Consider the following 70,806-nt stretch of genomic DNA (forward strand, 5'->3'; position numbering starts at 1 on the left):
CTCAGTGTTCCTCTCCATTTCTGACTCAGATCGCAAGGTCCCTGCATGTTGGTACAGGAGAGTCAGGCCTCGTCTTTTCTGGAGGATGGGACTCCTCTTGCCTCTCGAGTTGTTCTCGAGGTGACAGGCCACTTGTCGAGCTGTGTATGTAACCTGCCCTTTTTTCCGGATGATGCACAGGTGTGTTAGTGCCCCTTCGTGTTGTACCTTCATACTCAAGGCTGCCTTCCAAGAGGTGTCCGAGCATCGGATTCTTATCAAGAGCGGACCGGGAAATTGGAGTCTTTCAGCAAGTGGCACCACCCACAAAGCTACGTATCGAATTTCCCCATGAGACCGGCCTCATCCTGAGTTGTGCAGGGAAGGTCGGGCCCCCTTGCAGACAAAGCAGGGGAATCGACCCACCGGTCACGATCAGGAGGGGAGAAGGGGCTTAAATGAAGTGGTGCCGGGAACCTCGGTGTTCCCCTTGAGTGAGACCGGCGTGTTGGGGGACTTTTGGGGTCGCATCAAGGGTGCCAAGTACCGTTTCGCATTTCAAGACGGAACCTGGGACATCTTTTGAAACGCTGTAGTGGGCAAGGGCCTCATCTTGCGATGACGGGAGAACCACGTGGTTTTGCTCGAGTTGCGGCGGGATTCTCGAGTTATGACCGGGAATTTAAGCTTCCTCTTGTTGGCCTTGAAATCCAATCTTCCATTCGGGTTGCGAGGGGGAGCTGGGGATTGCACTAGAGTCACTGCAGGGCAAAAGAGACCTAATCTAGGCTTGTGTCCAGGATCTAATGTTGCTCTCCAGGGGCGACAGGGATCTCGGGTTTGCATTCCAGACTCATCCGGGGAGTCAGTTCTCACCTCGAGGGTAAGCAAAGAATTCCGCTCTCATCTCAAGTCGCGATGGGTATCTCTTGGAGCCCAATGTGTGTACTAAAGGGAGTCAAGCCTCCTGTGGAGTTTGGAGAGAGGACTCGGGATTGGACTCCAGGCCATGCAGGAAAAGGAGGCCCTCATTTCGAGATGACGGTGGCGTCTCGTGGGTTTTCTCGAGCTGCGGCGCCAGTGTGGGGTGTCTCATGAAGTACCACGGGGATCTCAGGGAGCCTCTTGTGTGGCGCCAGGAAAATCCAGTATTTCTTTCGAGTTGCGAGTTAGAACTGGGGATTGCTCTCCAGTCACTGCAGGGCAAAATAGACATCATCTACGCTTGTGTCCAGGACCTAGTGTTCCACTACTGGGCCGACAGGGATCTCAGGGTTGCATTCTCGACTCACCCGGAGAGTCAGGCCTCATCTTGAGGGGAAAAAAAGGACTCCACTCTCCTGTCGATTCGCGACTGGTATCTCTTGGAGCCCACTGCGTGGCGTAAAGGGAGTGAAGCCTCCTATGGAGTTTGGAGAGATGACTCGGGATTGTTTTCCTGGCCATGCAGGAAAAAAGGCCCTCATCTCGCGATGACGGGGGCGTCTCGTGGGTTTTCTCCAGCTGCGGCGCCAGTATCAGATTTCTCACGAGGTACGACGGGGAACTCAGAGAGCCTCTCGTGTGGTGCTAGGGACGTCAGGTCTCCGTGCATGTGGTGAAGGGGAGTGCGTGATTGCTCTCGAGTCATAGTAGGCGAATTGGGCCTCAAGACGCATTGAAGAAGGACTCTCGAGGTCTTTCTCGGGTTGCGGCAGGGAACCCTGGGTTCCCTCGACTTGTGTCGGTGACCTCAGGCAACTTCTCAGGGTGCCTCTGAGAAGTCAGGGACACTGTGGATTTGGGAGGGGCCTTTCGTTACTCAACTGGGTTTGGTGCAATCGAAGAGGGCCTCATCTCGAATGGAGGCAAGAACCTCAGGGGTCCTCTCCATTTCTGACTCGGGTCGCAGAGTATCTGCCAAGTATGGACAAGAGAGTCACGCCTCGTCTTCTGTGGAGGAATGGATCTCCGCTTGCCTTTCGAGTTGTTCACGGAGTGACAGGCCACTTGTTGAGCTGTGTGTGGAACCTGCGGGTTTTTCCAGACGATGCACAGGGGTGTCAGTGCCCCTTCGTGTTGTGCCTTCATCCAAAGGGTTGCCTTCTAAGAGGTGTCCGGGCATCGGGTTCTTTTCAAGAGCGTACCGGAAAATTGGGGTCTTTCAGCATGTGGTACCACCCACGAGGCTACGTCTCGAATTTCCTCGGGAGACCGGCCTCATCCTGAGGTTCTCCGGGAAGGTAGGGAACCCCTTGCAGACAAAGCAGGGGAATCGATCCACCGGTCACGATCAGAAGGGGAGAAGGGGCTCAGATGAAGTGGTGCCGGGAACCTCGGTGGTCCCCTCGAGTGAGACCGGTATGTCACGGCACTTTTGAGGTCGCATCAAGGGTGCCAAGTACAGTTTCGCACTTCAAGACGGAACGTGGGAATTCTCTGGAGATGCTCTAGCGGGCAAGGGCCTCATATTGCGATGACGAGGGAAACACGTGGTTTTTCTCGAGATGCGGCGGGATTCTCGAGTTACGACGGGGAATTCAGGCTTCCTCTTGTGTTGGCCCAGGAAGTCCAATCTTCCATTCAACTTGTCACAGAGACCTGTGGGTTGCTCTCGAGTCACTTCAGGGCAAAGAGTCCTCATCTAGGCTTGGGTCCAGGACGTAGTGTTCCTCTCCAGGGGCAACAGGGATATCGGGGTCGCATTCCAGTCTCACCTGGTGGGTCACGCCTCGTCTCGAGTGGAAGCAAAGGACTCCACTATCCTCTCGAGTCACGACGTGTAACTCTTGGAGCCCAATGAGTGGCCTAAAGGGAGTCAAGCGTCCTGTGTAGCTTGGACAGAAGGTTCACGCTTGATCTGCATACCATTCAGTTAAAGATGGCCCTCCTCTCGTGATGACGGGAGCATCTCATGGGTTTTCTCGAGCTGCGGCGTCAGTGTGGGGTTTCTCACGAGATATGATGGGGAGCTCAGGGAGCCTCTCGTGTGGCGCCAGAGAAGTCAGTCCTCCATGCGTGCGGCCAGGCAGATCGCGTCATTGCTCTGGAGTCATGGGAGGGACTAGGGCCTCAAGACGCATTTAAGAAGGACTCTCGAGGTCTTTCTTGGGTAGGGGCGGGAAACACTTATTTCGCTCGACCTCTACCGGGGACCTTAGGGAACTTCCCAGGTGCCTCTGAGAGGTGAGGGATACTGAGGAGTTAGAGGGGCCTCTCGGGACTCGACTAGGTTTGACGAAATGAAAGAGGGCCTCATCTCGATTGGAGGCAGGAACCTCAGGCTTCCTCTCCATTTCTGACTCCGACCGCAGGGTCCCTGCAGGGTTGGGACAGGAGAGTCAGGCCTCGTCTTGTCTGAGTAATGGAACTCTGCTTGCCTCTTGAGTCGTTCAGTGGGTTTCAGGCCCCTTGTTGAGCTGTGTGTGGAACCTGCGGGTGTTTCCAGAAGATGCACAGGGGTGTCATTGCCCCTTCATTTTGTGCCTTCCCCCACAGGGTTGCCTTCAAAGAGGTGTCCGGGCATCGGGTTCATTTCAAGAGCGGACCAGGAAATCGGGGTCGTTCGGCATGTGGCAGCACCCACGTGGCTCATCTCGAATTTCCTCGTGAGACCAGCATCATCCTGAGGTGCGCCGGGAAGGCCGGGAACACCTTCCACACAAAGAAGGGGAATCGACTCTCCTGTCGTGATCAGGTAGGGAGATGGGGCTCAGATGAAGTGGGGCCGGGACTCTAGGTGTTCCACTCGAGGGAACCCGGCATTTCAGGGAACTTTAGGGGTCGCAACAAGGGAGCCAAGTACCGTTTCCCACTTCAGGACGGAACATGTGACTTCCCTGGGGACGCTGTAGCGGGCAAGTGCCTCATTCTGTGAAGACGTTGGAACCACGTCGTTTTTCTCGAGTTGAGTCTGGATTCTCGATAACGACGGGGATTTCAGGCTTCCTCTTGGGTTGGCCCTGGGAAGCCCAATCTTCCCCTGGAGTTGCGAGGGAAAGCTGGGGGTTCTGCTCGAGTCACTACAGGGCCAAAGAGACCTCATCGAGGCGTGTGTCCAGGACCTAATATTCCTCTCAAGGGAAGACAGGGATCTCGGGTTTCCATTCCAGACTCCCCCAGGGAGTCAGGCCTCGCCTCGAGGGGAAGCAGAGGACTCCGCTTTCCTCTCAAGTCGCGACACGGATCTCTTGGAGCCCAATGAGTGGACTCAAGGGTGTCGAGCCTCCTCTTCAGTTTGGAGAGAGGACTCGGGATTGCTCTCCAGGCCAGGCAGGAAAAGAAGGCCCTCATCTAGCGATGACGGGGGCGTCTCATGGGTTTCCTCAGGCTGCGGCGCCCATGGGGGTTTTCTCACGAGGCACGGCGAGGACCTCAGGGAGCCTCTCGTGCGGTGCCAGGGAACTCATGTCTCCATGCGCATGGCGAGGGGGAGCTGGTCATCACTCTCGAGTCATGGGAAGTGACTAGGGCCTCAAGACGCGTTGAAGAAGGACTCTCGAGGTCTTTCTCGGGTGGCGGCGGGAAACCCTCGTTTCCCTCGACTTCTGCAGGGGACTATAGGGAACTTCCCATGGTGACTCTGAGAGGTGAGGGATGCTGTGGAGTTGGCAGGGCCTCTCGGGACTCTGCTGGGTTCGGCGCAATGGAAGAGGGCCTCATCTCGAGGGGAGGCAGGAACCTCAGGCTTCCTCTCCGATTCTGACTCCGACTGCACGGTCCCTGCAGTGTTGGGACAGGAGAGTCATGCCTCGTCTTGTCTGAGGAATGGAATTCTGGTTGCCTCTCGAGTTGTTCCGGGAGTCTCAGGCCCCTTGTCGAGCTGTGTGTAGACCCTGCGGGTTTTTCCGGATGATGCACGGGGGTGTCAGTGCCCCTTCGTGTTGTGCCTTCACTCACAGGGTTGCCTTCGAAGAGGTGTCCAGGCATCGGGTTCTTATCAAGAGCGGACCGGAAAATCGGGGTCGTTCGGCACGTGGCACCTCACACATGGCTAGTCTCGAATTTCCTCCTGAGACCGGCCTCATCCTGAGGTGCACCAGGAAGGCCGGGAACCCCTTCCAGACCAGGCAGGGGAATCGACTCTCCTGTCGCGATCAGGAGGGGAGAAGGGGCTCAGATGAAGTGGTGCCGGGACCCTCGGTGTTCCCCTCGAGGCACCCAGCGTGTCGGCGAACTTTTGCGGTCTCATCAAGGGTGTCAAGTACCGTTTCACACTTAAGGACGGAACATGGGACTTCCCTGGAGATGCCGGGAATTTCGATCTTCCCCTGGAGTGAGACTGGTATGTTGGGGAACTTTGGGGTCGCATCAAGGGTGCCAAGTAGCATTTCGAACTTTAAGATGGAACGTGGGACTTCTCTTGAGACTCTAGCTGGCAAGGGCCTCATATTGCAATGAAGGGGGAACCACATGGTTTTTAAGACTTGAGGCTGAATTCTCGAATTACGATGGGAAATTCAGACTTCCTCTTGTGTTGACCGTGGGAAGACCAATCTTCCATTCAAATTGTGAGGGAGAGATGGAGGTTGCTCTCGAGTCACTGTAGGGCAAAATAGACCTCATCTAGGCTTGTGTCTAGGACATAATGTTCCACTCCAGGGGCGACAGGGATCTCGGGGTTGCATTCCAAACTCACCCGGGGAGTCAGGCCTCGTCTCGAGGGAAGCAAAGGACTCCGCTCTCCTCTCGAGTCGCACCGGGTATTTCTTGGACCCAACTGAGTGGCCTAAAGGGAGTCAATCCTCCTGTGAAGTTTGGAGAGAGGACCAGGGATTGCTCTCCAGGTCAGGCAGGAAAAGAAGGCCCCCATCTCTCCTTGATGGGGGCATCTTGTGGTTTTTCTCAAACTGCGGCGCCACTGTGTGTTTTCTCACGAGGTACGATGGGGTACTCAGGGAGCCTCTTGTGTGGTACTAGGGAAGTCAGTTTTCCTGCTTGTGGCAAGGGGAGCGCGTCCTTGCTCTGGAGTCATGGTAGGGGAATCGGGCATCAAGAGACGTTGAAAAAGCACTCTCCAAGTCTTTCTCGGGTTACTTCAGGAAACTCTGGGTTCCCTCGACTTGTGCCAGTGACCTCAGGTAGCTTCTCAGGGAGCCTCTGAGAATTCAGGGATACTGTGGTGCTGGGAGGGGCCTCTCGGGACACCACTGAGTTTGGTTCAATGGAAGAGGGCCTCTTCTCTAGTTGAGGCAGGAACCTCAGGGTTCCTCTCCATTTCTGACTCCAATCGCAGGGTCCCTGAAGAGTTGGGCCAGGAGGGTAAGGCCTCGTCTTGTGTGAAGGAATGCAACTTCACTTGCCTCTCGAGTTGTTCACGGGGTGACAGTCCACATTTGGAGCTGTGAGTGGAATCTGCGGGTTTTTCCAGACGATGCATGGGGATGTCAGTGTCCCTTCGTGTTGTGCCTTCATCCACAGGGTTGCCTTCGAAGAGATGTCCGGGCGTCAGGTTCTTATCTAGAGTGGACCGGGAATTCGGGATCTTTCAGCATGTGGCACCAACCATGAGGCTACTTTTCGAATTTCCTCATGAGACCGGCCTCATCCAGAGGTTCGCGGGGAACGTCGGGACCCCTTGCAGACAAAGCATGGGAGTCGACCCTCCTGTCGCGATCAGGAGGGGTGAAGGGGCTCACAGGAAGTGGTGCCGTGAACTTTGGTGTTTCCCTCGAGTGAGACCGGTATGTCAGGGAACTTTGGGGGTCGCATCCAGGGTGCCAAGTACCGTTTTGTACTTCAGGATGGAACGTGGGACTTCTCTTGATACGCTGTAGCGGCCAAGGGCCTCATCTTGCGATGACGGGGGAGCCACGTGGTTTTTCTCGAGTTGCGGCGGGATTCTCGAGTTACGACGGGGATTTCAGGCTTCCTCTTGTGTTGGGCCAGGGAAGTCCAATCATCCATTCGAGTTGGGAGGGAGAGCTGTGGGTTGCGCTCGAGTCACTGCAGGGCAAAGGAGACCTCATCTAGGCTTGTGTCCAGGACCTAATGTTCCTCTCCAAGGGCCACAGGGATCTCAGGTTTGCATTCCAGACTCACCCAGGGAGTCAGGCCTCGTGTCGAAGGGAAGCAAAGGACTCCGCTCTCCTTTCGAGTCGCGACGGGCACCTCTTGGAGCCCACTTTGTGGCCTAAAGGGAGTCAAGCCTCCTGTGAAGTTTGGAGAGAGGACTTGGGACTGCTCTCCAGGCCATGCAGGAAAAGATGGCCCTCATCTCGCGATGACGGAGGGGTCTTGTGGGTTTTATCGACCTGCGGCGCCAGTGTGGGGTTTCACACGAGGTACGTCAGGGAGCTCAGGGAGCCTCTCATGTGGCGCCAGGGAAGTCAGGTCTCCATGTGCGTGGCGAGGGGGAGCGCGTTATTGCTCTCGAGCCATGGTAGGGGAATCTGACCTCAAGACGCATTGAAGAAGGACTCTCGAGGTCTTTCTTCGATTGTGGCAGGAAACCCTTATTTCCCTCGACGTTTGCCGGTGGCCTCAAGGAGCTTCTCAGAATGCCTATGAGAAGTCAGGGATACTGTGGAGATGGGAGTGGCCTCTCGGGACTCCACTGGGTTTGTTTTAATGGAAGAGGGCCTCATCTCGGGTTGAGGCAGGAACCTCAGGTTTCCTCTCCATTTCTGACTCAGATCGAAGCGTGCCTGCAGAGTTGGGATTGGATACTCAGGCCTCGTCTTGTCTGAGGAAGGGAACTCCGCTTTCCTCTCTCATTGTTTAAGGGGTGACAGGCCAGTTGTGGAGCTGTATGTGGATCCTGTGGGATTTTCCGGACGATGAACAGGGTTGCCAGTGCCCCCTCGTGTAGTGCCTTCATCCACAGGGTTGCCTTAGAATAGGTGTCCGGGCATCGGGTTCTTATCAAGAGCAAGACCGAGAAATCGGGGTCTTTCGGCACGTGGCACCAACACGAGGCTACGTCTCGAATTTCTTCGTGAGACTGGCCTCATCCTGAGGTGCGCCATGAAGGTCGGGAACCCCTTCTAGACAAAGCAGGGGGATCGACCTTCCTGCCGTGATCAGGAGCGGAGAAGGGGCTCAAATGAAGTGGTGCCAGGAACTTCGGTGTTCCCTTGGAGTGAGACCGGTATATTGGGGAACTTTTGGGGTCGCATCAAGGGTGCCAAGTAGCATTTCGAACTTTATGACGAAACATGGGACTTCTCTTGAGACTCTGTAGCGGGCAAAGGCCTCATATTGCGATGAATGGGGAACCACGTGGTTTTTAAGAGTTGCGGCGGGATTCTCGAGTTACAACGGGAAATTCAGACTTCCTCTTGTGTTGGCCCAGTGAAGACCAATCTTCCATTCGAATTGCGAGGGAGAGATGGGTGTTGCTCTCGAGTCACTGTAGGGCAAAATAGACCTCATCTAGGCTTTTGTCCAGGACATAATGTTCCTCTCCAGGGGCAACAGGGATCTCGGGGTTGCATTCCAGACTCACCCGAGGTAAGGCCTCATCTCGAGGGGAAACAAAGTACTCTGCTCTCCTCTCAAGTCGCGACAGGTATCTCTTGGAACCCATTGAGTGGCCTAAAGGGAGTAAAGCCTCCTGTGAAGTTTGGAGAAAGGACCAGGGATTGCTCTCCAGGTCAGGCAGGAAAAGAAGTCCCCAATCTCGCGATGACGGTGGCGTCTCGTGGGTTTTCCCGAGCTGCGGCGCCAGTGTGGGGTTTCTCACGAGGTATGACGGGGAGCTCAGGGAGCCTCTCATGTGGCGCCAGTGAAGTCAGGTGTCCATGCGCATGGCGAGGGGGAGCGTGTCATTGCTCTCGAGTCATGGTAGGGGAATCCGGCCTCAAGACGCGTTGAAGACGGACTCTTGAGGTCTTTCTCGGGTTGCGGCAGGAGACCCTGTGTTCCCTCGACTTGTGCCGGTGACCTCAGGGAGTTGCTCAGGGTGCCTCTGAGAAGACACTGATACTGTGGTGTTGGGAGGGGCCTCTCGGGACTCCACTGCGTTTGGTGCAATGGAAGATTGCCGGGAGCCAGCGAGAGACATTCCACTCTTGACAAATGTCATGAGGAAAGAGTCTCGGCATACGCAAAGGCGGGATCGAGCCTCCGGGAGTTCCCACGTATATTCTTGAGCATCTACCCCCAAAAACCAAAGTCTGCCTTTTTTATGGCTTTGTTCTCTCACCTCTGACATTACTGGGGATGTCCCCTACCACCATCTCACTCTCTCTGTCAAAGAGCTAACTTACAGCTCCAACTAATAATGTTCCTGGACAATTAGTAGTGTTTAAATCCAAACCCCTCAGATGGTTTTCTAACTCGCCTGACAAGTTTACCCGGTCTCCTACAGCTATGCATACGACTGTTTACAGTCTCCCAGCCTCGAGACGCACGGGAAGTTTAAGATATTCAAATAGCTTAGAGCCTCTCAGAGAGTTAGAAACTGTCAGAATAAAACTAGTAAAAGATTTCATTGATGAACCAATCCTTTTTGCCAAGTTTCCACATCCCCTGAATTGTATCCTTGAATGTGTGTTAATTAATATAGTTGGTATGTAGAAAAAATAAGTACTGGCCTTGATGTTAGTAACTTTAGACCCTTAAGGTAATAAATTCTTTTCTTTGTTGTAAACCCATTACACATCCTCCCTATAGGAATGCAATTTTATCTTCGAAAGATGGCGCCAAACCTTAAACAATTACTCTTAGAGAAAATAACTCTTATGGTTGATAAGTCTTTGTCAAGAGTCATAAAATGTTAATAGGTCTTCTGGCCAGAAGATGATGTAAATCATCTAAACCATGTTTATACGATAAATCTGCAGAAAAGAAACCCTGGTTTTTGATAAGGATTAAAGACTGCTGACTTTGCATCCCCTATTATCCTCTATGTGTAACTTAGGGTATTAAAACCTGTGTTGAAAATAAAGTTACGGGCCTTGCTCGCCAACGCTTGGTCTCCCCATGTCATTATTCCCCTCAATTTTCAGATGAGTGTCCATCTGGAGCGCGGATATCCTCTGCGACCATTTATTTGCCTGGGCTTCGAAGACCTACTCGATAAGGTGTCTAAGGTGGGGCAACTTCCTCTATTCTAGAGGGCACTTGCAGCCTCCGTGGTCAGAGCTAACCTGGTGTCATGGGTTATATTGATTTTCCGCATAAACCAAGCTACTCAGCTGCTTTTCTCCACTGAATTTTCCTACTGAGCTATCCTCATTCTATTACTCTGTATATCTTTGATGAATAAATAAATATATAAATAGGTCGCCTACTCCATCTTCCCTTCAAATACCCTGGATCAGCTGGGGCTGGACCTCTGCAGGTGGCGCCCGAGACAGGCATTTCAAAGGTAAATCCCCAACCCCATTCCCCCAGTGTTCAGTTTTCGGGACAGATAGGATCCCACTTAGGGGGCTGCAGATCCCCCTGTAGAATAGACAGGGCCAGAGGAGTGGGAAGTGTTGAAGAGTTAGAGAGAAAAAACGGTTTCTAAAAAGGCTGACAAAAAGGGCCTAATCTTTAGATAGCTAAAAGCAAAATCTTTTACTATCCTTAATTTTCTGACATGGGCAACACTGAATCAAATGAAAGACAGCTCTTTATAGGAGTAATTTTACAGTTATTAAGTAAAAGAAGAATCAAGGTTAAAACATCTTCCATTCAATCATTTTTTACATTTGTACAAGACCACTGCCCTTGGTTTCTACAACAAGGCACTGTTAACCTAGATATCTTGAAAAAACTAGGAAAACAGCTAAGAGCTTATTGTGCTCAGCAAGGTTTGGAAAAAATCCCTACTTACACCTTTCCTCTGTGGAATATGACTAGAGATGTTTTAGATCCAGCTCATGAATTTGAAAAGGTACCTGTTAACGAGGAAAGTAAAGTTGGAAAAGTACCTGTTAAACAAAAAAGCAAATCTGAAAAGGTACCTGTTATAAAGAAAAGTGAAAATGAAGAGGCTATACCTAGCTATCGACAGCTAAATGAATGGCTAGCCGCTATGACTGCCAATGAGCATGTAAAAGATAGGGATGAAAAGAAAGATCAGCTCTCCCCTCAATTTGAAAAAGGTTTAGAGGAAAGAGCAGCTCGATGCCATTCTGATGAGGATTGTTTTTTTTTTTTTTTTTTTTTAGCTAAAGATGCTCCTAAAAGTTTAAGAAAACATCCCTAATCAGACCATCCGCTCTTAGGAGGTTGAGGGAAACATCCCCGATCAGACAGTTCGTAAGATTTAGTTACCAAACAGTTAAAGGATCTCCGGAACAGAAGAGGAAAACTTCGGGACGCTCCCATCCCCCTATGCCTCCTCCTCCATGTCGGGGTAAAGGGCCACTGCTAGGAGTTTCCCGGAGAAGGATTTTCTCTAGTCCCAAGGATGAACTCGATCCTCACCTTGAGGCTTCTTTTCTAGTACCCTCTGAAGTTTAGCCAGGGTAAAGTGGTTACAAAATAAATAAAAATATTCTCTAAAATTAAAAAAAAAAATTAAAAATGGATTTCTCTGCATCTAAGAAGAGACAAATATTTATTGACTCTGGAATATGATTAGAAATGTCCTGGACCTCCGTCACGAGGCTGTTAAATAGCCTATGGGGGAGGCTATAGAGGTGGATGGTGGTGAGTCTCCATTTACTGCACAGATCATATTTTCTGCCATTGAAAAAAAAAAAAAGGAGGGAGAAAGTGGTCTACCTCCCGAGGAAGGAGAGGGCTTACAGGACGCTGCGGCCGAGAGCCCTGGCGAGCTCCCTCCCCCTCTGCACAAACCTTTAAAAAACTTATCCACCACTTTGTGATTTAAGGAGACCACCACCGCCTTCGATTGTGCCTCCCAGGACCCAGGAGTTCCCCACTTTGCCCCCAAAGCCTCCCAAAGTGTTGCCTAAAACTGAGGAAGATAAAAAGTTTTTTAAACAAAGGAGCTTTTAGTACACAATATGCAGAGCGTGCTCCTTGGAGAAAACTCCCTCAGGGGGGTCTCACCCAGGCTAGGAGAAAAGCGAAAAGGCAAGGAGATTTAATAACAATATTAACCCCTGATGTGCCACTTACTCCAATTCCAACCGGAGTGGCTGGCCCCCTATCTGAGGACATTGTAAGATTTGTCCTGGGGCGTAGCTCGCTTTCTTTTAAAAAAAAATTAAATAAAAAAAAAAGAAAGAAAAGAAATTTCGCTGGTGCATGGTGTAGTAGATTCTGATGATATTGAGAAATTAAAGTCTTGATCTCACTGCCTATCAAAACTGTACAAATTAATAAAGGTCAAAGAGTAACACAGCTTTTACTTTTACCTTACTATCAGACAAGGAAAAACTTGACTTCTCAAGCTAAGAGCCACAAAACATTTGGATCTAGTGATCTAGCCTTTTGGGTGCAGGAAATTACAGTTCCAAGGCCTTTAAAAGATCTTTTAATTCAAGAGAATAAAATGCCAGGGCTATTAGACACAGGAACAGACGTCTCTTAACATTGCTGGGAAAGACTGGCCCAGCTCCTGGCCAACACAGAATACTGAAAATGAGTTGGTGGGATTAGAGAAAGTGGTATGTGGGGTGGAGATGCTGTACAGGTGGTACATTTAACAATACTTTATATATTGTTATAAATACATAATATAAATGTATTTGCCTAATTACAGTTTGCCTAATTAGGTATGGGTATAAATAAAATATAATAAAGGTATACCTAATTCTATTTATAGATCTATACTTAATTAATTTGTATATAAATTAATATGTATACTATATACACACACATATATATATACTGTATAATTAAATATATATGGCAGAATATAATGTGTGTGTGGCTGATATTAATTGGTATGGATTGATGTGCTGTGATGATAAATGTTCTATATACTGTATAATTATAAATGTGTGACATGTATTATTACAGTATATTGGTTTGTGTTGGTTGGTATTAGCTGTGTATGTGTTGTATTGCTGTAATATATATTAATTAATATATTAATTATAAAGATTAATTCAAGTATATTGATTTATATATATTATATGTCAATAACTTTATACTTGTTGCCATATATAAATACATATATAAATGCATTTTGCATTTAGGTATATCTGTATACCTGTATACCAAAATGAGATAAGGAGGTTATACATTTATTACTTAAATTTATACAGAGACCTAAACTAAACATTAGACCTAAATTAACATATCCATAGGGAAACAGCTAGACAAATAGTGAAGTTATGTTCCAATTGTAATTAATCACTTAAACGTAAACACACAGGGGCAGACTACAATGATGAGACACTAGATGCCTGAATTACAGGCTACGACTCGGCCCCTGGTCAAGTAAAAAGGCCTCCTTACGGGAGAGTGAAAAAGGCCAGATGTGTTGGTAACTTGTGGGAGAGGGTATGCTTGTATATTTCTACAGAATGCAGATTCTCCGGTTTGGAGATCAGACAAATTCGTCATGTCACATTCCCCAAAGACCAGGTTTGCGGCGCGCGCACTCGCTCGCTCCCCCTCCCCCAGCCAGCTCTCGCCTCCCTGCCACCAGCAGCGCCTCGCACCCACCTCGCTGCACCCCGTGACCTAGAGCAAAGAAGTCTGTGCAGCGAGTGAGGGCCAGAGAGGAAAGCGCACCCGCGGAGTGCTGTCCAGACCAGCGTGGCCCCACCGGCGAGAGGGGACCGCCCTGAGCCCAAGCGGTGGCGGCTAGCCCTAAACCACGAACCCTGCCCCTCCGCCCACCATAGGCGCCTTGGCCCACAGCCTGCCGCTCGCGTTCTGCCTCCTGATGCTGGGGACACTGCTCTCCCGGGCTGACGCCTACAGCTGCTCCCTGGTTCATCTTGTTTAAACCCTCAATATAATGTTTGCTCCTTTGTAATGCTACAACATCCACCTTATCTTATGATGTAACCACTTATTGAATTATGGTCTTGCTGTATTACAACAACTACAGGATTTAATGCAAACACGACGGTTTGTGGGCTTACTTATCTTGGGAACAGCAGCTTTGATAAGTGCAATCACTTCTGTTACTGTGGCAGCAATATCATTGACTCAACAAGTACATACTGCTCAATATGTTGATTCTATGTCCAAAAATGTTTCTTTAACATTGGCAACACAGGAAGCTATAGAGAGAAAATTAGAAATGAGGGTAGACGCCCTAGAGGAAGCAGTAATACATATTGGGACTGAATTGCAGGCTTTAAAGGTGAAAATGGCATTGTCTTGTCATGCTGACTATCGGTGGATATGTGGAACACCCCTGAAAGTAAATGAGACAGATTTTGAATGGGAAAAGATTAAAAACCATATTTCAGGTATCTGGAACAGCTCTGACATTGGTTGAGACGTAGGGAAACTTCACTATCAAATAGCAACCATGGAGCACTCCCGATTAGATTTTACTGCTGCTGGAACAGCAAATGATTTCTTCCATACTTTCCCTAACTACATCTCAGGAAAGAATATTCTGTCTAATGTCTTTAGCTATGCTGCGGTGGCTGCTTTAATTCTGCTTCTCATAATCATTCTTCCTTGTATTGTCAGGATTCTTCGGCAGAGTATTCAGAGGCTCGCGACTGAGCTACATCTGGCTGTTTTAAGAAATAAAAAACGGGGAGATGCTGGGAGCCGGCGAGAGACATTCCACTCGTGACAAAGGTCATGAGGAAGGAGGCTGGGCATACACAAAGGCGGGATCGAGCCTCGGGAGTCCTCCCGGATATTCTTGAGCATCTACCCCCCAAAACCAGTGTCTGCCTACTTTATTGCTTTGTGCTCTCACCTCTGACTTTACTGGGGGCTGTCCCCCACCACCATCTCATTCTTTCTGTCAAAGAGCTAACTTACAGCTCCAATTAATAAAGTTCCTGGGCAATTAGGAGTGTTTAAATCCAAACACGTCAGATGGCTCTCTAACTCGCCTGACAAGTTTACCCGGACTCCTACAGCAATGCATACAATTGTTTACAGTCTCCGAGCCTCGAGAGGCACGGGAAGTTTAAGATATTCAAATAGCTTAGAGCCTCTCAGAGAGTTAGAAACTGTCAGAATAAAACTAGTAAAAGATTTCATTGATGAACCAATGCTTGTTGCCAAGTTTCCACATCCCCTGAATTGTATAATTGAATGTGTATTAATTAATATAGTTGGTATGTAGAAGAAATAAGTAGTGGCCTTGGTGTTACTAACTTTAGACCCTTAAGGTAATAAATTCTTTCCTTTGTTGTAAACCCATTACATATCTGCCCTATAGGAATGCAATTTTATCTTCGAAAGATGGGGCCAAACCTTAAAATAATTACTCTTAGAGAAAATAAGTCTTACGGTTGATAAGTCTTTGTCAAGAGTCATAAAATGTTAATAGGTCTTCTGGCTAGAAGATGATGTAAATCACCTAAACCATTTGTATATGATACATTTGCAGGAAAGAAACCCTGGTTTTTGATAAGGATCAAAGGCTGCTGACTTTGCATCCCCATTATCCTCTATGTGTAACTTAGGGTATAAAAACCCCTGTTGAAACTAAAGCTACGGGCCTTGATTGCCAACGCTTAGTCTCCTAATGTCATTCTTCCCCTCAATTTTCAGATGAGTGTCCATCTGGAGCGCGGATATCCTCTGCGACCATTTATTTGCCTGGGCTTCGAAGACCACTTGAGAAGGTGTCTAAGGTGGGGCACTTTTCGCTATTCGAGAGGGAGACTGCGGCCTCCGTGGTAAGAGCTAACCTGGTGTCACGGGTTATACTGATTTTCCGCATAAACCAAGCTACTCAGCTTCTTTTCTCCACTAAATTTTCCTACTGAGCTATCCTCATTCTATTACTCTTTATATCTTTGATAAATAAATCAATAGGTCGCCTACTCTGTCTCCCCTTCGAAAACCCTGGACCAGCCGAGGCTGGACCTTGTCAGAAGAGGGCCTCATCTCGATTTGAAGCAGGAACCTCAGGGTTGCTCTCCATTTCTGACTCTGAACACAGAGTCCCTACAGAGTTAGGACAGGAGAGTCAGGCCTCGTCTTGTGTGGAGGAATGGAACTCCACTGGACTCTCGAGTTGTTCACCAGATAACAGGCCACTTGTCGAGCTGTGTGTGGAACCTGCGGTTTTATCCGGACGATGCATGGGGGTGTCAGTTCCCCTTTGTTTTTTGCCTTCATACACAGGGTTGCCTTCGAAGAGGTATCCAGCCTTCAGGTTCTTATCAAGAGCAGACCAGGAAATCAGGGTCTTTCGGCATGTGGCACCACCCACAAGCCTACGTCTCGAATTTCTTCTTGAGACGGACCTCAACCTGAGGTGCACCAGGAAGATCGGTAACCCTTTCAGACAAAGCAAGTGAATCGACCCTCTTGTCCCGATCAGGAGGGGAGAAGGGGCTCAGATGAAGTGGTGCCGGGAACCTCGATGTTCCCCTCGAGTAAAACTGGGATGTCGGGGAACTTTTGGAGTCACATCAAAGGTTCTAAGTACCGTTTCAAACTTCAAGACGGAACGTGAGACTTCTCTTGAGACGCTGTAGCTGGCAAGGGCCTCATCTTGTGGTGACGGGTTAACCACGTCGTTTTTCTCGAGTTGTGGCGGGATTCTCGAGTTAGGTCAGGAAATTCAGGCTTCCTCTTGTGTTGGCCCAGGGAAGTCCAGTCTTCCATTCGAGTTGCGAGGGAGAGCTAGGGATTGCGCTTGAGTTACTGCAGGGCAAAAGAGACCTTATCTAGGCTTGTGTCCAGGACATAATGTTCGTCTCCAGGGGGGACAGGGATCTCGGGGTTGCTTTCCTGATGCACCCGGGGAGTCAGTCCTTGTCTCGAGGGGAAGCGAAGGACTCGGCTCTCCTCTCGAGTTGCGACGGGTATCTCTTGGAGCCCACTGAGTGGCCTAAAGGGAGTCAAGCCTCCTGTGGAGTTTGGAGAGAGGACTCGGGATTGCTCTCCAGGCCATGCAGGAAAAGAAGGCCATCATCTCGCGATGAAGGGGGCGTCTCGTGGGTTTTCTCGAGCTGCAGCGCCAGTGTGGGGTTTCTCATGAGGTACTACGGGGAGCTCAGGGAGCCTCTCATGTGGCGCTTGGGAAGTCAGGTCTCCATGCGCATTGCGAGGGGGAGCGCGTCATTGCTCTAGAGTCATGGAAGGTGTATTGGGCCTCAAGAACCGTTAAAGAAGGACTTTCAAGGTGTTTCTTGGGTCACGGCAGTAAACCCTGGGTTCCCTCGACTAGTGCCGGTGGCCTCAGGGAGCTTCTCAGTGTGCCTCTGAGAAGGCAGGGATACCCTGGAGTTGGGAGGGCCCTCTCGGGACTCCACCGGGTTTGGTGCAATAGAAGAGGGCCTCATCTCGAGTGGAGGCAGGAACCTCAGGGTTCGTCTCCATTTCTGACTCTGATCGCAGGGTCCCTGCAGAGTTGGGACAGGAGAGTCAGGCCTCGTCTTGTAAGGAGGAATGGAACTCCGCTTGCCTCTCGAGTTATTCATGGGGTGACAGGCAACTTGTCGAACTGTGTTTGGAATCTGCGGGTTTTTCCGGACGATGCACGAGGGTGTCAGTGCCCCTTCGTGTTTTGCCTTCTTCCACAGGGTTGCCTTTGAAGAGGTGTCCGGGCATCGGGTTCTTATCAAGAGTGGACCGGGGAATCGGGGTCTTTCAGCATGTGTTACCACCCATGAAGCTACGTCTCAAATATTCTCGTTAGACCGGCCTCATCCTGAGGTGCGCCGGGAAGGTTGGGAACCCCTTCCAGACAAAGCACGGGAGTCGACCCTCCAGTCGCAATCAGGAGGGGAGAAGTGGCTCAGATGAAGTCGTACCGGGAACCTCGGTGTTCCCCTCGAGAGAGACCAGGGTGTTGGGGAACTTTTGGAATCGCATCAAGGGTGCCAAGCTTTCACACTTGAAGTGTGAAAACACTTCAAGAAGAAACCTGGGACTTCTCTTTAGACGCTGTAGCGGGCAAGGGCCTCATCTTGCGATGACGGGGTAACCATGTGGTTTTTCTCGAGTTTCGGCGGGATTCTCGAGTTATGATGGGGAATTCAGGCTTCCTCTTGTGTTGGCCCAGGGAAGTCCAATCTTCCATTAGAGTTGCGAGAGAGAGCTAGGGATTGCTCTCGAGTCACTTCAGGGCAAAAGAGACCTCATCTAAGCTTGTGTCCGGGACCTAATGTTCCTCTCCAGGGGCGACAGAGATCTCGGGGTTGCATTTTAGACACACCCGAGGAGTCAGGCCTTATCTCGAGAGGAAGGAAAGGACTCTGCTCTGCTCTCGAGTCCCGACGGGTATTTCTTGGAGACCACTGAGTGGCCTAAAGGGAGTCAAGCCTCCTGTGGATTTTTTTTTAATTTTATTTTATTTTTAAACTTTACATAATTGTATTAGTTTTTCCAAATATCAAAATGAATCCGCCTCAGGTATACATGTGCTCCCCATCCTGAACCCTCCTCCCTCCTCCCCCCCATAGCATCCCTCTGGGTCGTCCCAGAGCACTAGCCCCAAGCATCCAGTGTCATGCATCAAACCTGGACTGGCAACTCTTTTCATACATGATATTTTACATGTTTCAATGCCATTCTCCCAAATCTTCCCACCTTCTCCCTCTCCCACAGAGTCCATAAGACTCTTCTATACATCAGTGTCTCTTTTGCTGTCTCGTACTCAGGGTTATTGTTACCGTCTTTCAAAGTTCCATATATATGCGTTAGTATACTGTATTGGTGTTTTTCTTTCTGGCTTACTTCACTCTGTATAATAGGCTGCAGTTTCATCCACCTCATTAGAACTGATTCATTCTATTCTTTTTAATGGCGGAGTAATACTCCATTGTGTATATGTACCACAGCTTTCTTATCCATTCATCTGCTGATGGACATCTAGGTTGCTTCCATGTCCTGGCTATTAGAAACAGTGCTGCGATGAACATTGGGGTACACGTGTCTCTTTCCCTTCTGGTTTCCTCAGTGTGTATGCCCAGCAGTGGGATTGCTGGATCATAAGGCAGTTCTATTTCCAGTTGTTTAAGGAATCTCCACACTGTTCTCCATAGTGGCTGTACTAGTTTGCATTCCCACCAACAGTGTAAGAGGGTTCCCTTTTCTCCACACCCTCTCCAGCATTTATTATTTGTAGACTTTTGGATTGCAGCCATTCTGACTGGCGTGAAATGGTACCTCATAGTGGTTTTGATTTGCATTTCTATGATAATGAGTGATGTTGAGCATCTTTTCATGTGTTTGTTAGCCATCTGTATGTCTTCTTTGGAGAAATGTCTATTTATTTCTTTGGCCCATTTTTTGATTGGGTCATTTATTTTTCTGGAGTTGAGCTGTAGGTGTTGCTTGTATATTTTTGAGATTAGTTGTTTGTCAGTTGCTTCATTTCCTATTATTTTCTCCCATTCTGAAGGCTGTCTTTTCACCTTGCTAATAGTTTGCTTTGATGTGCAGAAGCTTTTAAGGTTAATTAGGCCCCATTTGTTTATTTTTGTTTTTATTTCCAATATTCTGGGAGGTGGGTCATAGAGGATCCTGCTGTGATGTATTTCAGAGAGTGTTTTGCCTATGTTCTCCTCTAGGAGTTTTATAGTTTCTGGTCTTACGTTTAGATCTTTAATCCATTTTGAGTTTATTTTTGTGTATTGTGTTAGAAAGTGTTCTAGTTTCATTCTTTTACAAGTGGTTGACCAGATTTCCCAGCACCACTTGTTAAAGAGATTGTCTTTAATCCATTGTATATTTTTGCCTCCTTTGTCAAAGATAAGGTGTCCATATGTGTGTGGATTTATCTCTGGGCTTTCTATTTTGTTCCACTAATCTATATTTCTGTCTTTGTGCCAGTACCATACTGTCTTGATAACTGTGGCTTTGTAGCGGAGCCTGAAATCAGGTAGGTTGATTCCTCCAGTTCCATTCTTCTTTCTCAAGATCGCTTTGGCTATTCGAGGTTTTTTGTATTTCCATACAAATTGTGAAATTATTTGTTCTAGCTCTGTGAAGAATACTGTTGGTAGCTTGATAGGGATTGCATTGAATCTATAAATTGCCTTGGGTAGTATACTCATTTTCACTATATTGATTCTTCCAATCCATGAACATGGTATATTTCTCCACCTATTAGTGTCCTCTTTGATTTCTTTCACCAGTGTTTTATAGTTTTCTATATATAGGTCTTTAGTTTCTTTAGGTAGGTATATTCCTAAGTATTTTATTCTTTCCGTTGCAATGGTGAATGAAATTGTTTCCTTAATTTCTCTTTCTGTTTTCTCATTATTAGTGTATAGGAATTCAAGGGATTTCTGTGTGTTGATTTTATATCCTGCAACTTTACTATAGTCATTGACTAGTTCTAGTAATTTTCTGGTGGAGTCTTTAGGGTTTTCTATGTAGAGGATCATGTCATCTGCAAACAGTGAGAGTTTTACTTCTTCTTTTCCAATTTGGATTCCTTTTGTTTCTTTTTCTGCTCTGATTGCTGTGGCCAAAACTTCCAAAGCTATGTTGAATAGTAATGGTGAAAGTGGGCACCCTTGTCTTGTTCCTGACTTTAGAGCAAATGCTTTCAATTTTTCACCATTGAGGATAATGTTTGCTGTGGGTTTGTCATATATAGCTTTTATTATGTTGAGGTATGTTCCTTCTATTCCTGCTTTCTGGAGAGTTTTTATCATAAATGGATGTTGAATTTTGTCAAAGGCTTTCTCTGCATCTATTGAGAAAATCATATGGTTTTTATTTTTCAATTTGTTAAGGTGGTGTATTACATTGATTGATTTGCGGATATTGAAGAATCCTTGCATCCCTGGGATAAAGCCCACTTGGTCATGGTGTATGATCTTTTTAATGTGTTGTTGGATTCTGATTGCTAGAATTTTGTTAAGGATTTTTGCATCTATGTCATCAGTGATATTGGCCTGTAGTTTTCTTTTTTTGTGGGATCTTTGTCAGGTTTTGGTATTAGGCTGATGGTGGCCTCATAGAATGAGTTTGGAAGTTTACCTTCCTCTGCAATTTTCTGGAAAAGTTTGAGCAGGATAGGTGTTAGCTCTTCTCTAAATTTTTGGTAGAATTCAGCTGTGAAGCCGTCTGGACCTGGGCTTTTGTTGGCTGGAAGATTTTTGGTTACAGTTTCAATTTCTGTGCTTGTGATGGGTCTGTTAAGATTTTCTATTTCTTCCCTGGTCCAGTTTTGGACAGTTGTACTTTTCTAAGAATTTGTCCATTTCTTCCACGTTGTCCATTTTATTGGCATATAATTGTTGATAGTAGTCTCTTATGATCCTTTGTATTTCTGTGTTTTCTGTTGTGATCTCTCCATTTTCATTTCTAATTTTATTGATTTGATTTTTCTCCCTTTGTTTCTTGATGAGTCTGGCTAATGGTTTGTCAATTTTATTTATCGTTTCAAAGAACCAGCTTTTGGTTTTGTTGATTTTTGCTATGGTCTCTTTTGTTTCTTTTGCATTTATTTCTGCTCTAATTTTTAAGATTTCTTTCCTTCTACTAACCCTGGGGTTCTTCATATCTTCCTTTTCTAGTTGCTTTAGGTGTAGAGTTAGTTTATTTATTTGACTTTTTTCTTGTTTCTTGAGGTGTGCCTGTATTGCTATGAACTTTCCCCTTAGGACTGCTTTTACCGTGCCCCACAAGCTTTGGGTTGTTGTGTTTTCATTTTCATCCGTTTCTATGCAAATTTTGATTTCTTTTTTGATTTCTTCTGTGATTTGTTGGTTATTCAGCAGCGTGTTGTTCAGCCTCCATATGTTGGAATTTTTAATAGTTTTTCTCCTGTAATTGAGATCTAATCTTACTGCATTGTGGTCAGAAAAGATGCTTGGAATGATTTCTATTTTTTCGAATTTACCAATGCTAGCTTTATGGCCCAGGATGTGATCTATCCTGGAGAAGGTTCCATGTGCACTTTAGAAAAAGTTGAAATTCATTGTTTTGGGATGAATTGTCCTATAGATATCAATTAGGTCTAACTGGTCTATTGTATCATTTAAAGTTTGTGTTTCCTTGTTAAATTTCTGTTTAGTTGATCTATCCATAGGTGTGAGTGGGGTATTAAAATCTCCAACTATTATTGTGTTAGTGTTAATTTCTCCTTTCATACTTGTTAGCATTTGTCTTACATACTGTGGTGCTCCCACGTTGGGTGCATATATATTTATAATTGTTATATCTTCTTCTTGGATTGATCCTTTGATCATTATGTAGTGACCTTCTTTGTCTCTTTTCACAGCCTTTGTTTTAAAGTCTATTTTATCTGACATGAGTATCGCTACTCCTGCTTTCTTTTGGTCCCTATTTGCATGGAAAATCTTTTTCCAGCCCTTCACTTTCAGTCTGTATGTATCCCCTGTTTTGAGGTGGGTCTCTTGTAGACAACATATGTAGGGGTCTTGTTTTTGTATCCATTCAGCCAGTCTTTGTCTTTTGGTTGGAGCATTCAACCCATTTACGTTTAAGGTAATTACTGATAAGTATGATCCCATTGCCATTTACTTTATTGTTTGGGGTTCGAATTTATACACCGTTTTTGTGTTTCCTGTTTAGTATTTGTTAGAGAGCTGGTTTGGTGGTGCAGAATTCTCTCAGCTTTTGCTTGTCTGAAAAGCTTTTGATTTCTCATTCATACTTGAATGAGATCCTTGCTGGGTACAATAATCTGGGCTGTAGGTTATTTTCTTTCATCATTTTAAGTATGTCTTGCCATTCCCTCCTTGCTTGAAGAGTTTCTATTGAAAGATCAGCTGTTATCCTTATGGCAATTCCCTTGTGTGTTATTTGTTGTTTTTCCCTTGCTGCTTTTCATATTTGTTCTTTGTGTTTGATTTTTGTTAATGTGATTAATATGTGTCTTGGGGGGTTTCGCCTTGGCTTTATCCTGTTTGGGACTGTCTGGGTTTCTTGGACTTGAGTGGGTATTTCCTTCCCCATTTTAGGGAAGTTTTCAACTATTATCTCCTCAAGTATTTTCTCACGGTCTTTCTTTTTGTCTTCTTCTTCTTGGACCCCTATGATTCGAATGTTGTAGCGTTTAATATTGTCCTGGAGGTCTCTGAGATTGTGCTCATTTCTTTTAATTCGTTTTTCATTTATCCTCTCTGATTCATTTATTTCTACCATTCTATCTTCGAATTCACTAATCCTATCTTCTGCCTCTGTTATTCTACTATTTGTTGCCTCCAGAGTGTTTTTAGTTTCATTTATTGCATTATTCATTATATATTGACTCTTTTTTTATTTCTTCTAGGTCCTTGTTAAACCTTTCTTGCATCTTCTCAATCCTTGTCTCCAGGCTATTTATCTGTGATTCCATTTTAATTTCAAGATTTTAGATCCATTTCACTATCCTTACTCGGAATTCTTTATCAGGTAGATTCCCTATCTCTTCCTCTTTTGTTTGGTTTGGTGGGCATTTATCCTGTTCCTTTATCTGCTGGGTATTCCTCTGTCTCATCTTGTTTAAATTGCTGAGTTTGGGGTGTCCTTTCTGTATTCTGGCAGTTTGTGGAGTTCTTTACTCTGGCATTTCCTCGTTGTGTGTGGGTTTGTACAGGTGTCTTGTCAAGGTTTCCTGGTTAGGGAAGCTTGTGTCCGTGTTCTGGTGGGTGGAGCTGTATTTCTTCTCTCTGGAGTGCAATGAAGTGTCCAGTAATGAGTTATGAGATGTTTGTGGTTTTGGGGTGACTTTGGGCAGCCTGTATCTTGAAGCTCAGGGCTGCGTTCCTTTGTTGCTGCAGAATTTGCTTGGTATGTCTTGCCCTGGAACTTGTTGGCCCTTGTGTGGTGCTTGATTTCAGTGTCGGTATGGAGGCATTTGATGAGCTCCTGTCAATTAATGTTCCTTGGAGTCAGGAGTTCCCTGGAGGCAGGGTTTGGACTTAAGCCTCCTGCTTCCAGTTATCTGTCTTACTTTTACAGTAGTTTCAAAACTTCTCCTTCTATACAGCACCATTGATAAAACATCTACGTTAAAGAAGAAAAGTTTCTCTACTGTGAGGGTCACTCAGAAAGGTTCACAGCGTTACATGGAGAAGAGAAGAGGGAGGAGGGAGTTAGAGGTGACCCAAATGAGATCAGGTGGAATCAATAGTGGAGAGAGTGGGCTGGCCAGTCGTCACTTCCTTATGTGCACTCCACAACTGGACCGCTCAGAGATGTTCACAGAGTTATACAGAGATGAGAAGAAGGAAGAAGGAGACAGAGGTGACCAGAAGGATAAAAGGGGGGAATGAAAAGGAGGGAGACAGATCCAGCCAGTAATCAGTTCCCTAAGTGTTCTCCACCGTCTGGAATACACAGAAATTCACAGAGTTGGGTAGAGTAGAGAGGGGTTAGGGAGGAGACACAGGCGACCTGGTGGAGAAAAAGGAGAGTCCAAAGGGAGAGAGAGCAGTCAAGCCAGTAATCTCGCTCCCTAGTGAAAAATGGGTACTGAAGATTGGGTTCTTAAAGGTACAAAATTGGTAACAAATACATAAAAGCAAAAATTAAAAATCTAGAGTAGAGTTTGGAATTTCAAAAATACGATGTTAAAGAAAAGAAGAAGGAAAAGAAAGAGAGAAAAAACGAACAAAGAAAAACAAACATGGTCGCAAAAATTATCAAGAAAATACAGGTACAAAATTGATAACTAATACCAAAAAGCAAAAATTAAAAATCTAGAGTAGAGTTTGGAATTTCAAAAATACAATGTTAAAAAAAAGGAAGAAGAAAACTAAAGAGAAAACAAACAAACAAAAACAAGCAATGTCGCAAAAATTATAAAGAAACTACAGGTACAAAATTGATATCAAATATCAAAAAGCATAAATTAAAAATCTAGAGTACAGTTTGGAATTTCAAAAATACAATGTTAAAGAAAAGAAGAAAAAAAAACAAAACAAAAAAACAAGGTCAAAAAATTATTATATATATATATAAATATATATATATGAAGTTTGCTGAAGAAGAAAAAAATAGGGTCTTTTTTTTGCAAAGTAATAGGTTATAAAAGTGAAAATTAAATGAACAATAGAGGACTTAAAATTAAAAAAATTAAAAAAAAGAAAGAATGATCATAAAAATATATCTAGGACTTTCTCTGGTTTTGTTGTGAGTATCGTGGGTTCGGTTCATTTTTGGCTAGTTCCTTGGTCCGACTTATATTTCTCAAGATCTATAGGCGCCTTCCTATGTAGTCCTAATAACCACAGGGTTTTAATCTATTGCCTGTAGCTTCCAAGGCGTTTCCCTCTGTTATAGCTTCTTTTGTTTGCTGGTCTCTTCAGTGTCTGGTTTACGCCCTGACACAAAGGGGACGGTGGAGGACACTTTTTTTTTTTAGGCTCACTTGTTCAGTTGCGCTGTGGGGAGGGAGGGAGGGAGTGATGCTGCAAACAAATAACACTGGCGTGCGTTCGCAGTGCCTCAGCCACACTGGGTCTGCCCCCGCTCACGGCGCGTGTAGCCTTCCTGCCCACACTGCTCGGGCTCTAGGTTGTTCCACCTGGAACAATCCGAGGCTGGCCCTGGGCTGCATGCACCTCCCAGGTCCAAGCCACTCAGGTTCAGGCACTCGGGTAGTCCTCAGAGGCACAGACTCAGTTCGGCCTGCGTTTTGTGCTCTTCCCAGGTCCGAGCAGCTCAGGTGATGAGGTGTTTGGCGAGCACCAATGTTGTGACTTATCGCCTCCCCGCCACTCGGTTATCTGGGTGTAAAACAGGCGCACTTTCTCAGGCAGATGTTGACCGTCCAGATCCCCAAGAAGTTTTAGTTAGCAAAGAAGCCTGCTTACAGTTTTATAGATAATGTCTCTCTGGGGCTGCAATTGCCCCCTTCCGGCTCTGGCTGCCTGTCACCGGAGGGGGAAGGTCTGCAGCCGGCTATCTCTGTTCAGTCCTTTGTTCCGTGCGCGGGCCTGGCGGTGTCTTAGGTTAGGGCTGGCTTTTTGCGTGGTAGATATCCCAGAGTCTGGTTTGCTAGCCCAAGTTATTTCGTTCAGATAGCGCTCATGGTATTCAGGCCAGATTCTTACTCTAAGCGATGCAGCCTGCGCCGCGCCTCCCTGCCCAGCCCCTGCTTGCTAATGGTGTGAGCAGGCATCTGCACTGCTTCGCGGCTGGGGGAGTTACCGTAGGGCTTGCAATCTGCGAGTTTTAATTGTTTATTTATTTTTATCCCCCTTATGTTGCCCTTTGTGCTTCCAAAGCTTGGCAAAGATTTGGCAGTGAAAAGCTTTCCTGGTGTTTGGAAACTTTTCTCTTTTTAAGACTATCTTCCCGGGACGGAAATCCCTCCCTCCCTCTTTTGTCTCTTTTTTTGTCTTTTATACATTTTCCTACCTACTTTCCAAGAGTTGGGTTGCTTTTCTGGGTGCCTGATGTCCTCTGGCAGCATTCATAAGTTGTATTGTGGAATTTACTCGACGTTTAAATGCTCTTTTGATGAAATTGTTTGGGGAGGAAAAGAGTTCTCCCCGTCCTACTCCTCAGCAATCTTGGCTCCTCTCTTGTGGAGTTTGGAGAGAGCACGCGGGATTGCTCTCCAGGCCATGCAGGAAAAGAAGGCCCTCATCTCGCGATGTCGGGGGAGTCTCGTGGTTTTTCTGGAGCTGCGGTGCCAGTGTGGGGTTTCTCACAAGGTACGACCGGGAGCTCAGGGAGCCTCTCGTGTGGTGTCAGGGAAGTCAAGTCTCCATACGAGTGGCGAGGGGGCGCACGTCATTGCTCTCGAGTCATGGTAGAGGAATCAGGGCTCAACACAATGAAAAAGGACGCTCGAGGTCTTTCTCGGGTTGCGGCAGGAAACCCTGGGTTCCCTCGACTTGTGCCTGTGACCTCAGGTAGCTTCTCAGGGTGCCTCTGAGAAGTCAGGGATACTATGGAGCTGGGAGAGGCCTCTCGGGACTCCACTGGGTTTGCTGCAATGGAAGAGGGCCTAATCTTGAGATCAGGAAGGAACCTCAGGGTTCCTCTCCATTTCCGACTCAGATCGCAGGGTCCTTGCAGAGTTGGGACAGGAGAGTCAGGCCTCGTCTTGTGTGGAGGAATGGAACTCCGCTTGCCTCTCAAGTTGTTCAAGGAGTGACAGGCCACTTGTCGAGCTGTGTGTGGAACCTGCGGTTTTTTCCAGACAATGCACGGCGGTGTCAGTGCCCCTTCATGATGTGCTTTCATCCACAGGGTTGCCTTCGAAGTGGTGTGTGGGCATCAGGTTCTTATCAAGAGTGGACCAGGAAATCGGGGTCTTTTGGAATGCGGCACCACACACGAGGCTACATTTCGAATTTCCTCGTGAGACGGGCCTCATGCTGAGGTGCCCCTGGAAGGTCGGGAAAGCCTTCCAGACAAAGCAGGTTAATCGACCCTACTGTCGCGATCAGGAGGGGAGAAGGGGCTCAGATGAAGTGGTGCCGGGAACCTCGGTGTTCCCCTTGAGTGAGACTGGTATGTCAGGGAACTTTTGGGGTCTCATGAAGCTTGCCAAATACTGTTTCAAACTTCAAGACGAAACGTGGGACTTCTCTTGAGACGCTGTGGTGGGCAAGGGCCTCATCTTGTGATGAAGGGGAAACCACGTGGTTTTTTTCGAGTTGCGATGGGATTGTTGACTTACGACGGGGAATTCAGGCTTCCTCTTCTGTTGGCCCAGGGAAGTCCATTCTTCCATTCGAGTTGCCAGAGAGAGCTGGGTGGGAATTGCTCTCGAGTCACGGCAGGTCAAAATAGACCTCATCTAGGCTTGTGTCCAGGACCTAATGTTCCTCTCCAGGGGCGATAGGGATCACGAGGACGCATTCCAGACTCACCCAGTGAGTCAGGCCTCGGCTCGAGGGGAAGCAAAGGATTCTGATATCCTCCTGGGTCACGATAGGTATCTCTTGGAGCCCACTGAGTGGCCTCCAGGGAGTCAAGCCTCCTGTGGAGTTGGAGAGAGGACTCGGGATTGCTCTCCAGGCCATACAGGAAGAGAAGGCCCTCAGCTCGCAATGACGGGGGCGTCTTGTGGGTTTTCTCGAGTTGGGGCGCAAGTATCAATTTTCTCACGAGGTACAACGGGGATCTCAGGGAGCCTCTCATGTGGCGCCAGGAAAGTCAGGTGTCTATGCGTGTGATGAGGGGGAGCCCATAAATGCTCTCGAGTCATGGTAGGGAAATCGGGACTCAAGACGCGTTGAAGAAGGAGTCTCAAGGTCTTTCTCAGGTTGTGACAGGAAACCCTGGGTTCCCTCGACTTGTACCGGTGACCTAGGGAGCTTCTCAGGGTGCCTCTGAGAAGTCAGGCATACTGTGGACTTGGGAGGGGCTCTCGGAACTCCACTGGGTTTGGTGCAATGGCAAAGGTTCTCATCTCGAGTTGAGGCAGGAACCTAAGGGTTCCTCTCCATTTAAAACTCCGACCACAGGGTCCCTGAAGAATTGGGACAGGAGAGTCAGGCCTCGTCTTGTGTGGACGAATGGAACTCCACTTGCCTCTCGAGTTGTTCACAGGATAACAGACCATTTGTTGAGCTGTGAGTGGAACCTTCGGTTTTTTCCGTAAGATGCATGAGGGGGTCAGTGCCCCTTCGTGTTGTGCCTTCATCCACAGGGTTGCCTTCAAAGAGGTGTCTGGACATCGGGTTCTTATCAATAGCGGAGCAGGAAATCAGGGTCTTTCAGAACGTGGCACCATCCATGAGGCTACGTCTCGAATTTCTTCGTTAGACTGGTGTCATCCTGAGGTGCGCCATGAAGATCGGGAACCCCTTCCAGACAAAGCAGGGGAATCGACCATCTTGTCGCGATCAGGAGGAGTGAAAGGGCTCAGTTGAAGTCGTGCCGGGAACCTCGGTGTTCCCCTCGAGTGGAACCGGTGTGTCGGGAAACTTTTGGGGTCGCTTCAAGGGTGCCAAGTACCGTTCTGCACTTCAATACGGACTTGGGGCTTCACTTGACACGCTGTAGAGGGCAAAGGCCTCATCTTGGGATGACGGGGGAATCACGTGGTTTTTCTCAAGGTGCGGCGGGATTCTCGAGTTACGACGGGGAATTCAGGCTTCCTCTTGTGTTGGCCCAGGGAAGTCCAATCTTCCATTCGAGTTTCGAGGGAGAGCTGGGGTTTGCTCTTGAGTCACTGCAGGGCAAAAGAGACCTCATCTAGGCTTGTGTCCAGGACCTAATATTCCTCTCCAGGGCCGACAGCGATCTCGGGTTTGCATTCCAGACGCATCCTGGGAGTCCGAGCTCGACTCGAGGGGAAGCAAAGGACCCCGCTCTCCTCTCGAGTCGCCACAGGTGTCTCTTGGAGCCCACTGAGTGGCCTAAAGGGAGTCAAGCCCCCTGTGGAGTTTGGAGAGAGGACTCGGGATTGCTCTCCAGGCCATGCAGGAAAAGAAGATCCTCATCTCGCGATGACAGGGGCGTCTTGTTGGTTTTCTCGAGCTGTGGTGCCAGTGTGCGGTTTCTGACGAGGTGCGACGGGAAGCTCAGAGAGCCTTTCGTGTGGCGCCAGGGAAGTCAGGTCTCCATGCGCATGGCAAGGGGGAGCGCGTCATTGCTCTCGAGATATGGTACGGGAATCGGGCCTCAAGATACGTTAAAGCAGGACTCTCAAGGTCTTTCTCAGGTTGGGGCAGGAAACCCTGGGTTCCGTCGACTTCTGCCGGTGACCTTAGGGAGCTTCTCAGGGTGCCTCTGAGAAGTCAGGCATACTGTGGATTTGGGACGGGCCTCTCGGGACTCCTCTGGTTTTGCGGCAATGGAAAAGGCCTCGTCTTGAGTGGAGGCAGGAACCTCAGGCTTCCTCTCCATTTCTGACTCGGTGCGCAAGGTCCCTAGAGTTGTGACAGGAGAGTCAGGCATCGTCTTGTGTGGAGGAATGGAACTCCGCTTGCTTCTCGAGTTGTTCACGAGGTGACAGACCACTTGTGGAGCTGTGTGAGAACCTGCGGGTTTTTCCGGAAGATGCACGGGGTGTCAGTGCCCCTACGTGTTGTGCCTTCATCCACAGGCTTGCCTTCGAAGAGGTGTCCAGGAGTCTGGTTTTGATCAAAAGTGGACCATGGAATCGGGGTCTTTCGGCATGTAGTATGGCCCTCGAGGCTACGTCTCGAATTTCCTCGTGAGACCGGCCTCATCCTGAGGTGCGCCGGGAAGGTCGGGAACTCCTTCGAGACAAAGCAGTGGAATCGACCCTCCTATCGCGATCATGAGAGGAGAAAGGCCTCAGATGAAGTGGTGCCGGGAACTTCAGTGTCCCCTCTAGTGAGATCGGTATATAGGGGAACTTTTGGGGTCGCATCAAGGGTGCCAAGTACTGTTTTGCACTTCAAGACGGAATGTGAGACTTCTCTTGAGACGCTGTAGGGGGCAAGGGCCTCATCTTGCAATACAGGGAACCACGTGATTTTTCTCGAGTTGCGGCGGGTTTCTCAAATTACAACTGGAAATTCAGGCTTCCTCTTGTGTTGGCTCAGAAAGGCCAATCTTCCATTCGAGTTGAAAGGGAAAGCTAGGGGTTGTGCTTGAGTCACTGCAGGGCCAAAGAGACCTCCTCTAGGCTTTTGTCCAGGAACTAAGGTTCCTCTCCAGGGGCGACAGGGATCCAGGGTTGCATTCCAGACTCACCCTCGTAGTCAGGCCTCATCTCGAGGGGAAGCAAAGGACACCGCTCTCCTCCTGAGTATCGACGCGTATCTCTTGGAGCCCACTGAGTGACCTAAAGGGAGTCAAGCCTCCTTTGGAGTTTGGAGAGAGGATTCGGGATTGCTCTTCAGGTCATGCAGGAAAGAAGGCCCTCATTTCACCATGACAGAGGCGTCTCGTGGGTTTTCTCGAGCTGCGGCGCCAGTATGGGGTTTCTCACGAGGTACGATGGGGAGCTCAGGGAGCCTCTCATGTGGTGCCGGGGAAGTCAGATCTTCATGCGCGTGGCGAGGGGGAGCGCGTCATTTTTCTCCAGTCATGGTAGGGGAATCGGGCCTCAAGACGCGTGAAGAAGGACTCTCGAGATTTTTCTCAGGTTACGGCAGGAAACCCTGGGTTCCCTCGACTTATGCCCGTGACCTCAGGGAGCTTCTCAGGGTGCCTCTGAGAAGTCAGGGATACTGTGCAGTTGGGAGGGGCCGCTCCGAACTCCACTGGGTTTGGTGCAGTAGAAGAGGGCCTTATCTCGAGTTGAGGCAGGAACCTCAGTGTTCCTCTCCATTTCTGAATCGGATCTCAGTGTCCATGCAGAGTTGGGACAGGAGAGTCAGGCCTCGTCTTGTGTGGAGGAATTTAACTCCTCTTGCCTCTCGAGTTGTTCACGGGGTGACAGGCCACTTGTCGATGTGTATGTGGAACTTGCGGGCTTTTCCAACGATGCAGGAGGGTGTCAGACCCCTTCGTTTTGTGCCTTCGTCCACAGGATTGCCTTCGAAGAGGTGTCCTAGCATTGGGTTCTTATCAAGAGCAGACAGGGAAATCGGGGTCTTTCGGCGTGTGGCACCAACCACAAGGCTACGTCTCGAATTTCCTCGTGAGACCGGCCTCATCCTGAGGTGCGCCGGGAAGGTCCAGAACCCCTTCCAGACAAAGCAGGGTAATCGACCCTCCCATCGCGATCAGGAGGGGATAAGGGGCTCAGAACAAGCGGTGCACCGAACCTTGGTGTTCCCCTCGAGTGAGACCAGGGTGTCGGGGAACTTTTGTGGTAACATCAAGGTTGCCAATTATCGTTTTAAACTTCAAGATGGAACGTGGGGCTTCTCCTGAGACGCTGTAGCTGGCAAGGGCCTCATCTTGCGATGACGGGGGAACCACGTGGTTTTCCTCGAGTTGCGGCGGGATTTTCGAATTACGATGGGGAATTCAGGTTTCCTCTTGTGTTGTCCCAGGGAAGTCCATTCTTCCATTCGAGGTGCGAGGGACAGCAGGGGATTGCTCTCGAGTCACTTCAGGGCAAATGAGACCTCATCTATGCTTGTGTCTAGGACCTAATGTTCCTCTCCAGGGGCGACAGGGATCTCGGGGTTGCATTCCAGACTCACCTGAGGAGTCAGGCCTGGTATATAGGGGAAGCAAAGAATTCCGCTCTCCTCTCGAGTCCCAACAGGTATCTCTTGGAGCCCACAGAGTGGCCTAAAGGGAGTCAGGCCTCCTGTGGAGTTTGAAGAGAGGCCTCGAGATTGCTCTCCAGGCCATGCAGGAAAAGAAGGCCTTCATCTCGCGATGACGGAGGCGTCTCGTGGGTTTTCTCGAGCTGGGGAGCCAGTGTGGGATTTCTCACGAGGTATGACGGGGAGCTCAGGGAGCCTCTCGTGTGGCGCCAGGGAAGTCAAGTCTCCATGCGAGTTTCGAGGGGGAACGCGTCATTGCTCTCGAGTCATGGTAGGGGAATCGGGATTCAAGACGCGTGAAGGAGGATTTTCGAGGTCTTTCTCGGGTTGCGTCAGGAAACCCTGTGTTCCCTCGACTTGTGCCGGTGACCTCAGGGAGCTTCTAAGGGTGCCTCTGAGAAGTCGCGATACTGTGGATTTGGGAGGGGCCTCTCGGGCCTCCACTGATTTTGGTGTAATGGAAGAGGGCCTCATCTCGAGTGGAGTCAGGAACCTCAGGGTTCCTCTCCATTTCGGACTCTGATCGCAGGGTCCCTTCAGAGTTGGGACCGGAGAGTCAGGCCTCGTCTTGAGTGGAGGAATGGAACTCTGCTTGCCTCTCGAGTTGTTCATGGGATGACAGGCCTCTTGTCGAGCTGTGTGTGGAACCTGCGGCTTTTACCGAATGATGCACGGGAGTGTCAGTGACCCTTCGTTTGGTGCCTTCGTCCACAGGGTTGCCTTCGAAGAGGTGTCCGGGCATCGGGTTCTTCTCAAGAGTGGGCCGGGAAATCGGGGTATTTCGGCATGTGAAACCACCCCCGATGCTATGTCTCGAATTTCCTCGTGAGACCGGCCTCATCCTGAGGTGCACCGGGAATGTGTGGAACCCCTTCCAAACAAAGCAGGGGAATAGACCCTCCTGTCTCGAACAGGAGGGGAGAAGGTGCTCAGATGAAGTGGTGCGGGAACCTAGGTGTTCCTGTCGAGTGAGACCGGCGTGTCCAGGAACATTTGGTGTCGCATCAAGGGTGCAAAGTACCGTTTCGCACTTCAAGACGGAACGTGGTTCTTTTCTTGAGAGGCCATAGCAGCAAGGGCCTCATCTTGGGATGACGTTGGAAACACGTGGTTTTTCTCGAGTTGCGGCGGGATTCTCGAGTTATGAAGGGGATTTCTGGCTTCCTCTTGTGTTGGCCCAGGGAAGCCCAATCTTCCATTCGAGTTGCGAGGGAGAGCTGGGGGTTGCGCTCGAGTCACTGCAGGGCAAAAGAAACCTCATCCAGGCTTGTGTCTAGGACCTAATGTTCCTCTCAAGGGGTGACTGGGATCTTGGGGTTGCATTCCAGACTCACCCAGGAGTCAGGCGTCGTCTCGAGGGGAAACAAAGGACTTATCTCTCTTCTCGAGTCGCGACGGGTATTTCTTGGAGCCCACTGAGTGGACTAAAGGGAGTCAAGCCTCCTCTGGAGTTTGGAGAGAGGACTCGGGATTGCACTCCAGGACATGCAGGAAAAGAAGGCCCTCATCTCACGATGACGGGGGGGGGGGGGGTCTCAGTGGTTTTACCGAGCTGCAGTGCCTGTGTTGGTTTCTCAGGAGGTACGACGGGGAGCTCAGGGAGCCTCTTGTGTGGCGCCAGGGAAGTTAGGTCTCGATGCGTGTGGCAAGGGGGAGCGCGTCATTGCTCTCGAGTCATGGTAGGGGAATCAGGCCTCTAGATGCGTTGAAGAAGGACTCTCAAGATCTCTCTCGGGTCTTGGCAAGAATACCTGAGTTCCCTCGACTTGTGCCGGTGACCTCAGGGAGATTCTCCGGGTGCCTCTGAGAAGTCAGGGATACTGTGGAGTTGGGAAAGACCTCTCGGGACTCCACTGGGTTTGGTGAAATGGAAGGGGGCCTCATCTCGAGGGGAGGCAGGAACCTCAGGGTTCCTCTTCATTTCTGATTCCAATCGCAGCCCCCTGCATAGTTGGGAGAGGTGAGTCAGGCCTTGTCTTGTGTGCAGGAATGGACCTCCGCTTGCCTCTCGAGTTGTTCACTGGGTGACAGGAACTTGTTGAGCTGTATGAGTAACCTGCGGTCTTTTCCGGACGATGCACGGGGGTGTCAGTGCCCCTTCGTGTTGTGCCTTCATCCACACTATCTTCGAATAGGTGTCTGGGCATCGCGTTCTTATCAAGAGCGGATCGGGAAATCGCGGTCTTTCGGCATGTGGCACCACCATCGAGGCTACGTCTCGAATTTCCTCGTGAGACAGCCTCATCTGAGGTGCGTGGAGAAGGTCGGGAACCCCTTGCAGACAAAGCAGGGGAATCGACCCTCCTTTCGCGATCAGGAGGGGAGAAGGGGCTCAGATGAAGTGGTGCCAGGAACCTCGGTGTTCCCCTCGAGTGCGACCCGTATGTCGGGGAACTTTTGGGGTAGCATTAAGGGTGCCAAATATCATTTCGCACTTGAAGACAGAATGTGGGACTACTCTTGAGACGCTGGAGCGGGCAAGGGCCTCATCTTGCAATGAAGGGGAAACCACGTGGTTTTTCTCAAGTTGAGGTGGAATTCTTGAATTACTACTGGGAATTCAGGCTTCCTCTTGTGTTGGCCCAGGGAGGTCCAATATTCCATTCGGGTTGCGAGGGAAAGCTGGGGAGTGCTCTCGAGTTACTGCAGGGCAAAAGCGACCTCATCTAGCCTTGTGTTCAGGACCCAATGATCCTCTCCAAGGGCGACAGGGATCTCGGGTTTGCATTACAGACTCACCCAGGGAGTTAGGCCTCGTCTCGAGGGGAAGCAAAGGACTCGGCTCTCCTCTCGAGTAGCGACGCGTATCTCTTGGAGCCCACTGAGTGGTCTAAAGGGAGTCAACCCTCCTCTTCAGTTTGGAGAGAGGACTCGGGATTGCTCTCCAGGCCATGCAGGAAAAGAAGGCCCACATCTCGAGATGACGGGGGCGTCTCGTGTGTTTTCTCGAGCTGTGGCGCCAGTGTGGGGTTTCTCACGAGGTACGACGGGGAGTTCAGGTAGCCTCTCGTGTGGCAACAGGGAAGTCAGGTCTCCATTGGCGGGGCAAGGGGGAGCGCGTCATTGCTCTCAAGTCAGGGTAGGGGAATCGGGCCTCATGACGGGTAGAAAAAGAACTCTCCATGTCTTTCTAGGGTTGCGGCAGGAAACCCTGGGTTCCCTTGACTTGTGCCGGTGACCTCAGGGAGCGTCTCAGGGTGCCTCTGAGAAGTCAGGGATACTGTGGATTTGGGAGAGGCCTCTCGGGACTCCTCTGGGTTTGGTGCAATGGAAGTGGGCCTCATCTCGAGTTGAGGCGGGAACCTCAGGGTTCTGCTCCTGACTTCCTGGAGGCCGGATCTGACTCAGATCGCAGGGTCCCTGTTGAGTTTGCTCAGGAGTGTCAGGTCTCGTGTTCTGCGGAGGAATGGAACTCCGCTTACATCTCAAGTTGTTCAAGGATGACACCACTTTTCGTGATGTGTGTGGAACCTGCGGGTTTTTCGGAGATGCACGGGGGCGTCAGTGCTCCTTCCTGTTGTGCCTTCATCCACAGGGTTGCCTTCGAAGAGGTGTCCGGGCATCAGGTTCTCCTCAAGTGCGGACCGGGAAATTGGGTTCTTTCAGCATGTTGCACCACCCACGAGGCTACGTCTCGAATTTCCTCGTGAGACCGGCCTCATCCTGAGGCGCGCAGGAAAGTCCGGGAACCCTTTCCAAACAAAGCAGGGGAATCGACCCTCCTTTCGGGATCAGGAGGAGAGAAAGGGCTCAGATGAAGTAGTGCCGGGAACCTCGGTGCTCTCCTTGAGTGAAAGTCGGGTAACTTTTTGCGTTGCATCAAGGGTGCCAAGTACCGTTTCGCACTTCAAGACGGAACCTGGGACTTCTCTTTAGACGCTGTAGTGGGCAAGGGCCTCATCTAGCGCTGACGGGGGACCCACGTGTTTTTTCTCGAGTTGCGGCAGGATTCTTGAGTTACGATGGGGAATACAGGTTTCTTCTTGTGTTGGCCCAGGGAAGTCCAATCTTCCATTCGAGTTGCAAGTGAGAGCTGGAGATTGCTCTCGAGTCACTGCAGGGCAAAATAGAGCTCATCTAGGTTTGTGTCCAGGACCGAGTTTTTCTCTCCAGGGGCGACAGGGATCTCGGGGTTGCATTCCAGACTCACCCGGGGAGTCAGGCCTCGTCTCGAAGGGAATGAATGGACTCCGCTCTCCTCTCGAGTCGCGACGGGTATCCCTTGGAGCCCAAGAGTGGCCTAAATGGAGTTAAGCCTCCTGTGGAGTTTGGACAGAGGACTCGGGATTGCTCTCTAGGCCATGCAGGAAAAGAAGGCCCTCATCTCGCGATGACAGGGGCGTCTCGTGGGTTTTCTCAAGGTGCAGTGCCTGGTTGGGGTTTCTCACGAGATAGGACGGGGAGCTCAGGGAGACTCCTGTGGTGCCACGGAAGTCAGGTCTCCATGGACGTGGCGTGGGGGAGCGCCTCATTGCTCTCGAGTCATGGTAGGGGAATCAAGCCTCAAGACGCTTCGAAGAAGAACTCTCGAGGTCTTTCTCGGGGTGTGGCAGGAAACCCTGGGTTCCCTCGACTTGTGCCCATGACCTCAGGGAGCTTAGCGGGGTTCCTCTGAGAAGTCAGGGATACTGTGGAGTTGAGAGGGGCTTCTCGGGACTTCACAGGGACTGGTGCAATTGAAGAGGACCTAATCTCGGATTGAGGCAGTAACGTCAGGGTTCCTCTCCATTTCTGACTCGGATAGCAGGGTCCCTGCAGAGTTGGGACAGGAGAGTCAGACCTCGTCTTGTGTGGAGTAATGGAACTCCGCTTGCCTCTCGAGTTGTTCATGGGATGACAGGCCACCTGTCGAGTTGTATGTGGAACCTGCGGTTTTGGGGGACGATGCAGAGGGGTGTCAGTGCCCCTTCGTGTTGTGCCTTCATCCACAGGGTTACCTTCGAAGAGGTGACCAGGCATCGGGATCTTATCAATAGCGGACCAGGAAATCGGGGTCTTTCGGCATGTGGCACAACCCACGAGGCTACGTCTCGACTTCCCTCGTGAGACTGGCCTCATCCTGAGGTTCGCCAGGAAGTCTGGGAACCCCTTCCAGACAAAGCAGGGGAATCGACCCTCCTGTCGCCATCAGGAGGGGAGAAGAGGCTCAGCTGAAGCGGTGCTGGGAACCTCCATGTTCTCCTCGAGTGAGACCGGGGTGTCAGGGAAATTTGGGGGTCGCATCAAGGGTGCCAACTACCGTTTCACACTTCAAGACGGAACATGGGACTTCCCTGGAGACGCTATAGCTGACAGGGGCCTCATATTTCGATGACGGAGGAGCCACGTTGTTTTTCTCCAGTTGCCGCGGGATTCTCGAATTACAACGGGGAATACAGGCTTCCTCTTGTGTTGGCCCAGGGAAGTCCAATCATCCATTCGAGTTGGGAGGGAGAGCTGGGGATTGCACTTGAGTCAATGCAGGACAAAAAAGACCTCATTTAGGCTTGTGTCCAGGACCGAGTTTTCCTCTACAGGGGCGACACGGATCTCGGGATCCCATTCCAGACTCACCCAAGTAGTCAGGCCTCTGCTCGAGGGGAAGCAACGGACTCCACTCTCCTCTAGAGTAGCGACGTGTATCTCTTGGAGGCTACTGAGTGGCCTAAAGGGAGTCAGGCCTCCAGTGGAGTTTGGAGAGTGGACTCGGGATTGCTCTCTAGGTCATGTAGGAAAAGAAGGCCCTCATCTTACGATGATGGGGGCGTCTTGTGAGTTTTCTCGAGCGGCGGTGCCAGTGTGGGGTTTTCATGAGGTAGGACGGGGAGCGCAGGGAGCCTCTCGTGTGGCGCCAGGGAAGTTAGGTTTCAATGGGCGTGGCGAGGGGAATGCGTCATTGCTCTCCAGTCATGGTAGGGTATCGGGCCTCAAGATGCGGTAAAGAAGGTCTCTCGAGGTCTTGCTCAGAATGCAGCAGGAAACCCTGGGTTCACTCGACTTGTGCCAGTGACCGCAGAGAACTTCTGAGGGTGCCTCTGAGAATCAGGGATACTGTGGATTTGGGAGGGGCCTCTCGGAACTCCACTGGGTATGGCACAATGGAACAGGGCCTCATTTCGAGTTGATGCAGGAACGTCAGGTTTCATCTACATTTCTGACTCCGATCGCACGGTCCCTGCAGAGTTGGGAAAGGAGAGTCAGGCCTTCTCTTGTGTGGAGGAAAGGAACTCCGCATGCCTCTCTAGTTCTTCAAGGGATGACAGGACACTTGTCAATCTGTGTTTGGAATCTGCGTGTTTTTCCATACTATGCATGGGGATGTCAGTACCCCTTCGTGTTGTGCCTTCACCCACAGGGTTGCCTTCGAAGAGGGGTCCGGGCCTCAGGGCCTTCTCAAGGGCGGACCGGGGCATCGGGGGCGTTCGGCATGTGGCACCACCCACGTGGTTCGTCTCGAATTTCCTCGTGAGACCGGCCTCATCCTGAGGTGCGCTGCGAAGGTCGGAACCCCTTGCAGACAAAGCAGGGGAATCGACCCTCCTGTCTCGATCAGGAGGGGAGAAGGGGCACAGATGAGGTGATGCCGGGAACCTCGGTGTTCCCCTCCAGTGAGACCAGTGTGTTGGGGAACTTTTGGTGTCGCATCAAAGGTGCCAAGTACCGTATCGCACTTCAAGATGGAACGTAAGACTTCTTTTGAGACGCTGTAGCGGCAATGGCCGCATCTTGCGATGAATAGGGAACGATGTGGTTTTTCTCGAGTTGTGGCGGGATTCTTGAGTTACAACGGGAAATTCAGGTTTCCTCTTCTGTTGGCCCAGGGAAGTCCAGTCTTCCATTTGAGTTGCGAGGGAGAGTTGGGGATTGCTCTCGAGTCACTGCAGGAAAAAAGAGACCTCATCTAGGCTTGTGTCCAGGACCTAATGTTTCTCTCCAGGGGCGACAGGGATCTCCGGTTCGCATATCAGACTCACCCGAGGAGTCAGGCCTCGCCTTGTGGGGAAGGAAAAGACTCCACTCTCCTCTCGACTCGCGACGGGTATGTCTTGGAGTCCACTGAGTGACCAAAAGGGAGTCAAGCCTACTGTGGAGTTTGGAGAGAGGACTCGGGATTGATCTCCAGGCCATGCTAGAAAAGAAGGCCGTCATGTCCCGAAAACGGGGGCGTCTCGTGGGTTTTCTCTATCTGCGGCGCCAGTGTGGGGTTTCTCACGAGGTATGACAGGGAGCTCAGGGAGCCTCTCGTGTGGCGCCAGGGAAGTCAGGGCTTCATGAGTGTAGCAGAGGGAGCGCGTCATTGCCCTCGAGTCATGGTAGGGGAATCAGGCCTCAAAATGCGTTGAAGAAGGACTCTTGAGTTCTTTCTATGGTGGCGGCAGTAAACCCTGGGTTCACACGAATTGTGCTGGTGACCTCAGGGAGCTTCTCAGGGTGCCTCTGAGAAGTCAGGGATACTGTGGAGCTGGGACGCGTCTCTCGGGACTCCACTGGTTTTTGTGCAATGGAAGAGGTCCTAATCTCGAGTGGAGGCAGGAACCTCAGCGTTCTTCTCGTGACTTCACTGGCGCTGGTCTGATTCGGATCGCAAAGTCCCTGCAGAGTTGGGACAGGAGAGTCAGGCCTCGTCTTGTGTAGAGGAATGAAACCCCACTTGCCTCTCGAGTTCTTCAGGGGTGACAAGCCACTTGTTGAGCTGTATGTGGAACCTGCGGGTTTTTCCGGACGATGCACGAGGGTGTCAGTGCCCCTTTGTGTTGTGCCTTCATCCACAGGGTTGCCTTCGAAGAGGTGTCCAGGCATCGGGTTCTTATGAAGAGTGTACAGGGAAATCATAGTCTTTTGGCATGTGGCACCAACCGCGAGCTACGTCTCGAATTTCCTCGTGAGACCGGCCTCATCCTGAAGTGCCCCGTGAAGGTCGGGAACCCCTTACAAACAAAGCAGGGGAAGTGACCCTCCTATCACGAGCAGGAGGGGAGAAGGGGCTCAGATAAACTGGTGCCGGGAACCTCGGTGTTCACCTCGAGTGAGACCGATATTTCGGGGAACTTTTGGGGTCACATCAAGGGTGTCAAGTATCGTTTCGCACTTCAAGACGGAACGTGGGACTTTTCTTGAGAAGCTGTAGCGGGCAAGGGCCTCATCTTGCGATGACGAGGGAACCAAGTGCTTTTTCTCGAGTTGCGGTGGGATTCTCGAGTTACGAAGGGGAATTCAGGCTTCCTCTTGTGTTGGCCCAGGGAAGTCCAATCTTCCATTCGAGTTGTCAGGGAGAGCGGGGGATTGCTCTCGAGTTACAGAAGGGCAAAAGAGACCTCATCTAGGCTTGTTTTCAGGACCTAATGTTCTTCTCCAGGGGAGACAGGGATCTCGGGGTTGCATTCCAGACCCACCTGGTGAGTCAGGCCTTGTCTCGAGGGGAAGCAAAGGACTCCATTCTCCTCTCGAGTCGCGATGGGTATCTCTTGGAGCCCACTAAGTGGCCTAAAGGGAGTCAAGCCTCCTGTGGAGTTTGAAAAGAGGATTCGGTATTCCTCTCCAGGCCATGCAGGAAAAGAAGGCCCTCAGCTCGCGATGACAGGGGTGTATGGTGGGTTTTCTCAAGCTGCGGCGTCAGTGTGGGGTTTCTCACGAGGTACAACAGGGAGCTCAGGGAGCCTCTCTTATGGCGCCAGGGAAGTCAGGTCTCCATGTGCGTGGCGAGGGGGTGCGTGTCATTTCTATAGAGCCATGGAAGCAGATTCGGGCTTCAAGACACGTTGAAGTAGGACTCTCGAGGTCTTTTTCGCATTGTGGCAGGAAACCCTGGGTTCCCTCGACATGTGCCGGTGACCTCATGGAGCTTCTCCGGGTGCCTCTGAGAAGTCAGGGGTACTGTGGAGTTGGGAGGAGCCTCTCTGGACTCCACTGGGTTTGGTGCAATGGATGAGAGCCTCATCTCGAGTGGAGGCAGGAACCTCATGTTTCCTCTCCTGGGTTTCCTTGCGCCGGTACTGACTCGGATCGCAGTTTCCCTGCAGAGTTGGTACAGAAAATCAGGTCTCGCCTTGTGTGGAGGAATGGAACTCCACTTGCCTCTCGAGTTGTTCACGGGGTGACAGACCACTTGTTGAACTGTGTTTGTAACCTGCGGGTTTTTCTGGATGATAAACGGGGGTGTCAGTGCCCCTTCGTGTTGTGCTTTCATCCACAGGTTTTCCTTCGTAAAGGTGTCAGGGCATCGCGTTCTTATCAAGAGTAGACCGGGAAATCAGGGTCTTTCGGCTTGTGGCACCACCCACGAGGCTATGTCTCGAATTTCCTCGTGAGACCTGCCTCATCCTTAGGTGCGCCGGAAAGGTCGGGAACCCCTTCCAGACATAGCAGGGGAATCGACACTCCTGTCGCGATCACGAGGGGAGAAGGAGCTCAAATGAAGTGGTTCCGGGAACCTCGGTGTTCCTTTCCAGTGAGACCGGTATGTCGGGGAATTTTGAGATTGCATCAAGGGTGCCAAGTACCGTTTCGCACTTCAAGACAGAACGTGGGACTTCTCTTGAGTCGCTGTAGCGGGCAAGGGCCTCATCTAGCGCTGATGGGGGAACCACGTGGATTTTCTCGAGTTTCAGCGGGATTCTCGAGTTACGATGTCGAATTCAGGCTTCCAATTGTATTGGCCCAGGGAAGTCCAATCTTCAATTCGATTTGCAAGGGAGAGCTGGCGATTGCTCTCTAGTAACTGCAGTGCAAAATAGACCTCATCTAGGCTTGTGTCCAGGACCGAGTTTTCCTCTCCAGGTGCGACAGGAACTCGGGGTTGCATTCCAGACTCACACGGGGAGTCAGGCCTCATCTCGAGGGGAAGCAAAGGACTCCTCTCTCCCTTCAAGTCCTGACAGGTATCTCTTGGAGCCAACTGAGAGGCCTAAAGAGAGTCAAGCCTCCTGTGGAGTCTGGAGAGAGGACTCGGTTTTGCTCTCCATGCCAGGCAGGAAAGAAGTCCCTCATCTCGTGATGACGGGGGCGTATCGTGGGTTTTCTCGAGCTGCGGTGCCTGAATGGGGTTTCCGAAGAGGTACAACGGGGAGCTCAGGGAGACTCTCTTCAGGCGTCAGGGAAGTCAGGTCTCCATGCGCATGGCGATGGGGAGCGGGTCTTTGCTCTCGAGTCATGGTAGGGGAATCGGGCCTCAAGACGCGCTGAAGGACTCTCAAGGTCTTTCTCGGGTCGCAGCAGGAAACCCTGGGTTCCCTTGACTTGTGCCGGTGACCTCAGGTAGATTCTCAAGGTGCCTCTGAGAATTCAGGGATACTGTGGAGTTGGGAGGGGCCTCTCGCGACTCATCTGGGTTTGGTGCAATGGAAGAGGGCCTCACCTCGAGTTGAGACAGGAACCTCAGGTTTCCTCTCCATTTCTAACTCGGATGGCAGGGTCCCTGAAGAGTTGGGACAGGAGAGTCAGGCCTCATCTTGTGTGGAGGAATCGAACTCCGCTTGCCTATAGAGTTGTTCACGGGGTGACATTCCACTTGTCGAGCTGTGTGTAGAACCTGTGGGTTTTTCTGGACGATACACGGGAGTTTTAGTAACCCTTCTGTGGTGCCTTCATCCACAGGGTTGCCTTCGAAGTGGTGTCCGGGCATCGGGTTCTTATCCAGATTGGACCGCACCATCGGGGTCTTTCGGCATGTGGCACCACCCACGAGGCTACGTCTCGAATTTCCTCCTGAGAAAGGCCTCATCCTTAGGTGCGCCGGGATGGGCGGGAACTCCTTCCAGACAAAGCAGGGGAATATACCCTCCTGTCGTGATCAGGAGGGGAGAAAGTGATCAGATGAAGTGGTGCCGGGAACTTCGGTGTTCCCCTCGGTGAGAACGGTGTGTCGGGGAACTTTTGGGGTTACATCAAGGGTGAAAAGTAGCATTTCGCACTTCAAGACGGAACGTGGGACTTCACTTGAGACGCTGTAGCGGGCCAGGGCCTCATCTTGGGATGACGAGTGAATCATGTGCTTTTGCTCGCATTGCGGCGGGAGTCTCGAGTTTCGACGGGGAATTCAGATTTCCTCCTGTGTTGGCCCATGGAAGTCCAATCTTCCATTTGAGTTGCGAGGGTGAGCTGGGATCCCACTCAAGTCACTGCGGGGCAAAATAGACCATATCTAGGCTTGTGTCCAGGACCGAATATTCCTCTCCAGGGGTGACAGGGATCTCGGGGTGGCATTCCAGACTCACCCAGGAAGTCCGGCCTTGTTTCTAGGGGAAGCAAAGTATTCCGCTTTCCTCTCGAGTCGCGACGGGTACCTATTGAGCGCACTGGGTAGCCTTAGTGAGTCAAGCCTCCCGTGGAGTTTGGAGAGACGACTCGGGATTGCCCTCCAGGCCATGCAGTTAATGATGGCCCTCATCTCACGATAACGGGGACGTCTCGTGGGATTTCTCGAGCTGCGGCGCCAGTGTGGGGTTTCTCCCGAGGCACGACGGGGATCTCAGGGAGCCTCTCGTGCGGCGCCAGGGAAGTCAGGACTCCATGCGCGTGGCGAGGGGGAGCGCGTCATGGCTCTCGAGTCACGGGAGGGGACTAGGGCCTCGAGATGCATTGAAGAAGGACTCTCGAGGTCTTTCTCGGGGGGCGGCGGGAAACCCTCGTTCCCCTCGCCTTCTGCCGGGGACCTTAGGGAACTTCCCAGGGTGCCTCTGAGAGGCGAGGGATCCTGAGGAATTGGCGGGGCCTCTCGGGACTGCACTGGGTCTGGCGCAACGGAAGAGGGCCTCACCTCGAGGGGAGGCAGGAACCTCAGGCTTCCTCTCCGTTTCGGACTCCGACCGCAGGGTCCCTGCAGAGTTGGCACAGGAGAGTCAGGCCTCGTCTTGTCTGAGGAAGGGAATCCCGCTGGCCTCTCGAGTTGCTCAGGGGGTCTCAGGTCTATCGTCGAGCGGTGTGTGGAACCCGCGGGTCTTTGCGGACGATGCACGGGGGTGGCAGTGCCCCTTCGTGTTGTGCCTTCACCCACAGGGTTGCCTTCGAAGAGGGGTCCGGGCCTCGGGTCCTTCTCAAGAGCGGACCAGGAATCGGGGGCATTCTGCATGTGGCACCACCCACGTGGCTCGTCTCGAATTTCCTCGTGAGGCCAGCCTCATCCTGAGGTGCGCCTGGAAGGCCGGGAACCCCTTCCAGACCACGCAGGGGAATCGCCTCTCCTGTCGTGATCCGGAGGGGAGAAGGGGCTCAGATGAAGCGGTGCCGGGACCCTCGGTGTTCCCCTCGAGGGAACCCGGCGTGTCGGTGAACTTGGGGGTCGCAGGAAGGCTGTCAGGGACCGTTTCGCCCTTCAGGGCGGAAGAGGGGACTTCCCTTGAGACGCCGTCGCGGGCAAGGGCCTCATCTTGCCAAGAGGTGGGAACCCCGTGGTTTTTCTCGAGTTGCGGCGGGAATCTCGATTTACGACGGGGATCTCAGGCTTCCTCTGGGTTGGCCCTGGGAAGGCCAATCTTCGCCTCGAGTTGCGAGGGAAAGCTGGGGGTTGCGCTCGAGTCACTGCAGGGCCGAAGAGACCTCACCTAGGCGTGTGTCCGGGACCTAATATTCCTCTCCAGGGAAGGCAGGGATCTCGGGGTTGCATTCCAGGCTCCCCCGGGGAGTCAGGCCTCGTCTCGAGGGAAAGCCAAGAATTCCGCTCTCCTCTCGAGTCGCGACGCGGGTCTCTTGGAGCCCCCTGAGCGGCCTCAATTGACCAGACTCCTCTTCCGTTTGGAGAGAGGACCCGGGATTGCTCTCCAGGCCATGCAGGAAAAGAAGGCCCTCAGCTCGCGAGTACGGGGCCGTCTCAGGGGTTTCCTCGAGCTACGGCGCCCCTGGGCGTTTTCTCCTGAGGCACGATGAGAATCTCAGGGAGCCTCTCGTGCGGCGCCAGGGAAGTCAGGTCTCCATGCGCGTGGCGAGGGCGAGCGCGTCATGGCTCTCGAGTCGCGGGAGGGGACTAGGGCCTCGAGACGCGTTGAAGAAGGACTCTCGAAGTCTTTGTCGGAGGGCGGCGGGAAACCCTCGTTTCCCTCGCCTTCTGCCGGGAACCTTAGGGAACTTCCCAGGGTGCCTCTGAGAGGCGAGGGATCCTGTGGAGTTGGCGGTGACCCTCGGGACTCCGCGGGGTCTGGCGCAACGGAAGAGGGCCTCAGCTCGAGGGGAGGCAGGAACCTCAGGCTTCCTCTCCGATTCGGACTCCGACCGCAGGGTCCCTGCAGAGTTGGGACAGGAGAGTCAGGCCTCGTCTTGTCTGAAGAAGGGAACCCTGCTTGCCTCTCGAGTTGCTCAGGGGGTCTCAGGCCCCTCGTCGAGCTGTGTGTGGAACCCGCGGGTCTTTGCGGATGGTGCACGGGGTTGGCAGTACCCTTCGTGTTGTGCCTTCACCCACAGGGTTGACTTCGAAGAGGGGTCCGGGCCTCGGGTCCTTCTCAAGAGCGGACCGGGGCATCGGGGGCATTGGGCATGTGGCACCACCCACGTGGCTCGTCTCCAATTTTCTCGTGAGGCCGGCCTCATCCTTAGGTGCGCCGGGAAGGCCGGGAACCCCTTCCAGACCACGCAGGGGAATCGACTCTCCTGTCGCGATCAGGAGGGGAGAAGGGGCTCAGAGGAAGCGGTGCCGGGACCCTCGGTGTTCCCCTCGAGGGAACCCGGCGTGTCGGGGAACTTTTGGGGGTCGCATGAAGGCTGGCAGGATCCTTTCCGCCCTTCAGGGCGGAAGAGGGGACTTCCCTTGAGACACCGTCGCGGGCAAGGGTCTCATCTTGCCAAGAGGTGGGAACCACGTGGTTTTTCTCGAGTTGCGGCGGGATTCTCGAGTTACAATGGGGATCTCAGCCTTCCTCTTGGGTTGGCCCTGGGAAGCCCAATCTTCCCCTCGAGTTGCAAGGGAAATCTGGGGGTTGCGCTCGAGTCACTGCAGGGCCGAAGAGACCTCACCTAGGCGTGTGTCCAGGACCTACTATTCCTCTCCAGGGAAAGCAGGCATCTCGGGGTTGCATTCCAGGCTCCCCCGGGGAGTCAGACCTCATCTCGAGGGGAAGCCAAGGACTCCGCTCTCCTCTTGAGTCGCGACAAGGATCTGTTGGAGCCCCCTGAGCAGCCTCAACGGAGTCCAGCCTGCTCTTCAGTTTGGAGAGAGGACTCGTGATTGGTCTCCAGGCCATGCAGGAATATAAGGCCCTCATCTCGCGATGACCAGAGTGTCTCATGTGTTTCCTCGAGCTGCCGCGGCAGTGTGGGTTTCCTCACGAGGTACGATGAGGATCTCAGGGAGCCTCTCGTGCAGTGCCAGGTTAGTCAGGTCTCCATGCGCGTGAAGAGGGGGCGCGTGTCATGGCTCTCGAGTCATGGTAGGGGAATCGCGACTCAACACATTTTGAAGCACTCTCGAGGTCTTTCTCGAGTCATGGCAGAAAACCCAGGGTTCCCTCGACTTGTGCCTGTGACCTCAGGGAGCTTCTCATTGTGCCTCTGAGAACTCAGGGATACTGTGGAGTTGGTAGGGGCCTCTCGGGACTCCACTGGGCGTGGTGCAATGGAAGAGGGCCTCATCTCGAGTGGACGCAGGAACCTCAGGCTTCCTCTCCGTTTCTGACTCGGATCCCATGGTCCCTGCAGAGTAGGGACAAGAGAGTCACACCTAGTCTTCTGTTGAGGAATGGACCTTCGTTTGCCTTTCGTGTTGTTTACAGGGTGACAGGCCACTTGTCGAAATGTCTGTGGGACCTGCGGGTTTTTCTGGACGATGCACGCGGGTGTCAGTGCCCCTTCATGTTGTGCCTTCATCCACAGGTTTTCCTTCAAAGAGGTGTGCTGGCATCGGGTTCTTTTCAAGAGTGGACCGTGAAATTGGGGTCTTTCGGCATGTGGCACCACCCACGAGGCTACGTCTCGAACTTCCTCATGAGACCGGCCTCATCCTGAGGTGCGCCCGGAAGGTCGGGAACCCCTTGCAGACAGAGAAGGGGAGTCGACCCTCCTGTCGCAATCAGGAGAGGAGAAGGGGTCAGATGAAGTGGTGCCGGGAACCTCGGTGTTCCCCTTGAGTGAGTCTGGTATGTCGCGGAACTTTTGGGGTCGCATCAAGGGTGCCAAGTACCGTTTCGCACTTCAGGATGGAACGTGGGACTTCTCTTGAGATGCTGTAGCGGACAAAGGGCCTCATCTTGCGATGACGAGGGAAGCACGTGGATTTTCTCGAGTTTCGGTGGGATTCTCGAGTTACGACGGGGAATTCAGGCTTCCTCTTGTGTTGGCCCAGGAAGTCTAATCTTCCATTCGAGTTGCCAGGGAGAGCTGTGGATTGGGCTCCATTCACTGAAGGGCAAACTAGACCTCATCTAGGCTTGTATCCAGGACTTAATGTTCCTCTCCATAGGCGACAGGGATTTGGGGTTGCATTCCATACTCACCCGGGGAGTCAGGCCTCATCTTGAGGGGAAGCAAAGGACTCCACTCTCTTCTCGAGCCGCGACAGGTATCTCTTGGAGCCCACTGAGTGGTCGTCGCTCTGTAGGAGAGCTCTAGTGTACATAAGCCTGTACATAAGTGAACACAGACATTCTGTGTGCATGTTGCTACGTACCCAAAATAGGGCCACAAGGAGCCTCATGCTCTCCATGCAGCGCGGAAGCTGTGCAGCCACGCAGCAGCTGAAGAATCCAACCAATTGCTCTTTTCTTACCTCTCACAGAGCTCGCATTGCCGTAGCCCTTGGCAGTTTGGAAACACTGGACCCTAACCCCTCTCAAAGTAGGCCTGGGTTCTAGTTCGAATAGAAAGTCAATAGCGGAGCTGAGGACAGGAACGCGGCAGTCATTTATCACACGCTCCTGCAGCCTGCTACTACAGGGACACTAACGCTAGAAGCTAGGAATGTCTTTGCAAGGTGCGCAAAGGACAAGGGAGAACCTCGACCCTGACTCTAGTATTTCAGCCCCCTGAGCAGATCTGAGGTTCTCCCGCTGTAGAAGCTAACCCATTCCTTTCAAATACAGGCTTCCTAACACAGGGCCAGTTGGCTGCTTGCTCTTCCACGAAGCAGGCTTCCTTAACTTGCAAACTGCGAATTCCGCTTAACAGCCTGGAGGAAAAATCGCTTCTTGGAAGATTTTTTTCAGAGGCTGTATCCCCGGAGCTGGGGCCAAGCTAGGGGACCCATACTGGCAAGGGAAGGCAAAAACACATCCAATGTCTTTGCTCTGGAGGACAGCTTTGGTGAGCCTAAGTCTTTCAGGAATATTTCTGGCTCCAACAGAGTCAAATTCTGTGTGTGAAGCTGCACAGCCAAAATAGGGGAACAGAGAGCCTGATTCTCTCTGTGTAGCTTTGAAGCTGTCATTCAAACAACAGCTTGAGAATCCATACAATGCTCTCCCTTACTGCTAAGAGAATTCTCATTGCTGTAGTCCTTGACAGTTTGTAGAAATCCGCACCCTAACCCTTCTCCAAGTAGGCCTGGGTCCTAGCTCGGAACAACAGGCAACGGCGGAGCTGAGGCCAGTAAGGCACAAGTGAGGTCTCACACACTCTTGCAGCCTGATCGTCCAGGAGCAGTAAGGCCTCTTTTTCCCTGCAGGAGGCTCGCTTGCCTTGCCTCCTGTGAACTGCATTTCCCAGCCTGGGCGCAAAGCTGTTCCTGGAGATTTTTTCTCAGGGGCTGTTTCCCTGGAGCTGGGTCGGACCTCGGGGGCCCAACTCACAGGGGAAGACAAAACCACATGGACAGGTCTATGCTCTGTAGGAGAGCTCTAGTGAACCTCATCTCTCAGGAACATTCTTGGCTTCTACAGAGACACCTCTGTGCATGAAGCTACACACCCAACATAGTGGCAAAGGGAGTCTGATTCTCTCCGTGGGTGCTGATGCTTTGTGGCAAAGCACCTGCTAAGAATCCATCCGCATAGGCTTCCCTCACCTTGACAGAGGTCTCATTGCTGTAGTCCTTGGCAGTTTGGAAAGAAGCTGACCCTTACCCTTCACCAAGTAGGCCCTTGTCCTTGTTTGAATGGAAAGGCAGTAGCTGAGCTGAGGCCAGTAAGGCGCCAGTCAAGTCTGACATATTCCCGATGCCTGCTCCTTCATGGAAAATAACGTTAGAATCTGGGAATGTCTTTGCAAGGCTGGCAAAGGGCAGTCAGGAACCTCGACCCTGCCTCTGGAATTTCTATCTTCTCAGCACATCTGGCGGTCTCGGTCAGGAGAAACTAACCAATTCCTTGCAAATATAGGCTTCCAAACACAGGCCGGTTGGCTGTCTCTTCTTGCCGAAGGAAGCTTGCTTATCCCACCTCCTGCGAACTCCGCTTCCCAGCCTGGGGGATAAGAGGTTCTTGGAGATCTTTTCTCAGAGGCTGTTTCCACGGAGCAGGGGCCGATCCCGGAGACCCACACGCACAGGGGAAGGGAAAACCGCATGGATAAGTCTTTGCTCTCTAGGAGTGCTCTAGTGAACCTCACTCTATGGGGAATGTTCTTGGCTCCAACGGGGACATCTCTGTGTGGGAAGCTGCATAGCCAACATAGAGACACAGAGACCTGATTCTCTCTGTGCAGCTTTGACGCTGTCGTTCAAACAACAAATTGAGAATTCACACAATGCTCTCCCTTACCACTGAGAGAGTTATCATTGCTGTAGCCCTTCGCAGTTTCTGGAAATCGGCACACAAACACTTCTCCAAGTAGGCCTGGGTTCAAGTTCAGATGAACATGCAATAGCGGAGCTGAGGCCAGTAAGGCACCAGTCAGGTGTCACACACTCTGGCAGCCTGCTCCTCCAGGGACAGTAAGGCCTCTATTTCCCTTCAGGAGGCTCGCTTGCCTTACTTCCTGTGAACAGCGTTTCCCAGCCTGGGCGGAAAGCAGTTCCTGGAGATCTTTTCTCAGGGGCTGTTTCCCCGGAGTTGGGGCGGACCTCGGGGACCCAACTCACAGGGGAAGGCAAAACCAAATGGACAGGTCTATGCTCTGTAGGAGATCTCTAGTGAACTGCCGGGGTCCAGCCCCAGCTGATCCAGGGTATTCGAAGCAGAGACGGCGTAGGCGAGGGTCAGGGAACAACTGCTTAATTAAACGTTAATTAAGGATATAAAGAGTAATAAAATGAGGATAGCTCAGTAGGAAAATTCAGTGGAGAAAAGAGGCTGAGTAGCTTGGTTTACGCGGGGGACCAATAAAACTTCAAGACAAGAAGCTTGCACCACTTACGTAGGCCGCAGGCGTCCTTCCATTCTCCCGAAGGAGAGGAGACACTGAGGCCTCCCCGGTCGGATCTTAGAAGCCCAGGCAAAATTAGTAAGCTTGGTGGGTTCCGCGCTCCAGATGGAGACTCAACCAGAGTGAAAGAGAGAGAGAGAGACATGGGGAGACCAGTATTTCGAGAAACTGATCCCAATTCTTTATTTTCCATGGTCTACTTTTATACACTGAGATGTTATGCAAAAGTCACGTGGGGTCAGCAGTCCTGACTTTTATCAAAGTCAGGTGCTTCATACAAAAGTATACAGAGGTCTTAGGGGTGTTACATCATCTTCTGGCCGGGGGGCCTGCTGACAATTTACGACCCTCTCCTTGTGACAGCGGTCAGTCAACCAGGACACTTATTTCTCCAGGGGTGATTATTCTTAAAACAGACGCCACCCAAATAAAGTTACATTCCTATAGGGTGGGGGTGTAGTGGGTTTTAGTTAAGGAAAGAATTTACTTAGCCTAAGGTCTAACGTGATTTATATCAAAGGTTAATACTTATTTCTTCTATATATTCATTAATGTGTATAAGGGCAGGGGATGTGGAGACTTAGCAGTAAACATCAGCTCAACAAATGAAAAACCCTTCACCAATATGATTTCTAATCAGCCCATTATACTTATACTAATAATTTTCTAACTTTTCTAAGGAACCCTGTTTTTAGAAGGTTTAAAGCATCTCGTGCCTCTCATGGTTGGGAGGCTGTGAGCAATCACATGTGGCCGGACAAGCCTGTCAGGCAGGCTAGAGAACCTTCAGAGGAGTTTGTAGGTTAAAACACTCTTGTCACACCCAGGGGTTTTTATCAACTGGAGCTCTAGGTTAACTCCTTCTCCGAAAGAGGTGGTGGGGGACAGCCCCCCGTAAAGTCAGAGGTGTAGGTGAGAGCACAAAGTAGTAAGGTATGCAGGCTCTGGTTATGGGGGTAGATGCTCGAGGATTTCCAGGGGGACTCCTGAGGCTCGATCCCGCCTTTGCGTATGTCGAGCCTCCTTCCTCATGACCTTTGCCATGGGCGGAGTGCCTCACTCTGGCCCCCAACAGTGAACCTCCTCTCTCAGGAACATTTTTGGCTCCTATCGAGACACCTCTGTGTGTGTAGCTACACACGCAACGGAGGGGCAAAGGGAGCCAGATTCTTTCCATGGGGTGCTGATGCTTTGTGGCAAAGCACCTTCTTGAGAATCTATCAGCTTACGCTCCCTCGCCTTGACAGAGGTCTCATTGCTGTAGCCCTTGGCAGTTTGGAAAGAAGAGGACCCTTACCTTTCATAAAGTGGGCCCTTGTCCTAGTTTGAAAGGAAAGGCAAGAGCTGAGCTGAGGCCAATAAGGCGCCAGTCAAGTCTGACATATTCCCGAAGCCTGCTCCTTCATGGAAAATAACGCTGGAATCTAGGAATGTCTCTGCAAGGCTGGCAAAGGGCAGTCAGGAGCCTGCACCCTGCCTCTGGAATTACCGATTTCTAAGCAGATCTGGAGGTCTCCTTTAGGAGAATCTAACTCATTCCTTCCATATTGAGACTTCCAAAAACAGGCCGGTCGGCTGCCTCTTCGTGCCCGAAGGAGGCTTGCTTTTCCTGCCTCCTATGAACCCAGCTTCCCAGGCTCTGGGAAAAGCGGATATTGAAGATCTTTTCTCAGGGGTTTTTTCCATGGAGCTGGGGCCGAGACCAGAGACCCAATTGCACAGGGGAAGGAAAACCACATGGACAAGTCTTTGTTCTCCAGGAGACCTCTAAGTGAAACTTACTCTGTCAGGAACGTTCTTGACTCCTATGGAGACACCCCTGTGTGTGAAGCTGCGTACCCAACAAGGGGGCACAGAGAGACTGATTCTCTCTTTGCAGCTTTGAAGCTGTCATTCAAACAACAGCTTGAGAATCCATACAATGCTCTCCCTTACCTCTGAGAGAGTTCTCATTGCTGTAGCCCTTGGCAGTTTTTAGAAATACGCACCCAAACCCTTCTCCAAGTAGGCCTGGGTCCTGGTTTGGATGGCCATGCAGTGGCGGAGCTGAGGTCAGTAAGGCACCAGTCAGGTGTCACACATTCTGGTAGCCTGCTCCTCCAGGGACAGTAAGGCCTCTTTTTCCCTGCAGGAGTCTCGCTTGCCTTGCCTCCTGTGAACTGCGTTTCCCAGCCTGGGCGAAAAGCGGTTCCTGGAGATCTTTTCTAAGGAGTTGTTTCCCCGGAGCTGGGGTGGACCTCGGGGACCAAATTCACAGGGGAAGGCAAAACTACACGGACAAGTCTATGCTCTGTAGGAGACCTTAGTGAATCTCAAGTCTTAGGAACATTCTTGGCTCGTACAGAGACACCTCTGTGTGTAAAGCTACACACTGAACATAGGGGCACAGGGAGCCTGATTCTCTCCGTGGGGTGCTGATGCTTTGTGGCAAAGCACCTGTTTGAGAATCCATCCGCTTACGCTTCCCTCGCCTTGACAGAGGTCTCATTGCTGTGTCCCTTGGCAGTTTGGAAAGAAGCAGACCCTTACCCTTTACCAAGTAGGCCCTGATCCTAGTTTGAAAGGAAAGGCAATAGCTGAGCTGAGGCCAGTAAGGCACCCGTCAACTCTGACATATTCCCGATGCCTGCTCCTTCATGGAAAATAGCGCTAGAATCTAGGAATGTCTTTGCAAGGCTGGCAAAGGGCAGTCAGGAACCTCGACCCTGCCTCTGGAATATCTATCTTCTGAGCAGATCTGGAGGTCTCCTTCTGGAGAAGCTAACCCATTCCTTGCAAATATAGGCTTCCAAACACAGGCTAGTTGGCTGCCTCTTCTTGCCCGAAGGAGGCTTGCTTTTCCTGCCTCCTGTGATCCCTGGTTCCCAGCATGGGGGAAAAGCAGATCTTGGAGATCTTTGCTCAGGGGTTGTTTCCACGGAGCTGAGGTTATGCCCGGAGACCCACATATACAGAGGAAAGCAAAACTACATGAACAAGTCTTTGCTCTCTAAGAGAGCTCTAGTGAACCTCAGTCTTTGACGAACGTTCTTGGTTCCTACAGGGACAACTTATGGGGTCAGAGAGCCTGATTCCCTCTGTGAAGGTTTAACGCTGTCGTTCAGAAAACAGCTTGAGAATCCATACAATTCTCTACCTTATCTCTGAGAGAGTTCTCATTGCTGTAGCCCTTGGCAGTTTTTTAGAAATCCGCACCCAAACCCTTCTCCTAGTAGGCCTGGGTCCTAGTTCAGAGGAACATGCAATGGCGGAGCTGAGGCCAGTAAGGCACCAGTCAGGTCTCACACACTCTTGCAGCCTGCTCCTCCAGGGGCAGTAAGGCCTCTTTTTCTCTGCAGGAGGCTCGCTTGCCTTGCCTTCTGTGAACTGCGTTTCCCAGTCTGGACGAAAAGCAGTTCCTGGAGGTGTTTTCTCAGGGGTTTCTTCCTCGGAGCTGGGGCGAACATCGGGAACCCAACTCACAGGGGAAGGCAAAACCATATGGACAGGTCTATGCTCTGTAGCAGAGCTCTAGTGAACCTCATCTCCCAGGAACATTCTGGGCTCCTATAGAAACACCTCTGTGTTTGAAGCTACACACCCAACATAGGGGCAAATGCAGCGTGATTCTCTCCGTGGGGTACAGATGCTTTGTGGCAAAGCACCTGTTTGAGAATCCATCCGCTTCCACTTCCCTCTCTTTGACAGAGGTCTCTTTGCTGTAGCCTTTGGCAGTTTGGAAAGAAGCAGACCCTTACCCTTCACCAAGTAGGCCCTTGTCCTAGTTTGAACGGAAAGGCGATAGCTGAGCTGAGGCCAGTAAGGCGCCAGTCAAGTCTGACATATTCCTGAAGCCTGCTCCTTCATGGAAAATAACGCTAGAATCTAGAAATGTCTTTGCAAGGCTGGTAAAGGACAGTCAGGAACCTCGACCCTGCCTCTGGAATTTCCATCTTCTGAGCAGATCTGGAGGTCTTCTTTTGGAGAAGCTAACCATTCCTTCCAAATAGAGGCTTCCAAACACAGGCTAGTTGGCTGCATCTACTTGCCCGAAGGAGGCTTGCTTGTTCCGCTTCCTGTGAACTCCGCTTCCCGCCTGGGGGAAAAGTGGTTCTTGGAGATCTTTTTTCAGGGGCTATTTCAACGGAGTTGGAGCCGAGCCCGGAGACCCACACGCACAGAGGAAGGCAAAACCACATGGACAAGTCTTTGCTCTGTAGGAGAACTCTAGTTAACCTCAGTATGTGAGGAAAGTCTTGGATTCCACGGGGATACCTCTGTGTGTGGAGCTGCGTACCCAACAAGGGGGCACACAGGGCCTGATTCTCTCTTTGCAGCTTTGAAGCTGTCATTCAAACAACAGCTTAAGAATCCATACAATGCTCTCCCTTACCTCTGAGAGACGTCTCATTGCTGTAACCCTTGGCAGTTTTTACAAACCCGCACCCAAACCCTTCTCCAAGTAGGCCTGGGTCCTGGTTTGGATGGCCATGCAGTGGCGGAGCTGAGGTCAGTAAGGCACCAGTCAGGTGTCACACACTCTGGCAGCCTGCTCCTCCAGGGACAGTAAGGCCTATTTTTCCCTGCGGGAGGCTCGCTTGCCTTGCCTCCTGTGAACTGCGTTTCCCAGCCTGGGCAAAAAGCGGTTCCTGGAGATCTTTTCTCAGGGGCTCTATCCCCAGAGCTGGGGTGGACCTCGGGGACCCATCTCACAGGGGAAGGAAAAACCACATGGACAGGTCTATGCTCTGTAGGAGACGTTAGTGTGTCTCATCTCTTAGGAACATTCTTGGCTCGTACAGAGACACCTCTGTGTGTAAAGCTACACACCGAACATAGGGGCACAGGGAGCCTGATTCTCTCCGTGGGGTGCTGATGCTTTGTGGCAAAGCACCTGTTTGAGAATCCATCCGCTTACGCTTCCCTCGCCTTGACAGAGGTCTCATTGCTGTGTCTCTTGGAAGTTTGGAAAGAAGCAGACCCTTACCCTTCACCAAGTAGGCCCTGATCCTAGTTTGAAAGGAAAGGCAATAGCTGAGCTGAGGCCAGTGAGGCACCCGTCAACTGTGACATATTCCCGATGCCTGCTCCTTCATGGAAAATATTGCTAGAATCTAGGAATGTCTTTGCAAGGCTGGCAAAGGGCAGTCAGGAACCTCGACCCTGCCTCTGGAATATCTATCTTCTGAGCAGATCTGGAGGTCTCCTTCTGGAGAAGCTAACCCATTCCTTGCAAATAGAGGCTTCCAAACACAGGCCGGTTGGCTGCCTCTTCTTGCCTGAAGGAGGCTTGCTTTTCCTGCCTCCTATGATCCCTGGTTTCCAGCATGGGGGAAAAGCAGATCTTGGAGATCTTTGCTCAGGGGTTGTTTCCACGGAGCTGGGGTTATGCCCAGAGACCCACACATACAGGGAAGGCAAAACCAAATGAACAAGTCTTTGCTCTCTAAGAGAGCTCTAGTGAACCTCAGTCTTTGACGAACGTTCTTGGCTCCTATGCGGACACCTCTGTGTGTGAAACTGTGTACCCAACATGGCGGCAGAGAGCCTGATTCTCTCTGTGCAGGTTTAATGCTGTCGTTCAGAAAACAGCTTGAGAATCCATACAATTCTCGCCCTTACCTCTGAGAGAGTTCTCATTGCAGTAGCCCTTGGCAGTTTGTAGAAATCTGCACCTAAACCCTTCTCCAAGTAGGCCTGAGTCCCAGTTCGGAGGAACAAGCAATGGCGGAGCTAAGACCAGTATGGCACCAGTCAGTTTTCACACACTCTGGCAGCCTGCTCCTCCAGGGACAGTAAGGCTTCTTTTTCTCTGCAGGAGGCTCACTTGCCTTACTTCCTGTGAACAGCTTTTCCCAGCCTGGGCGAAAAGCGGTTACTGGAGATCTTTTCTCAGAGGCTGTTTTCTCGGAGCTGGGGCGGACCTCGGGGACCCAACTCACAGGGGAAGGTGAAACCACATGTACAGGTGAGCACTCTGTAGGATAGCTCTTGTGAGCCTCATCTCTCAGGAACATTCTTGGCTCCTGTAGAGACACCACTGTGTGTGAATCTACACACCCCACATAGGGGCAAAGGGAGCCTGATTCTCTCCGTGGGGTGCTGATGCTTGGTGGCAAAGAACCTTCCTGATAATCCATCCGCTTATGCTTCCCTCGCATTTACGGATGTCTCATTGCTGTAGCCCTCGGCAGTTTGGAAAGAAGAAGACCCTTACCCTTCATAAAGTAGGCCTTTGTCCTACTTTGAATGGAAAGGCAATAGCTGAGCTGAGGCCAATAAGGCGCCAGTCAAGTCCGACATATTCCCAAAGCCTGCTTCTTCAGGAAGATAACTGTAGAATCTAGGAATGTCTTTGCAAGGTTGGCAAAGGGCAGTCAGGACCCTGCACACTGCCTCTGGAATTACCGACTTCTGAACAGATCTGGAGGTCTCCCTTAGGGGAAGCTAACCCATTCTTCCAAGTAGAGGCTTCAAAACGCAGGCCGCTTGGCTGCCTCTTGCTCTCTGAAGGAGGCCTGCTTTTCCCGCCTCCTATGAACCCCACATCCCAGCCTCTGGGAAAAGCGGATCTTGAAGATCTTTTCTCAGGGGTTGTTTCCACGGAGCTGGGGCCGAGCCTGGAGCCCCAAACGCACAGGGGAAGAAAAACCACATGGACAAGTCTTTGCTCTCTAGGAGAGCTCTAGTGAACCTCACTCTGTCAGGAACATTCTTGTTTCCTATGGAGACACCCCTGTCTGTGAAGCTGTGTACCGAACATGGAGACACAGAGTCTGATTCTCTCTGTGCAGCTTTGAAGCTGTCGTTCAAACAACAGCTTGAAAATCCATACAATGCTCTTCCTTACCCGTGACACAGTTCTCATTGCTATACCCCTTGGCAGTATTTAGAAATCCATACCCAAACCCTTCTCCTAGTAGGCCTGGGTCCTAGATCGGAGGAACATGCAATGGCGGAGCTGAGGCCAGTAAGGCACCAGTCAGGTCTCACACACTCTGGCAGCCTGATCGTCCAGGGACACTAAGACCTGTTGTGCCTTGCAGGAGGCTCGCTTGCGTTACCTCCTGTGAACTGCGTTTGCCAGCCTGGGGGAATAGTGGTCCCTGGAGATCTTTTCTCAGGGGCTCCTTCCCCTGAGCTGGGGCGGACCTCGGGGACCCAACTCACAGGGCAAGGCAAAACCATATGGACAGGTCTATGCTCTGTAGCAGACTTCTAGTGAACCTCATCTCTCAGGAACATTCTTGGCACCTATAGAGACACTTCTGTGTGTGAAGCTGCGTACCTAACATAGGGGCACAGAGAGCCTGATTCTCTCAGTTCATTTTGACGCAGTCATTCAGAAAACAGCTTGAGAATCCATAAAATGCTCTCCATTACCGCTGAGAGAATTCTCACTGCTGTAGCCCTTGGCACTTTGTAGAAATCCGCAGCCAAACGCTTCTCCAAATGGGCCTGGGTCCTAGTTCGGAGGAACAGGCAATGGTGGAACTGAGGCCAGTAAGGCAACAGTCAGGTTTCACACACTCTGGCAGCCTGCTCCTCCAGGGACAGTAAGGCCTCTTTTTCTCTGCAGGAGATTCGCTTGCCTTACTTCCTGTGAACAGCGTTTCCCAGCCTCAGCGAAGCGGTTCCTGGAGATCTTTTCTCAGGGACAGTTTCCCCGGAGGTGTGGTGGACCTCGGGGACCCAACTCACAGGGGAAGGAAAAACCACATGGACAGGTCTATACTCTGTAGGAGAGGTTTAGTGAACCTAATCTCTCAGGAACATTCTTGGCTCCTATAGAGACAACTCTGTGTGTGAAGCTACACTCCCAACATTGGGGAACAGGGATCTTGGTTCTCTCCGTGGGGTGCTGATGCTTTGTAGCAAAGCACCTGCTTGAGTTCCGTCCTCTTAGGCTTCCCTCACCTTGACAGAGGTCTCATTGCTGTAGCCCTTGGCAGTTTCAAAGAAGAAGACCCTTACACTTCATAAAGTAGGCCCTTGTCCTAGTTTGAATGGAAAGGCAATAGCTGAGCTGAGGCCAATAAGGAGCCAGTCCCCTCTGGCACATTCCCGAACCCTGCTCCTTCATGGAATATAACTCTAGAATCTTGGAATGTCTTTGCAAGGCTGGCAAAGGGCAGTCAGGAACCAGCACCCTGCCTCTGGAATTACCGACTTCTGAGCAGATCTGGAGGTCTCCTTTAGGAGAAGCTAACCCATTCCTTCCAAATAGAGGCTTCAAAACACAGGCAGGTTGGCAGCCTTTCGTGCCCGAAGGAGGCTTGCTTTTCTCTCCTCCTATGAACCCCAGTTCCCAGCCTCTGGGAAAAGCGGGTCTTGAAGATATTTTCTCAGGGGTTGTTTCCACGGAGCTGGGGCCGAGCCTGGAGACCCAAAGGCACAGGGGAAGGCAAGACCACATGGACAAGCCTTTGCTCTTTAGTATAGCTCTAATGAACCTCACTCTGTCAGGATCTTTCTTGATTCCTACGGAGACACACCTGTGTGTGAAGCTGCGGCCACAGAGAGCCTGATTACCCCTGTGCAGCGCTGAGTCTGGGCGGCTAAACAACAGCTTGGGAATGCAGCCTGGGGCGCTTCCCTTCCCTCTGACAGAGCTCTCCTTCGGTCCCTAAGCCCTCTGCAAGGAGGCATGGATCATAGGTGCAAAGGGAAAGGAAGAGCGGAGCTGAGGCCAGTAAGGCGCCCGCCAGTCACGTCTCCCCCACTTCCGCAGTCTGTTCCTTCCCCTGCGCGAAAGCTAGAAGCTGGGAAGGGCTTGGCGAGGCTCGCCCAGGCAGAGCAGCCTCTAGGCCGGGGCTCTGCGATATCGCGCCTGGGTGCAGATCTGGAGCTCCGCCGGAGTGGAAGCTCATTCGGTCCTTCCCAATACAGGCTTGCAAGCACCCGACGGCGGCCTGACTCTATTCTCCCGCGTGCTGGGAGTGGGCTTCCAATCCAGAGCACAGAGCACTGCCTGGAGCTCTCTGCTCAGGGGCTGGTTCCCCTGCGCTGGGACTGTGCTAGGGAGCCCAAAGGCACAGGGGAAGGCCCCAAACCACATGCACATGACTCTGCTCTGGAGCTGAGCTCCGGGGAAGCCCAGTCTGTAAGGCGGTTTCTGAACACAAACGGAGGAACACTCTGGCTGTGGAGCTCCCTCCCCACGACAGGGGCACTGGGACCCTGATTCCCTCCGTTCAGCGCTGAGTCTGGGCTACCAAGCAACAGCTTGGGAATGCAACCTGGGGCATTTCCCTTCCCTCAGACAGAGGTCTCCTTGCGGGAGGCTTTCGCAGTTTGCACACCCCCGTGCCCTAAGCCGTCTGCAAGGAGGCCTGGCTCCTAGGTCCAAAGGGAAGGCAAGAGCGGAGCTGAGGCCAGTCAGGAGCCAGTCATGTTGCCCACACTCCCGCAGCCTGCTCCTTTGCAGGCGCAAACGCTAGAAGCTGGGAAGGGCTTGGCGAGGCTCGCCCAGGCAGAGCAGCCTCTCGACAGGGGCTCTGTCCTATCGCACCTGGGCGCAGGTCTGCAGCTCCGACGGTGTGGAAGCTCACTCGGTCCTTTCCAATACAGGCTTGCAAGGACCCGCCGGCAGCCTAACTCATCTCTCCCGCGTGCTGGGACTGGGCATCCAGGCCTGGCACAAAGCACTGCCTGGAGCTCTTTGCTCAGGGCTGGTTCCCCTACGCTGGGGCTGTGCTAGGGAGCCCAAAAGCACATGTCAAGGCCCCAAAACAAATCCACACGTCTCTGCTCTGCAACAGAGCTCCGGGGAAGCCCAGTCTGGCAGGCGCTTTCTGGGCACAAAGGGAGGAACACTCTGGCTGTGGAGCTTCCTCCCCAAGACAGGGGCACTAGGACCCTGATTCCCTCCGTTTACCGCTGAGTCTGCATTGCCAAGCAACAGCTTGGGAACGCAGCCTGGGGCGCTTCCCTTCCCTCGGACAGAGCTCTCCTTGCGGTAGGCCTTGGTAGTTTGCATACAATGGGGCCCTAAGCCCTCTGCAAGTTGGCCTGGCTCCTAGGTCCAAAGGGCAGGCCAGAGCGGAGCTGAGGCTGTCAGGCTCCAGACACATCTCCCATACTCCTACATCCTGCTCCTACCCGGGCGTGAACGCTAGAAGCTGGGAAGGTACCTGAACCGTGCAGGGGCGGGGCAAACGCGGGCGGCGTGGGGCGGGAGTCGGCTTCTGGCGGGGGTGGGGGCGGGCTTCCCAGTTGTGCTCTCGGAGGTGGACACTGAAGCTGAAAACGCGCCGGGAGCGCGGCAGGGGCGGGGCTAACCCTGGCGGCGCGGGGCGGGGGTCGGCTCATGGGGAGGATGGGGAGGGGTTCCCAGTTGCGCTCTCGGGGGTTGCAACTGCGGCTGGGAACTCCCATTTCGTCCGCTCCTGGGTCCCCAAGGATCGCCATCCCATGGGTGCAGCGGAGGGCTGCGGACCACAGGTAAGGGAACTGGGACTGCGTGGAGCAGGGAACCAAGTATTCCGCCGTCTGTTGGCACATTCTCGGAGCTCCCCAAACTGGCGGTCGCAGAAAGGCCTTGCCTTTGGGGTCAAGGCCTTTACCGCTCCACCCCTCTGCTGAAAAATCTCAGAGTCTGCGCGGTTCTTCCAAGCAGCCTAGTGTCCGCTGGAAGTCCAAGGGACAGAACACTGAATTCTTGCCGGCTGGCCCAGCCCTGCTTCTGGCACTTTGTAAGCCAGCGGGCCCTTGAGCACCTGCTGGGATGGGAAAGGGAAGGGTCCACGAATTGCACCCTAGAAACTTAGTAGGGTGCATGGATTTCAAACCCTGGTGGCCGCCCAGGCAGCAAAGAAGGGGGGAGGGCACCTTGCTGCCCTTTCATGGCAGAATATGTGGTTGTCCAGCTGCGTGGGCCTTTTCATGAGGACACTGTGCAATAAAAGTTTGGTGTTTTGGTGTTTTGGAACTGAATAATTAGAACGTGTAAAAGCTTTAAATTATGTGGTGGTGTAATTAAAAAACAAAACAAAACAAAACCAAGCTCCAAGTGTTTTGCAAATGGAGGTTTAAATATTGAAGGACTGTATTCCTTGCACTGTGGCATTCTATCAAGAAGTGTGCAGGATTTTTTTTTTTTTAAGAAAAGTGTTCGAAGTGAGGGAAACAGGAAACCCAGAGGTGCCCCTGTATTTTGGGGAAGGCCTTAGGAGGTCACTTGGAAATGCTCCTGGCTGTGCGGGAGAGGGGCAGATGGGCTGTGCAGGCTTGTCCTTTGCATGGATGTTCTTGTGTGTGGAAACCCAGCTCGGAGCCATCTCCTGATGTGTAAGAATTTCGCAGACAAACCTTGAGCTAAGCAATGCATTTTTTCCTAAGAAAATGTTTGTCTTAAGCGATGTAAATATCCTATGTATTTCCGCTAGACTCTGGCTTCAGGTCGGTTCCCCCAAAAGGCTCAGAAGCGATTTGAACAAAACAGCATGTTTTCCTCCTAGCTTGTTCTCCTTATCTATGTTAAGGAAATGATATATTTGCCTGCAATACTGCCTTTCTTCAAGATTCATGTCAATCAAGTTTTGGCCCGGGATGACTCACCTGCTGCCAATATTATCTCAATGCATGTCGTGGGGGAGGGGCCTGGTGCCATTCCCTGAAACAGTTCCTTTCTTTCCTTAGCTGACTGCTAGTGCCTGTAGAATATCTGGCTAAAGACCAGCAGGGGGTACTCTTACTACCCCCCCCCACCCCGCCTCGAGTCTAAGTCAGCAGCTTTCTCTATCTCTTTCATACTTTAATAACAGTTGATGGCACAAAAGCTCTGAGCGATCAAATCATATCAAATCTTCATTTCAGATTGAAGATGCATTCCATGGTATTGCCATCTTAAGTCTTTCCATCGTTATGGAATATCTGTCCATGTATTCAGGATAGTTTTCAGCCAGGGTGTATAATTTCCAGTGTGCCAGTCTTGTCATCCTCGTTACATCCATGGCAAAGTGTTTTATTCATGTTGATATTATTGAAAGGGAATTTTTTTAAAATTCCTTTTCAGATTATTATCTGCTAATGTATACAGATAAAACTGTGTAATCATTCATTTTTATCAGTTGGGACAGCTTGATAGTTGTCTTTAATTTCTTTACTTTCTGACACTTTAAGATTATCCTGGGACACATATGTAATGCCTCACCCCTAAATTCAGACATGTGTTCAAAGAACTTCTGTCCTTTTATTTATTTATTTATTTATTCTTTAACATTGAAATCGTTTTGACTATGCTGGGTGTTTGTTGCTAGATGGAAGTAGCTAGGACCTCTGGACTGCAGTCTCTCATCTCTTGCTGACCTCTTGTTGACCTCTGCAGAATCCTGGTAGGTGGGAGCTTGTTAGTTCCTTGTTCCTTATCAGAACCTCCTGTGGTAAGTGTTTTCCTCTTCTCTGTTGCCTGGTAAGGGTGGGTGGTCATGGGCATCCCAAAGTTGGCTAGAAGTCAATTATTTAGGCAGGCTTGTGCACAGATATGGGAGAAGGCAATGGCACCCCACTCCTGGAAAATCCCAAGGATGGAGGAGCCTGGTAGGCTGCAGTCCATGGGGTGGCTAAGAGTCGGACACCACTGAGTGACTTCATTTTCACTTTTCACTTTCATGCATAGGAGGAGGAAATGGCAACCCACTCCAGTGTTCTTGCCTAGAGAACCCCAGAGACTGCGGGGCCTGGTGGGCTGCCATCTATGGCGTGGCACAGGGTCGGCCTCAACTGAACCACTTAGCAGCTGCAGCAGCAGCAGCAGCAGTGCATAGATATCAAAGGGGATGAGAACAGTCAGGTAGGATCACATATGTCACCGTGAAACAATACTTCTCCTCTTAGCCAAAGCTAACGAAAGATTTCTGTTCTAGGTCAACCTAGAAGAGATCACTTAAGAGGTAAAGAAACTTAAACTCCATTAGCAAAGGCAGTTCAACATCTCAAGAAAACTTGTGCTAGGCACAAAACTCTTTTCTGGGGGCCTACTTTCCCTACAACCTCCTTATCCCATTCTGTACCCATTCCTTTGCTTCTCCCGTCCTGAAAATGCCACCTGTAAGACAGAACTACTTCGTTTTCCTTCTTAAAGTGTGATTGCATTCCATACATTCTTGTAATAACAAGTCATACATTTCCCTTCAGCAACCAAGAACTGACTCTTATATTGGCATTCGATAGATTGGTGAGCATACCTATCAGTGATAATAGCGCCCACCCCGCTTCCTGCAAGAACAGAACAAAACAAAACAAAACAAAAAAATTGCTTTCTTACATTTAATATGTTCGGATGGTGCCAGTCACTATTCATGCAGAGTCAAAAATCTCTTTTGTTTCTGTGTAAAAGGGAGGTCCTTTCAAGTCGTGAATGTTTAAGAAGTTTCATTTATTTGGAAGTGACCTAGCTATTCAATACACTGTCGTCACTTAGTTTAGCACCAGGATAGAAACTCAGGTAACCAAAACACCTGGAGGAACGATTGTAAGTTCAGTTCAGTTCAGTTGCTCAGTCGAGTCTGACTCTTTGTGACCCCGTGGCCTGCAGGACGCCAGGCTTCCGTGTCCATCACCAACTCCAGGGGCTTGCTCAAACTCATGTCCATCGAGTCAGTGATGCCATCCAACCATCTTATCCTCTGTCATCCCCTTCTCCTCTGCCTTCAATCACGACTATGAGAGGCAGATATTTTAGAGTATAATTATTGTTAAGAGTTTATCTAAAAGCTCATATCACATTTACATATTTTACATTGGTTGTTGCTGTTTCCAGGTACTTTCTTGCTGACAAGCTTGTGACACATATAACAATAGAGCAATTTTTACCTCAAAAGAAACCTAGGCACTATGAACATGTTGTTCTTAATGTTGTTGACTCTTAGACATGTCTATAGTGGAGGAGCAAAACCAAAAATACTAGATATTTAATATTTACTAGTTCCCAGTTCACGGGACTCTGACATTCATTTAGGTCAATGTTTTCTTGTATTTCCAGCAGTTTGATTTGGAAGGGCTGCCTTGTCTTGAGACCATTGAAATCAGAACTCAGAACTTGAGCAATATTATCAAAAAACACAAGGCTCACACTGACATATACCTTAATCCAGACAGACAGACAAGACATCTTCCAGTTTTCCGCCTGAGATTTAAAATATTTCTTTGAGCCGTTTTCCTGGGAAGTGGTGGTGGGGGGGGTAGTGGGGGTGGCAGCGAGGCAGGCTTGGGTAACAAGCTAATTGTTGGTCATTGCATATGCAAAGAACCAGGTTTCCGGGTTCCAAGGAAAAAAGTTTCCTTGGTACCCAATTTTGTTTGGATCTATAGACTCTCATGGCCCTCCTAGGTCAGGACATCTTTCCTTTTTGTAGTCCTCGTTTTATCCCTAAATCATAGACAGCTTGGATTGTCTCTGTGGGGTGGATGTATTGTCCTTGTGTTTGACCTGGCGGCAGAAGCGAGGTCCGAGAGCCTCTCCTGGAACCGGGCGTGGGGACGGGGCTCACCGGGAGCCCCTGGTGGAAGTGGGAAACGCGCCGGGAGCCCGCCAGGGGTGGGGCGATCCCGGGCGGCGCGGGTCGGGGTTCCAGTCGGGAGGGGGTGGGGGGCGGTAACAGTTGTGCTCTCGGGGGTCCCCACTGCAGCTGGAAACGCGCTGGGAGTGCGGCAGGGGCGGGGTGAACCCGGGTGGCGCGGGGCGGGGTTCGGCTCCTGGCGGGGGTAGGGGAGGGCTTCCCAGTTGTGCTCTCGGTGGTGGCCACTGCGGCTGGAAATGCGCCGGGAGCGCACCCGGGGCGGGGTAAACCTGGGCTGCGCAGGTCGAGATTTCGTTGGCTGTGGGTGGGGGGTTGGTCCCAGTTGTGCTCTTGGGGGTCGACACTGCGGCTAGTAACGCCCATTTCCTACGCTCCTGTGTACCCAAGGATCCACATCTAGTGGGTGCAGTGGAGGGCTGCGGGCCACAGGTCAGGGAACTGGGACTGCTTGGAGCAGGGAACCACGTATTCCGCCCTCTGATGGCACATTCTTGGAGCTCCCCAACCTGGCGGTTGCAGAAAGGCCTTGCCCTTGGTGTCAAGGCCTTTACCGCTCCACCCCTTTGCTGAAAAATCTCAGTCTGCACGGTTTTCCCAAGCAGCCTAGTGTCCCCTGGAAGTCCAAGGGACAGAACCCTGAACTCTGGCCGGCTGGCCCAGCCCTGCTTCTGGCACTTTGTAGGCCAGCGGGCCCTGGAGCACCTGCTAGGATGAGAAAGGGAAGGGTCCGCGAATTGCACCCTAGAAAGTTAGTAGGGTGCATGGATTTCAAACCCTGGTGGCCGCCCAGGCAGCAAAGAAGTGGGGAGGGCACCTTGCTGCCCTTTCATGGCAGAATCTGTGGCTGTCCTGATGCGTGGGCCTTTTCATGGGGACCTTGTGCAATAAAAGTTTGGTGTTTTGGTACTGAATAATTAGAAATTGTAAAAAGTTTAAATTATGTGGTGGTGTAATTAAAAAACAAAACAAAACAAAACCAAGCCCCAAGTGTTTGGTACAGGGAGGTTTAAGTATTGAAGGCCTGTTTTCCTTGCACTGTGGCATTCTATCAAGAAGTGTGCAGGATTTTTTTTTTTTTAAGAAAAGTGTTCGAAGTGAGGGAAACAGGAAACCCAGAGGTGCCCCTGTATTTTGGGGAAGGCCTTAGGAGGTCACTTGGAAATGCTGCTGGCTGTGGGGAAGGGGGGCAGATAGGCTGTGCAGTCTTGTCCTTTGCATTCATGTTCTTGTGTGTAGAAACCCAGCTCGGAGCCATCTCCTGATGTGTAAGAATTTCGCAGACAAACCTTGAGCTAAGCAATGCATTTGTTCCTGAGGAAATGTTTGTCTTAAGCGATGTAAATATCCTATGTATATCCGCTGGACTCTGGCTTCAGGTCGGTTCCCCCAGTAGGCTCAGAAGCGACTTGAACAAAACAGTATGTTTTCCTCGTACCTTGTTCTCCTAATCTATGTTAAGGAAATGATATATTTGCCTGGAATACTGCCTTTCTTCAAGATTCATGTCAATCAGTTTTTGGCCCAGGATGACTCACCTGCTGCCAATGTGACCTCAAGGCATGTCGTGGGGGAGGGGCCTGGTGCCATTCCCTGAGACAGTGCCTTTCCTTCCTTAGCTGACTGCTAGTGCCTGTAGAATATCTTGCTAGAGACCAGCAGGGCGTACACCCCGCCTCAAGTCTAAGTCAGCAGCTTTCTCTATCTCATTTATACTTTAATAACAATTGATGACACAAAAGCTCTGAGCGATCAAATCATATCAAATCTTCATTTCAGATTGAAGATGCATTCCATGGTATTGCCATCTTAAGTCTTTCCATTGTTATGGAATATCTGTCCATGTATTCAGGATAGTTTTCAGCCAGGGTGTATAATTTCCAGTGTACCAGTCTTGTCATCCTCGTTACATCCATGGCAAAGTGTTGTATTCATGTTGACATTATTGAAAGGGAATTTTTTTTAATTCCTTTTCAGATTATTATCTGCTAATATATACAGAAAAAACCTTGTAATCTTTCGTTTTTATCAGTTTGGACAGCTTGATAGTTGTCTTTAATTTCTTTCCTTTCTCATACTTTAAGGTTTTCCGGGCACCATACATGTACTGCCTCACCCCTAATCTCAGTCATGTGTTCAAAGAACTTCTGTCCTTTATTTGTTTACTTATTTTTTGCAACATTGAATTCGTTTTGACTATGCTGGGTCTCTGCTGCAAGATGGAAGTTGCTAGGACCTCTGGACTGCAGTCTTCCATCTCTTACTGACCTCTTGTTGACCTCTGCAGAATCCTGGTTGGTGGGAGCTTGTTAGTTCCTTGTTCCTTACCAGGACCTCCTGTGGTAAGTGTTTTTCTCTTCTCTGTTGCCTGGTAAGGGTGGATGGTCATTGGCATCCCAAAGCTAGCTAGAAGTCAATGATTTAGGCAGGCTTGTGCATAGATATGGGAGAAGGCAATGGCACCCCACTCCAGTACTCTTGCATGGAAAATCCCATGGATGGAGGAGCCTGGTAGGCTGCAGTCCATGGGGTGGTTAAGAGTCGGACACCACTGAGCGACTTCACGTTCACTTTTCACTTTCATGCATGGGAGGAGGAAATGGCAACCCACTCCAGTGTTCTTGCCTAGAGAACCCCAGGGACTGCGGGGCCTGGTGGGCTGCCGTCTATGGGGTCGCACAGAGTCGGACACGACTGAAACGACTTAGCAGCGGCGGCGGCGGCAGCAGCAGCAGAAGCAAGGCATCGATATCAAAAGGGCTGCAAACAGTCAGGAAGGATCACATATGTCACCGTGAAACACTACTTCTCCACTTAGCCAAAGCTAACCAAAGATTTCTGTTCTAGGTCAACCTAGAAGAGATCACTTAAGAGGTAAAGAAACTTAAACTCCATTAGCAAAGGCAGTTCGACATCTCAAGAAAACTTGTGCTAGGCACAGAACTCTTTTCTGGGGGTCCACTTTCCCTACAACCTCCTTATCCCATTCTGTACCCATTCCTTTGCTTCTCCCATTCTGAAACTGCCACCTGTAAGACAGAACTACTTCGTTTTCCTTCCTCAAGTGCCATTGCATTCCACATACTTTCTTGATATAACAAGTCATACATTTCCCTTCAGCAACCAAGAACTGACTTTTATATTGGCATTGGCTATAGCCCGCCCCCCTCCCCCCACCCCCAAGAACAGAACAAAACAAAACAAAACAAAACAATTGCTTTCTTACATTTAACATGTCAGGATGGTGCCAGACACTATTCATGGAGAGTCAAAAATCTCTTTTGTTTCTGTGTAAAAGGGAGGTACTTTCAAGTCGTGAATGTTTCAGAACTTTCATTTATTTGGAAATGACCTAGCTATTCAATACACTGTCGTCACAAGGATAGAAACTCGGGTAACCAAAACACCTGGAGAAACGTTTGTTAGTTCAGTTCAGTTCAGTTGCTCAGTCGTGTCTGACTCTTTGGGACCCCGTGGCCTGAAGGACGCTAGGCTTCCGTGTCCGTCACCAACTCCAGGGGCTTGCTCAAACTCATGTCCATCGAGTCAGTGATGCCATACAACCATCGTATCCTCTGTCATCCCCTTCTCCTCTGCCTTCAATCAAGACTATGAGAGGCAGATATTTTAGAGTATAATTATTGTAAAGAGTTTGTCTAAAAGCTCATATCACATTTACATTTTTTACTTTTGTTGTTGTCGTTTCCAGGTAGTTTCTTGCTGACAAGCTTGTGACAGATATAACAATAGAGCAATTTTTACCTCAAAAGAAACCTAGGCACTATGAACATGTTGTGCTTAATGTTGTTGACTCTTAGACATGTCTATAATGGAGGAGCAAAACCAAAAATACTAGATATTTAATATTGACTAGTTCCCAGTTCACGGGACTCTGACATTCATTTAGGTCAATGTTTTCTTGTATTTCCAGCAGTTTGATTTGGAAGGGCTGCCTTGTCTTGAGACCATTGAAATCAGAACACAGAACTTGAGCAATATTATCAAAAAACACAAGGCTCACACTGACACATACCTTAATCCAAACAGACAGACAAGACATCTTCCAGGTTTCCGCCTGAGATTTAAAATATTTCTTTGAGCCAGTCTTCTGGGGAGTGGGGGGATGGGGGTGGCAGTAAGGCAGGCTTGGGTAACAAGCTAATTGTTGGTCATTGCATATGCAAAGAACCAGCTTTCCGGGTTCCAAGGAAAAAAGTTTCCTTGGTAACCAAATTTGTCTGGTTCTATAGAATATCATGGCCCTCCTAGGTCAGGTCATCTTGCCTTTCTGTAGTCCTCGTTTTATCCCTAAATCATAGACAGCTTGGATTGTCTCTGTGGGGTGTATGTATTGTCCTCATGTGTGACCTGGCAGCAGCAGCGAGGTCCGAGAGCCTCTCCTGGAACCGGGCATGGGGACAGGGCTCACCGAGAGCCGCTGGTGAAGGTGGGCAGCGCCCCTGGAGCGCGGCAGGGGCGGGGCGAACCCGGGCGGCACAGGGCGGGTGTTGGCTCCTGGCGGGGGTAGGGGAGGGCTTCCCAGTTGTGCTCTCGGAGATGGCCACTGGGGCTGGAAACACGCCGGGAGCGCAGCCAGGATGGGGTTAACCTGGGCTGCACAGGTCGAGATTCCGCTCTCTGTGGGTGGGGGGTCGGTCCCTGTTGTGCTCCCGGGGGTCGCCAATGTGGCTGGGAACCCGCCGGGAGCCCAGCAGGGCCGGGGCAAAACCTGGCGGCGCGGGGCAGGGTGGGGGTCCGTTCGCAGCGGGGGTCGGCTCCTGGCGGGGGTGGGGGAGGTCTTTCCAGATGTGCTGTTGGGGGTCGCCATTGCGGCTGGGAATGCCCATTTCGTGAACTCCTGGATCCCCAAGGATCGGCATCCATCGGCCACAGCGGAGGGGTGCGGAACACAGGTAAGGGAACGGGGACTGCGTGGAGCAGGGAACCATGTATTCCGCCCTGTGTTGGCACAGTCTCAGAGCTCCCCAACCTGGCGGTCGCAGGAAGGCCTCGTCTTTGGGGTCAAGGCCTTTACCACTCCACCCCTCTGCTGAAAAACCTCATAGTCTGCGCGGTTTTCCCAAGCAGCCTAGTGTCCGCTGGAAGTCCAAGGGACAGAACCCTGAATTCTGGCCGGCTGGCCCAGCCCTGCTTCTGGCACTTTGTAGGCCAGCGGGCCCTGGACCACCTGCTAGGATGGGAAAGGGAAGGGTACGCGAATTGCACCTTGGTGGCCGCCGAGGCAGCAAAGAATGGGGGAGGGCACCTTACTGCCCTTTAATGGCAGACAGAATCTGTGGCTGTCCTGCTGCGTGGGCCTTTTCATGTGGACCTTGTGCAATAAAAGTTTACCGGTGACCTTAGGGAACTTCCCAGTGTGCTTCTGACAGATGAGGGATGCTGTGGAGTTGGCGGGGCCTCTCAGGACTATGCTGGGTTTGGCGCAATGGAAGAGGGCCTCATCTCCAGGGAAGGCAGGAACCTCAGGCTTCCTCTCCGTTTCGGACTCTGACCGCAGGGTCCCTGCAGAGTTGGGACAGGAGAGTCAGGAATCGTCTTGTCTGAGGAAGGGAACTCCGCTTGCCTGTCGAGGTGTTCAGGGGGTCTCAGGCCCCTTGTTCAGCTGTGTGTGGAACCTGCGGGTGTTTCCGGACGATGCACGACGGTGACAGTGCCCCTTCGTGTTGTGCCTTCACCCACTGGGTTGCCTTCGAAGAGGTGTCCGGGCCTCGGGTTCTTTTCAAGAGCGGACAGGGAAATCGGGGTCTTTCGGCATGTGGGACCACCCACGGGGCTAGTCTCAAATTTCCTAGTGAGGCCGGCTACATCCTGAGGTATGCCGGGAAGGCCGGGGAGCCTTCCAGACAACGCAGGGGGATCGACTCTCCTGTCGCCATCAGGAGGGGAGAAGGGGCTCAGATGAAGTGGGGCCAGAACCCTCGGTGTTACCCTCGAGGGAACCCAGCGTGTCGAGGAACTTTTGGGGGTCGCATGAAGGCTGTCAGGGACCGTTTCGCCCTTCAGGGCGGAACAGGGGACTTCCCTTCATACGCCGTCGCGGGCAAGGGCGTCATCTTGCGAAGACGTGGGAACCACGTGGTTTTTCTCGAGTTGTGGCGGATTCTTGAGTTACG

This window comes from Bubalus kerabau, unplaced genomic scaffold, assembly GCF_029407905.1.
Source record: "Bubalus kerabau isolate K-KA32 ecotype Philippines breed swamp buffalo unplaced genomic scaffold, PCC_UOA_SB_1v2 scaffold_37, whole genome shotgun sequence".
NCBI lineage: Eukaryota > Metazoa > Chordata > Mammalia > Artiodactyla > Bovidae > Bubalus > Bubalus kerabau.